A 66,383-nucleotide genomic window follows, 5' to 3' on the forward strand; every position below is an offset into this window, starting at 1 on the left:
TAATATATTACTGCATTTGATCAGCTTCGTCTACTTAAACTCTAAACGCAAACGGTATTGCTAACAGTATTTTTATTTAGAAATTTCGGCCACATATTTATATTATCCACGAAACTGTCAATAACTGTATAAGGATCTTCAATTCCTAAGAGTTCAAGTTTTTAACATATTTTTCCTTTTCCGCGGGCGCGATTCTTTACATACGGTGAACACGTCCAGCGCTGGTGAACACGTCCAGCGCTGGCGAACAGCTGATTGTGTTTACGTCTGATGTACACCACTGTGGCGGCGGGCGTAGGTATCACGTGATTTAGGTCACGTGTTTGCAAGGACTCTATACGGTATATAAATTAAAAGACGATTGCGGTTTGACACAGTTTATCCGGGTGCCATAAAACTTTAGGGAATTCATGAATACTTCCGATCAGTTTTCTGGTGTGGGGGTGGGTGGGGGGAGGGAGGATTTAGTTTTGCATTTGCGGCCCCCCCCCCGACATGATGCGATTTGGCGCCCTGGTCTTTCCCGTGAGCGCTATGGCGACCAAGTTCGGTCTACACAGTGTGATAGGATGGGGCGTTACAAACACTCACTAAATTAAATCAGGCATGTCCTCCGGCGCCCTCGTAGGGTGAGATTTTGCTACAAATAAAAATTGCTGTTTCTGCCCGAAAAGCTCACATGGGCCACTGAGGGCCATGTTATACGTTTTATTTTAATAACCAGAAAAAATTAACCAAGGTTAGATTATTAACTGGGATGTTTCTTTTTGTCCGTAAAAAAAATCCAAACAGTTTCGCCACTTTGCGAATGATGCAATTAGCATCTATTTTTAGACAATCCAATCAGAAATTGAGTTCGAGTATCTAATAATAGACCATTAGTAACCTAACATATTGCATCAGTCACATTGATGTTTAAAACACGACAAATAATTTTTTTCACGTGTTAAAGAAAAAAATCCTTTTCATTTGTGTCACTTTTAGTTCATTTAGTCACCGAAGTGTGTTCTAGCTCATTATTTCGGTGAGTGATTAATGTACACTCAAGGTTTTTATGCGGTAGTGTAGGTAAACCGTGTCACGATACTTAAGATCCAAGCGCAGGCATTGTTTACATTTAAATAACTCACTTTTAAAAAACAAGATCACGCGTCTAAGAATATAGAGTTTGTAACTCATGGATGTAACCCTTCTTATATATTTTGTCGGACTTTATTCTATTTTCGCGGCAACGCGCTGGGACGGGTACGCTAGTTAGATATAGACATGTAATGATGTATGTATGTTATGTTCTGTCCCTGTCAGCATAATATTAAATAATAACAAAAAATATTATAATGTATCATAATTAAGCCAATGCAACGATAATTTTACATTGTTGCTTTTTAAAAAGTTTATTTCATAGTTAACTTTAACATTTGGACGATTTGATTTACTGTTGTTAAATATATGTTTTTCTGAGATTTAAATACGTGTAATTGGCTTGTTTAAGAAGAACAATTTAAACACGTACATTATGGTTATCTTACAAATGCAGTCCCGATATAAACAGGGGTCAATGAATAATTAGAATCCTAAAAATTTATTATTTAATTTAAACGTCATCTGTATTTTCAAATTTCAATCTTTTCTAATTATTGTTTTTTTAAAGCCTGTAATGTGTGTAATTTTATTTTATTTCTTAACCAATAAAGTTGATATAGTTATCATAAAAACGTTGTTTTTTGTTTGTTTTAATGTATGGCTCAATACATTAGGCACATCAGTGATTTGATTTTTTGTTTTTGACACATCGGCTACACCTTCTATTGTTAAAACAAGTTATAACTTGATATCTTATGCCACAAGAAGTTCTGAATTTCGTCTGTCATATTTAATGTCTATTAGTATATAGGTTCACAAAACACCAGACTTAAATTATAATTCAGGTGTATACATCTAAAATCTGTCTATTGAACCCAGTAGTATCAAACGTTTTCAAACATTGAGATGACTACATTGTGTAGAGCAGCTATCCTATCCTCCTATCTTCTACATCTGTTGGACTGTTGTTGGGACACCATGGTTGCATCTTCCCCAATGCCTTGCCATGCATCTCATGCCCTCAGACAGTCTACAAAAGACGATCTGGTCCAGTCCCTGATATTATCCAACCATTTTTAAAATTTGTTACCACCACCCCCATCCACAAACACACACACACACCACACTATGCTTTGCAGGATTGTATTCGAATATTCGAAAAGCCGCTGGTTCTTGTAAAGTATCCATAGGATCTGAATGTTTTAGCCCTGACAATGCTAAGCAAATCTTTAAAAGACTGATTGGGTTGATGAACCTTTCACTGACCTCGTCATTAAAACATTATTTTATCATATGATCCGTGTATTAAATGCACATTCACTTATAAAGTCTTGTAAAAAATTAACAAAACAAAACTGATATAGGTAAGGATTTGAATATTATTGAGCCATGACAACGGTACACCGCTAAGTCCCACTTCTGATATATGTAGCTTGAGCTTTGTTACATAAAGAGAGTTGAAAAGTATTTCCATCTATTGTTGAAAGAACGTAATAATTAAATCTGTTCAACTAAATCATTACAATTGTTATTATTCTCGTTTGAACACTTTTAGCATCCTGCTGGGTTTTAGTCGCTAGTCTATTATGGACTAAATTACTCCAAAATATACTTTTATCGTTGTTAAAGATAGCTCTAATGGTTTTAGCGTCAAATATGAGCTTTGAAGCAGTAGATAAATAGTTTACAGTTTACAATGCCTCCCTAAATTGGATCATCCTATGTTGTTTTTTTCACTATTATACTAAAATTGTTGGTCGTGATTAGACCAATGAATGAATCTTGAGCGTTTTTCAAAAACGAATCTTGATGAAGTTCATAATTTTTTTGTGCGATTTTAGCAGATAAATCTTATGCATCGCTGACTTTATAATTGGGAAGTTTCAGACGTTTATATCAGCTAGTGTAATATGCTTTAATTTTCAGGTAACGTTTCAACGAAGTTGAATAAATTATTAACGACATTTTCCACAAGGATAGAACGGTAGCAATTGTCAGATTGTAACCCTATATAAAAAAGTTGGTACCTTTTGCAACAATTATAAAGCAAATTAAACTTGTGGTAAATCATCTATTTCAAATATATTTATGAATAAACAAAGATAATTTTAGCGAAAACAATATAATTTTCTTTAATATAAAGCACTGCACACTATAAAAAGTAACAAAATTCCACTAATCTATATATATTTTATTCTCTTAAAGCAATTTCAACTTACATGTCAGTCTTTAATAAAGCGAAAGCTGCATATTATATTACTAGTTAAAATTTCTAAATTGCCCACATAAAAAACAAGTATTTTAATTGTGCAGTATGAAAATAATGGTAAAGAATCAAACACAAGTTACATTATATACATAATATATATATATATATATATATATATATATATATATATATATATATATATATATATATATATATATATATATATATATATATATATATATATATGTATATATATATATGTGTGTGTGTGTATGTGTGAAATTTATTCACAGTTAATATTGATAAATGAATACATTATATGCATTTGTTCTTAAATATAAGTATAACAATAAATGCAAATGTAACAAAAGTAGCTGTTTCAACATCAATCATAATTTTATATTGGCATAATTTTAAAATATGTTGATAGCATATTTGAGATACATGTCTGGATTAAGTATAAGAAGTTCTAATATATGGGCACACACTAACCTAGTGTAATATAATAAAACATATAAACATTGTATCTTTAATATGATCATAGGATTTCGTTTGTAAAATGTGAAATATTTTTTAACAATCATTTAAAATGGCAATATTTTACTATAAAATGTTCATTAATGTTTGGATATATTTATGGAAAACTAAATATCGGTCAAATTTAAAACATTCAAATAATTTAAAGCTTAAAGTAAACATTAATTAAATACAAACTTTACCTCAAACTTCAAAACCGCTACAAAGTAAGCATAGCTGTAGAAAAAAAGTCACTAAAGTAAAACCCTTCGGCATTCTACAATACACACTTTAGGCTTATTATACACAACATAAAGAATGGCATTCACCTGTTTTTTAAACTTGTTTAGCAAGTGATCGACCATTGTGTAAATCCCTAATGCTCCGCCAACACGTAATCCAATTGCACTTATCGCTGACGCTGATCCTTCAGTTGCAATAGTAAAAGCGAACCCTGCTGCTAGTAATAAATAGCTTATAATTGTAGATGCATCAGGTACAGAAATAGCCGGATTTTTAAGCATCTGCTACATCTCTAAAATTGGTTTCAGCTGTTCTTGGATAGGTTTTTTTTTTCAAATCTATTTTTTCTTTTTTATATTGCATGCTCTTAAGTCTTATGTGAAAGTTGTTATCCTGTGAAATGTTACCTATTTCATCTAATTCCAACAACTGTTTGCCAGTACTTTTTGTTAGTTTAATGAAATCTTTTTCTGTCATGTTATTCTGTCTGTTATTAGATTTCCTGAGTTGAAAGATCAGTTTGACGCTGAAAATCAATCTTTAGTTCTGATAAAAGAAATCTCTCGGGAAAAATTAATTAGCAAACAATATAGCAATCGTTTCAAAACCTAAAACTAAAATACAAAGAATTTTGCTGCAAAAAATATATCTATGTTTAAATTATAACAAAATCATGTGTGTAGTTATCGCGCAGACGCTGACTCTACAGCACCAGTGGCGTAGGCAAGGGGGGGGGGTTAGGGGGGTTATAACCCCTCCCATGGACTCACACACACACACATATATATATATATATATATATATGTATATATATATATATATATATATATATATATATATATATATATATATATATATATATATATATGACCAATGACCAATTCCCATGACCAATTCCTGGCTACGCCAATGGACAGCACAATCACGCAGACTTCACTTTTGGCTTTGAATTCATGTTACTAAGAATTCCGTGTAAAAGTCTATCAGTAAAAGATAAACTACCGAAACCAAGAGCCTGTGAAGTAGCCCTTACAATATTAATTAATCTGGCTAAAATGGCAGCCCCGGTTTCAACAGGTATTGGTGGGTTTTTGAGAGTGTCCAATGACTTTAAAAGTGACATCATCTGTTCCGCTATTGGTTGATTTAAATTTATTTCTCCTAAGTGTTTTAAAATCTTGTTGACTTTTTCTTTTAAGATATTCTTTAACCGAGTATCTTTAGAAATTGTATCAACTTTATTCAACAAATCTTTACCGCGCCGTTTAAGCTGAATCAGATCATCTTCCGTCATGGTATTAGACTGTTTAAACTTGTTAATATGTTGGATCAAGAAATCCAATTTACGCTGAAACGAAATATCAAGTTCTAATAATTCATATTTTACAATTATCTTCTCTCGTTCCAATTTACATTTTTCAAACATTTCGTTCGTGTAGGCGCCTTTTTTTCTCATTTCGACAGCAATATTCATAAGCTGTTTCACTGACTCTTTATTCTTTTCCTTAAACCGTCCTAAAACACTATTATAAACAAGTACAATCCTGTTATCGCATTCTGTAAATAAGTTTTGTATTGCACCATCTTGCTTGCGACACCAAGTTTCAAACGTGATCGGATCTTCACCTCTGTCTTCTATTTGTTCATTAGTCATATCAAAGTTTTCTCCGAATGTAAAAACAATAATACCGTGATCTTTCAGTATATTTTTGCCAAACATTTCTTTTATTTTACACACAGTATCGAATTCTTCTTTTGTGAACCTATTTCCATACTTAAAAACTAACAACATTGCATGAATACCTTCTGAGCAGACACTCATTATTCCAGGTATTTGGATATCAATGTTGTCTATTTCTCTTTTCTCATCTGGATCCATATACCCTGGACTGTCTACAACTTTTATTTCTAATTCTTTACGTTTAACAGAAGCAGACATGGTCAGATATGTACACGATGTTAAATCGTCAGATTTTTTAAAAGCATCAAGTTGTAAAATAGAGTTTGCTGTTGAGCTTTTGCCATTTCCTGTTTTTCCAACCATCGCGAGAGTAATTCGTTTGCTTTTGGTTTCCTCCCTCTATAATTAAAGAAAACAAAGAAATTAAATTTTATTACAGATAATTTTTTACAGACATAAAAAACAAATCATAAATCATCATGTTTCGGTGTTATATGGCGTTGATGTCGGGAAATATTTAAAACCAGCCAGTTTCGCTTGAATTATAGGACTATATATTAAAGGTATTTTAATGTTATACTTTACTTGTTTGGAAAAAATAATTTATAAAATAGTTATTGTTCAAAACTCAATGTGCTTTACTACACGTTGAGCGAAATTAGTGACAAAGCAAAGAAATAACCAAATAGCTAAAAATCCGACACATTTAAAATAACATAGGCTACCAATACCTATTAAAGAAACTAAAATCAACATTTTTTTCCGGAAATATATGACTTTGAAGTAGAAAAATATTTATATTAGAGCTTTTATCAAAGGTAATGGATAAATCGTAATATAACTGTCAAAACAATAGACACGCCATAAGCACAGGTAGAGTTCATATCAATAAATAGTGTGTTCTAACCCCCGAATAATAATTTTCCTGTATTCTATTCGCGTGATACCAAACAACGAGATGTGACTCTTCAGTCTTTGAACAACACTGCTCAGATATAGAGATATTTTTTGTGTGGAGTGCATTGGCTGAGCTTAGAACGAACTGAATGAAAGAATAAAAATGGTAGGCCCTTTCATGTGTACCTTATAAAGTGGATGACGATTTAATATTCTATTTTACTAATCCTAGAAAATGATAATTTAAAACAAAATATCTTAATGGCTTCCTTTTTAATGCAAAAATAATTAAAACATAGTTTCTTCATTAACAATGGATGATCATTTTGCGTTATAATATGTTAAAATATGTATTTAACGATCCTTAGGAAGAAAAAAGTGTGTTGAAAGTTTGTTTTTATTTATTGAATACTAGAAATCCTGGGAATTAAATATTTAGTTCAAGAACCAAACGACGGTAAGCGAAATACCAACCCTGGCATAACCAGGATGGAAAATATTTTGAGCATTATACCTTTGAACTGCTCCGTGTTGCAGATTCGCCCATGGTCTTGTCAGTAAACGATTGAGTACTGCGATCCTTTAGAGAAGCATCACACCCACTGGCACTTTTGCTATGTCCAACGTTGATAGTAGATCTTTTTGTATTTTCAACTCTTCTTCTTGGTGTATCTAGAAGTCTATCTAATACTTTAATAACTTGAAACAATTGCATTTCCACTTTTAATTTCACATCGAATACAATTAAATTTCTATGAATAATTTCAACATGGTCGATTAATTGCGTTGGTATGTCTGCATCCTTACGTTCATCAATAATTCTTTCAAGAATATTTTTATTGGAAATCTTTAATCTATTTAAATCGCTTTCGGTTACAATATCTCTATGTATCAACTGAAAGATATCTGATTTCATTTCTTCCAAACTGTTTTTCATAGATAAACGTAGCCTTGGTACTTTCAGATGTAAAATTTCTACTTCGCGCACCAGAAAACTGCGTTTAAACATATCCTGTGTATACAATCTATTTTTACTTATTTCCATGGCCATGTTTAATAATTGATCCACGGCTTCTTTCCGTTTCTTTACAAACTGTGTCCCTATATTATAAAACAACACCACTCTGTTCCCACATTCAATAATTAGCTTCTGTAATTCACCTGGCTGTCTCTCAAACCACTGTTGAAATGTAGCCTCTTCTCTGCCATCCTTTGCTTCAAGCATATCTCCACCAGTCATTATAATAACTCCGTGATTTGTAAGAAAGTTTTCACCAAATATCTTTTTAATTTTACTAACAGCTTGACTGTCTTCTGAAGTAAATATATTGTCATATTTTAAAACTAAACAAATTGCGTGTATTCCTTCTGGACAGGCGCTCATTACACTCGGGATCTCTATAGTTGTGTTTATAAGTTCTTGTTTTTCATCAAGCTCCATCACGCCGGGCGTGTCGATAACTCTAACGTCCAAGGTACCATCACGTTCTCCACTTCTCTCATTAATCATAAAAGTGCACAGCTTAGAACCGTTATCGGCTTGAAAAGCTTTCCGACCTAGAATAGAATTACCGCATGCACTTTTGCCATAGCCAACCTTGCCAGTCAATAACAGCGTAATTTTTTGCCTGGGTGGTGATGCCATAGTGAAATCGTCCAATCTAAAAAGACAGTGTATAAACAGAACATATCAGTCATACAATGTTAATATACGACTAGCATTTAAAAAACATGTAGTCACAAGCTGGATCTTTGAAAGTACCGGAATATTACAAACCTGTCTTGCAATATGCTACTAAACTTGTAAAGCTTGGGGGCTGAAAAAATAAATAAAGCGGGAGTGATCTCCTATAAACTTTTGCGAATATTCTTATATAACACTACGGGGAATGCAATGCGGGATATACACATGATTTTAAATCAATTTTTAATAATTTTTTTTTAAAAAGGATAGGATCTCGTAGAAAATATAATTGCACACCAAGTGAACAGCAAACAAGGTGTGTATAAATTCATGTTTTTTTTTGAGAAATCGGAAATAGCGTAAAGTACTAGGCCTACTTCCGGTCAACAGAAATTACTAATTTTTTTTTAAAGAAGGCAGAGAATTAGATTTTTTACTTATATTTGAAAGGTCGTTTATCTATCTAAAACAGTACTAAACTATCGGCTTTTGACAAAAACAAAAGTAAAAAACAAATTCCACTTCCGGTTACCGGAAATCGCTGAAAAGTTTATATAGAACTACATATCTGATTTAATACTTATACAGGAAATCCATCAACCTAGCTGTAACTGTACTCTAGTTATCGTGTTCATGGGCATTTATATATACACACACACAGATATACGGACAAAATTGCAAAATGTGTTTTTCCGACTCAAGGGGGGGGGGGTGTAAAACGTCAAGATTTGTGAAAATCTCGATTTCGATTTTTTGCACGATTACAATACTTCCACTATAGGCCTACTTCGTATTCGACAAAAGTAAAATGCTAAGAAAAATAGCTGTAATACAGGAATTAAATAATTTATGTCTAAACTTTTCATCAATTTACTTAATACTAATTTAAAGTGAAAGGTAGAAAATCTTTACACCTAGCGATCAATTAGTAGATGAAGTAGAGTTATTGTGGTTTTTTTTTCACCTCGGTATATGAAGGTTAGATGTGATAAGCACTTTGCTCAGCCGCTTTTACTTTCCTTAACGTTAGTTATGTACCCATTAGAGCTGGGTGGACTGACTAGGACTACTACTACTGACTAGGACCCGGATTTGAACTCAAGACTTTAGGTGTAGCAGAATAGTGCTCTACCGCTTACGCCACGCAGTCCCAGTTTGTATTTTAATTGGTTTAGCTTAATTCAGTGTTGAGGTCATTATAGTGTTATATCTTTGTATATATCATTATAGTGTAATATTTCGAAAGATGCGTTGAACTTCACCCAACATTAGGACGCTAACATGTTTTTTCTAGAAAATGCTGCGCATAAGTGTAGAACATGACCCGGTGGATTCAAACAATACAAAGTACTGCACCATTGCACCCCGTCTATAAACTTGACGCTTCACGGCGTGCTATTCTCAATGCTTTTAAACAAAACAGGTTTCTGTAACTGAATAGGACAAGCGCACCTTTTGAATTAACAACACTGTACCATCCTTCCCCCCAAACACATTTCGCGAAATTCCTAACCCATAATCTCCCTTATGTATTAAATCACAAATTTGTTTTAACGTGAAAAAAAATAGAATAAAAAAAAAACTCGCTTATATTACTGTAGATAGAAATGAAGCTTTTATTTCCAAAAATATATTTTCAAGATCTTTGTTAGTGCAAAAGTATAACACATTTATGAAATATTTTATTTTTAATGAGCTTAAAAATACTTCGTTGTAAAACATACAGTTTTAAATACATCTAATACTTAGAACACATGGAATAATACAAAAGTAGAAAAATTACAGATATTGTATGATTAATGCTGCCAAATTAAATCTAGTGTTTATTTTTTTTTGCACCATTTATATACCTCACCTCTTTTCTACAATTTCAGCACGAGGTTTCGTTGTTTTGTTTTTTTGCCTTCCATTTTCAACCATTAAGTTGGATTTTTTTAAAAAATGGTTGACCTCAATTTTATGAAAATATATGAAAATAAAAACAAAAATTATTCAATTATTTTATAAGATGCTTATGAATGATTTTTTTTACATAAAATGACTAATTATATTACTTAGTAAATAACATTCCAGAAATGCATGTTATAAACATACACTACACCCAGCTATATCCCTACATCCAACATATATCATAAAATGTATAACTATCAAGGTGTCATAAAACTTACCTATGAAGATCCTACACCGATATGTATCTGCCACAACTCGACTGTGCAACCATAAATAGCCAAGCATAAACAACGTAAAAATAGGGCAAAACAAACTTGGTTTTATTGTAGACCGATTTACCTTCCTATATACACTACAAGCCTCTATTTTTAGAATTCAATCTCAAGTTGTTTTCAAGTTCATGTTTCTGTGATTTTCGTCCCTTACAAAAGGCTTAGCTATAACACATTTTAAGCATTTTCTTAAAAAATTAACTAAAATGTCATAACACTCCACACCGTGACCTTTTACATTCCAGTCACACACCGTCATAAAAATGGTCTCTCTCCGCTCAAGATGTCCCCGACTTTCCCGAAAAACGTTAAAACCACGTAGTTTATAATTTATAAATCCTGTGAACAGTTTCCGACCTAGAATAGAATTACCGCATGCACTTTTGCAATAACCAACCTTGAAGGACAATTAACGCCGATCGGGAATTCCCCCCCCCCCTAGACATTACCCCACCCCCCCGGAGTAATTACCCCCTTTCAATTACCACTCGCCCAGTAGGAAATAACCCCCCTCCCCCCGTGTGAACGCTTTAAGTACATCTAAAGTTAACGCTAGGGTTCAGATTAGGCTTAGAATTAGGCTTAGAATTAGGCTTAGAATTAGGCTTAGAATTAGGCTTAGAATTAGGCTTAGAATTAATCTTAGAATTTGGCTTAGAATTAGAATTAGAATTAGAATTTGGCTTAGAATTAGAATTAGAATTATAATTAGAATTAGAATTAGGCTTAGGCTTAGGCTTAGTCTTAGTTTTAGTCTTAGGCTTAGGCTTAGGCTTGGGCTTAGGCTTAGGCTTAGGCTTAGGCTTAGCCTTAGGCTTAGGCTTAGGCTTAGGCTTAGGCTTAGGCTTAGGCTTAGGCTTAGGCTTAGGCTTAGGCTTAGGCTTAGGCTTAGTCTTAGGCTTAGGCTTAGGCTTAGGCTTAGGCTTAGGCTTAGGCTTAGGCTTAGGCTTAGGCTTAGGCTTAGGCTTAGGCTTAGGCTTAGGCTTAGGCTTAGGCTTAGGCTTAGGCTTAGGCTTAGGCTTAGGCTTAGGCTTAGGCTTAGGCTTAGGCTTAGGCTTAGGCTTAGGCTTAGGCTTAGGCTTAGGCTTAGGCTTAGGCTTAGGCTTAGGCTTAGGCTTAGGCTTAGGCTTAGGCTTAGGCTTAGGCTTAGGCTTAGGCTTAGGCTTAGGCTTAGGCTTAGGCTTAGGCTTAGGCTTAGGCTTGGGCTTGGGCTTGGGCTTGGGCGTGGGCTTGGTCTAAGTCTAAAGCTAAGGCTAAGGCTAAGGCGTAATGTCGGGGTAGGAAATTCCAGGGGGGGGGATTGACAAGGGTGGGTAATAACTTAGACACCTAAATCACCTATCCACGCCTCCACCCATCTCCAACAAGTTACAGTCGTGTGAACGTCATATAAGTGCTACTGGTTCTCCCTCTTTCAATGAACTAACATAAAGCATCACATATCTATTTTTAAGCTTAAAATCCCAAGTACGTTTCCTTACGTACCTATAGCACCTAGAACAATATTTGACATGCACAAATACATTGTTTTAACATTTCGAAAATTTAAGTTACATTTTTATTCAGTTGAATTATTTTTCGAAACCTCTGTATACAGCTTAATAAATATAAAGCGCTTTATAGAATCATGAAATTGTCACATGATCATGTGTACAGGTATTTTAGCTACGTGGTTCAAGGACGTTTAGATTTTTCAATAAAAAGATGCGCATACCTGAACAGCGTGATAGAAACTTGTCAAAAAAAAAAAAAAAAAAAAACATTTACGCTCCGATTAAACTGAGGCTACTTGCAAACTGAATATGATTTTTGAACAGTAAGAAAGAATAATATATATATATATATATATATATATATATATATATATATATACAAATATATATATATATATATACAAATATATATATATATATATATATATATATATATATATATATATATATATATATATATATATATATATATATATATATATATGCATGTTTTTATATGTGAACGTGTGTACGTGTCATCATTTTCCGTTCGTGCCCAAAGACACATGGGGCAGATGAAGTATAGTTCATCTGCTTCAAAGGCTTTGGCATATTAAGGGATAGTCTGGTTAGCAGTATGCGCAGCCGCCTGTGTTTCCCTAACGTAAGTTATGTACCCATCAGAGCTGGGTGGAATCAGGGACGTTTCACTGATTTGAACCCGGATTCGAAACTAAATCAAGATTTAAACCTGCAGTAGAGCCTATGCACCAACAGAAATTTAATGAAAGAGACGCAACTATCACAGTTCAGCGCTTGTATTTCGTATTATCACTCTATGTTCCCCATTTTTTTTCTCTAGCTTCTAACGTAAAATATACTAATGGTAATGTACTACTCAAATAAAAAAAAATGGTGTGTCGTTTTAAAACCTGGAATAAAAACTAAGTATATGAACCAAACATCGGATTATAATAATTAATCACAGTCGGTACTAAGGATGTGTAGGAGCAAATGAGGAAGGATTTTACTTTTATAAAAAATATGTAAAGCTTAGTCACAAATTCAAACCAAATAACACATAACTGCTGTTTTTTTTCCCACTGTCACCCAAGTGAACTGTTTCTTTCAGGCATATCTGAGGGGGGGGGGTAAGGAAAGGGGGGAGGAGTGGGGCTGAGCTGAACGGAAAAAAACGTCTTAATAGAAAATATATATGCCTACTCTGTGTAAACTGTAGATACAAAACGGGTCCCCTAATCCCTACCCTACCGCCTATAAGGGTCCCGCAAGATGGGATTGTTCTTAACCTATGTCTTCTACTTTAAGTTTTGTGTTAGGTGTCCTAATACTTACTTAAGAAGAATTACACTATACAACAATCCTGTGTGGAACAATACGACTTATATATATATATATATATATATATATATATATATATATATATATATATATATATATATATATATATATATATATATACCTACATTTGCAGCTGTACCAACATGTACCGCCTACCAACGGACTTAATGACCCATCCACACACCTTGGCTACCTGTCTGTCTGTCCATATGCCCGTCCATATATCTAAATGTCATGCAAATTCTATTTTCTTTGAAATAACGGTTTTTCGGTTAACTAAAAGAGAATCGTGCAATTGCACGCGAAAATATCAGTACCTTCATTTGAAATTGTCGAAAAATAAGCAGGATGGACGGATGGTTAGCTCATGTAATAACTTGCAGGAAACGCCAATAATGCGTGCCTTTTTTGTGCTAGTGATGCGATTCTTAGGAGCAAAATGTTCGTTCTTCTACACAGTCACCCATCTCCAAGACTCGTGATTTTCACTTATGTACACTACCGAATTAAAGCATAAAGTTAACAAACTCTTCCTTAGTTATCTTATGTCTTAGCCACGCCCTGCCCTCTTTTTTAACTGTAGAGAAACAGAGAGAGATGGGTAGAGTGACGGATATGCGGAAAGACAGACAGTCAGACAAGTGGGATGGTCGGTCGGTCGGTTCGTCGGCTTGTCGGTCAGTCGACGGTCGGAGTAGGTGTGGGCGTAATGGTAGACGTGCAAACTACGTCTAGTCATATTATGTGTAATTACACAGATCTGGTTTACAAATAGTCTATTGAAAACACTTCGCTGATGTCAAACAACGTGGGGGCAAATCATCTATGGTCGAAGCACCTTCGGTCAACAGCATCTATTATCGGAAAACATTATTTGTTTCAATGCATTTAAGAATAAAACGTGAGTTATCTCCCCTAAACTTTCTCAAATATTCTTATAAAAGACATTATTTTTAATCAATTATTATTACTTACACTTTTTAGAAATAGAATAGAATCTCGTAGAAAAAAAACTGCGCACCCAGTAAAAGCCAAACAATATGTGTATAACAGTGTAGAATTATATTCGAACTTTATAAATTTACATGCGTTTTTTGAAAAATCGGCATTAGCTTAAATTATTACTTATTGTCAACGGAAATTGCTCAAAATTTGAAAAAAGGGCAGACAGGTAGATTTTTTTACTTATTTTTTTAAATTCGTTCATCTATCTTAAACAGCTACAGGCTTTTGAAAAAATTAAAGTAGAATAAGTTCCCCTTCCGGTTACCGTAAATCGCTGAAAAGTTCAAACAAAACTACAGAGTGTATTGGAAGAATTGTGATCGTGCATAAAAATCTCTTGAAATTTTTAGTTTTTACCGTTTTACACCTCAGTACTTCATCATATACGGAGTATATGGTCTGATTTTAATCGAGCAAAAATTATAAATCCAGATTTATCAAAATTTTTGCGTTTTATCCGTTTTCGGGTAAAAGCCACCAGCGCGCAGCGCGATGCGCTTAAGAAATATTCGCCCAAATGGGGGGACCCGCGCCCCCGCGCCGCGCGGAAAACTTTAGTTTCATGTTCGTGGGAAGGAGAGATGTCTGGGTTGACGTTAGTATGCAAAGTTCTTCTAAATTTCGTCTCTCATATTAAAATTTAATGTCTATTGGTATATAGGTTTGTAAAACACCAGACATAAATCTTTATTCGGGTGAATCTGAAATCAGTCTATTGATATCAAGATTATCAAAATTAATGTTTTCATACTTTTAGATAATTACATTGTGTAGAGCAGCTATCCTATCCCCATATCATCTACATTTGTCTGACGGTTGTTGGGGCACCATGGTTGCATCTTCCCCAATGCCTTGCCTTGCATTTGATGCTTTCATGCCCTCGGTAAGTCCGCAAACGACGATCTGGTCCAGTTCTTGATGTCATCCAAACATCTTCTCATGTGTAACCCCCCCCCCCCCCCACACACACACACACATACGACACTATGCTTTGCAGGATTGTATTTGAAAAGCCGCTGCTTCATGTGAAGTATCTATAGCATCTGAATATTTTTAGCCCTGACAAAGCAAAGCAAATCTTTAAAAAGACAGATTGGGTTGATAAACCTTTCAGGGACCTCGATTTTATCATATGATCCGTGTATGTAATGCACATTCACTTATATGCAGTCTTGATAAAAAATTAGGAAAGTAAAACTGATATGGGGAAGGATTTGAATATTATTGGGTCGTGACAACGGTACACCGCTAAGTTGAACTTCTGGTATATGTAGCTTGAGCTCTGTTATATGAAGAAAGTTGAAAAGTATTTCCATCTATTGTTGAAAGAACCTAATGAGCAAATCTTTTCAACAAAATCGTGATAATTGTTATTATTCTCGTTTTAACACTTTTAGCATCCTGCTGGGTTTTAGCCGCTAGTCTAAAATAGCCTATATTCCTAAAAATATACTTTTATTGTGGTTTAAGATAGTATTAATGTTTTTAGCGTCAAATATGAGCTATTATCTGTTCTCTGCAGCAGTAGATAAATAGTTCCCACCCTAATCAGGATCATCCTATGTTTTATTGCCACTATTGTACGAACATAGTTGGTCATGATTAGACCAATAAATATTGGGTGTATTTCAAAATCGAATCTTGATAACGTTCATAAGTTTATTGTAGTGGTTTTAGCAGATAAAGCAAAACATCGCTGACTTTATAATTGGGAAGTTTCAGATGTTTATATTAGCTAATGTTTTATGTTTTAATTTTCAAGTTTCGTTTCAACGAAATAGAATAAATTATTAACGACAATTTCCAAGAAGATGGAATGGTATCTATTGTCTGATTGTAACCTGATATCCAACATTTAGTAATTTTGCAACAATTATAAAGCAAATTTATAGTGTGATAAAGAATCTCATTCAAATATATTTATGACTAAACAAAGATAATTTTAGCGAACAAATATAATTTTCTTTAATATTAAACACTGCAAAACTATAAAAAGTAACAAAATCCCACTGATAAATATATACTTTATTCCCTTAAAGCAATTAAAGTTAAATGTCAGTCTTAACAAAAGCGAAAACTGCATATTATATTACTAGTTACAATTTCCAAACTTCCCACATAAAAACAAGTATTTTAGTTGTGCAATGTGAAAAAAATGATAAAGAAACAAATACAACTTACATTATATATATATATATATATATATATATATATATATATATATATATATATATATATATATATATATATATATATCTAATATATAAAGCTCAGTTCTGTAACGTGTGGCAAAAAAGTTTGTCGTTGACACTTCTATGGATTTAAGTGTTAGATTTTTTATCGTGCTCATAGTCTAAATTTACGTGTCAAAAAATTACCATTGAAAGTCTTTAAAAACAATTTTCACTCTATTTACTTAGAAGAATAATTGTCAATTATGAACGCGACATAAATTTTTTAAAAAGTGTATCGACGTTTATAAAATTTCTAAAATTGTGTCGGAAATGTATTGACTGCACAGTTACTTCCCTTTAATAAAAAAATTCTTATTAATTAAGAAGAAAGAATTTACATTTTATTACTTTGTTTTTGGTGTTAAGAAAAAAAAATAATTACATAATTAGCGGGGATTGATTAAGTGCAATGTCGTTAGGTATTTTTAACACTGCCTTTTATTTATTCTATACACTGAACATACTGTTCAATAATTTTTTTTTTTTTTAAATCAATAACATTTAATAAGCCAGGTCCTACAAATCCTATATGTTTATTTCTTTCCATTTACGGATAAGCTTGGAGTATTATCATTTTTGTTCACTAAATTGAAACAGGCGCGTCCGCCGGCGCCCTTGCACGGTTCGATTTGGCACCCTGGGCTATCATGTGAGCGCTATGCTGCATAATTTTGTTTTGAACAGTGCGATAGACAATGGTTAAGAAAGGTTACTATAGTCTTTAAGTGAATCAAATCCGGGCCTCCTCCGGCACCCCGACAGGGTGCTATTTGGCGCCCCGGGTCTTCCGATGTAAGCTATGGTATCTACGTTCGCGTGAGTTCCAAAGACTATGAATAAGTTATGTACTATAGTCGTTTACTAAGTTCAATCAGGCGGTGACGTCATGGTGCGTCCTCTGGCGCCCAGACAGGGTGCTATTTGGAGTCCCGGGCCTCCCGTGTTCGGTTTCGCGCCTACGTTCATTAAAGTGAGTGCAAAAGACTATGAATAAGTTGGGGTACTATAGTCGTTTATTAAGCTGAAACAGGCGATTCCGCCCCGGGCTAGACTCTGAGCACTGTGCGTTTATGTTCGCGTTAGTGTTTTCTTTGTGTTTAGGTTGGGTTTGCGTTAGTGGTTGCGTTTTGATTTGGTTCGTTTTTGTTCTTTCTTTTTTCGTTTTCGTTTGTGTTTTATTTTCTTTGCGTTTGTGTTTGTATTAGTGTTTGTGGTTGGTTTTGCGTTTGTATTTGGTTTGTTTTTTCGTTTGTGTTTTTTTCTTTGGGTTTGTGGTTGGTTTTGCATTTGGATTTGGTTTGTTTTCGTTGCTTTTTCGTTTTTTTTTTTCTTTGTGTTCGTATTGGTGTTTGTGGTTGTGGTTGGGTTAGTTGTTAGGTTTTTGTTTTCGTTTGTATTTGTAATTGTGTTAGCGTTATGTTTGCGTTTTGTTGTTTTGGTTTTGGTTTGGGTGTGCAATGCCGGGTTTATGATGATTACTAAACACACAGGTAATGGTCTTTAACAGAAAGGTTTTTCACAGAAGCCAGAGCAGGGCCTGGCCGGGACGGCTAGTATATATATATATATATATATATATATATATATATATATATATATATATATATATATATATATATATGTGTGTGTGTGTGTGTGTGTGTGTGTCTGTGTGTCTGTGTGTGTGTATGTGTGTGTGAAATTTATTCACAGTTAATATTGATAAATGAATACATTATATGCATCTGTTCTTAAATATAAGTATATTAAGAAATGCAAAAGAAATAAAAGTAGCTGATTCAACATCAATAATAATTTTATATTGGCATAATTTATAAATATATTGATTGCTTATGTGAGATACATGTCTGGATTAAGTATGAGAAGTTCTAATATATTTTGTAACTCATAAGGGCACACACTAACCTAGTGTAATATAATAAAACATATAAACAAAGTATCTTTAATACAATCATAGGATTTCATTTGAAAAATATGAAATATTTGTTAACAATCATTTAAAATGGCGATATTTGGCTATAAAATGTTGATTATTGTTTGGTTATATTTATGGAAAACAAAATATCCGTCAAATTTAAAACATTCAAATTATTTAAAGCTTAAAGTAAATATTAATTAAAATCAAACTTTACCCCAAAACCGCTACAAAGTAAGCATAGCTGTAGAAAAAAAAAGTCACTAAAATAAAACCCATCGGCATTCTACAATACAAAATGTAATCTCGTCGCACAAAACTTAAAGAATAGCATTCACTTGTTTTTAAACTTGTTTAGCAAGTTACCAACCATTTTGCAAACCCCCAAACATATCGATACTCCGCCAACACGTAAGGCAATTGCACCTATCGTTGATCCTAATCCTCCACTAGCAATAGTAAAAACGACACCTACTGCTAGTAATACACCGCTTGTTATTGAAGATGCAACAGGCACAGAAATAGCCGGATTTTTAAGTTTCTGCAACATTTCTATTATTGGTTTCAGCTGTTCTTTGATGGGTTTTCTCCAATCTATTTCTTCTATTTTATATTGAATGCTCTTTACTTTAATTTGAAGGTTTTCATCTTGTGAAATATTATCCATTTCATCTAACAACTGCTTGCCGAATTCTGTTAGTTCAATTACATCTTTTTCTGTCATTTTATTAGATTCCATATACTTGCAGATTTCCTGGGTTAAACTATCAATTTTACGCTGAAACTCAATCTTTAGCTCTGGTAACTTATGTTCTGATATTAATCGCTCTCGTTCCAATGCACATTGTTTAAATTTATCATTGGTGTAAGCGCCTTTTTTACCCAACTCAGCTGCAATGTTCAAGAGTTGTTCTACGGCGATTTCTTTCTTGTCTGCATACAGTTTTGAGTGACTGTTATAAAACAGGACAACTCTGTTACCACATTCTTTAAATAAATCTTGTATTGGACCAGTTTGTTGGTTACACCACGTTCCAAAATCATTTATCGTATCATCACTTTCGTCGCAACCTTCAGACTCCATGTCAAAGTTTTCTCCGTGAGTAAAAATAATGATTCCGTGATCTTTAATTATATTTACTCCAAAAATTTGCTTTATTTTAACTACCGTTTCTATGTCTTCTGTTGTGAATCTGTTCCCATACTTCAAAACCAACAACAACGCATGAATACCTTCTGGGCACACACTCATAATTCCAGGAATTTGAGTTTCGACGTTCAAAATTTCATTTTCCTCGTCAGGATCCATAAACCCAGGACTGTCAACAACTTTAATTTCTAGATTTCCACGAATTGAAAAACAAGGGGTGGCAAAAAATGTGCCTCGATTTTCTTTAAAAGCATCTCGCCCTAAAATAGAATTGGCGGTTGAACTTTTACCATTTCCAGTCTTACCAATCAAGGCAAGAGTAATGCTTAATTTGTTGGGTGCTTCCATGTTCAACTAAAAGAAAATTGTAAAAGAGATAAAAATATATTTAAGGAAAAGAAAGAAAAGCAAATGTATACATTTCTAAACGCTCAAATGGACATGTGACTTAGAGAAAGTCTTAGGTTACAAGTATCAGCAGCTATAGAATAATAAGTCATATCGCTTGTAGATTTCTAAGTTGATACGCTAACAATAGGCGTATCTACTAGATATGTCGCTAGTTATGTATAGTACAACTAAAACATGGGTTTTTTTGTTTGTGTTTTTGTAAATATTAAAATATTGATACTATTATATTAAAATAAAATTGATAAAGAAACAAACAATTTAAAAACAAGAAAAATACTGTTAAACAAAATATAAGCAGAACATACACTGCAACCTTATACTTATAATTTACATAAACACACTTGTAATGTAAGTAGTATATTAGGTACCTTTGGGTTATCATGGGTGAGCAGGATGCGGATGGTGAGCAGGATGCGGATGCGGATGCGGATGCGGAGCAAAGGTTATATAGTAAAATACTCACCCACCTGGGTGAAGGTGAGGGATGCGGATGGTGAGGGTTAGACATGTTATATAGTAAAATACTTACCCACCTGGGTGAGGGTGGGTGAGGCGGGTGGGTGAGGGTGGGTGAGGCGGGTGGGTGAGGTTGGGGGATGCGGAGTAGGTCAGTAGGTCAGGTGAGGGTGTGACCTTGTGACGTAATCACCAGCGGTGACCTTGTTACTTAATTTCAATTAGTTTGATTTATTTATTATTTTTTTTAATTAATTTTTATTAACTAGTTTCGTAATTTTAATGAGATTTTAATTTTTAAATAGTTTTAATGAGTTTTTTATTTGTTTGTTGTTTTTAATGAGTTTAATTATTATTTTTTAATTTGATTATTTGTTTGATTTTAATTTTTAATTTTTAAAATTTTAAAATTTTGATTTTAATTTTAATTTTTAATTTTAATGTAATTCCTTTGTTTATATTTTGTTTGTTTATTTTTTAATTAGTTTAATTACTTTGAGTTTTTTATTTATTTTTAATTTTTTTTAAAAATGTTTAAATTTAAATTTTTAAATTTTTTAAATTATTTTTTATTTTTAAATTTTATTTTTTTAATTGTTGTTTACTTGTTGTTTGTTTATTTTTTAATTAGTTTAATTTTTTAAATTTTAATTTTGTAATTTTAATTTATTATTAGTTTGATTTTTAAATTAATTTGATTATTTGTTTGATTTTAATTAGTTTGATTTTAATTTGTTTGTTTAATTTGTTGGTTTGTTTATTTGATTGTATGTATGTTTAATAGTAAACCACGCCACCGCCTGATGGTGTTGGTGTAGAGGGGTGGTGGTTGAGAGGGGTGGTGGTGGTGGATGAGAGGGGGAGTAATGAACCACCTGTTCACCCTTCACCCGCCTGCTAACACCCCTCACCCATGTTACTATAATCGAATATGTATTGAACACTTGTTAAGTTTACACCGTGATATTTTTAAAATTAAAATTACGTAACTAAGTCACCGCTGGTGATTACGTCACAAGGTCACACCCTCACCTGATCTACTGACCTACTCCGCATCCGCATCCCCCACCCTCACCCACCCACCACACCCACCTTCACCCACCCGCCTCACCCACCCTCACCCAGGTGGGTGAGTATTTTCTTATATAACATGTCTAACCCTCACCATCCGCATCCCCCACCCTCACCCAGGTGGGTGAGTATTTTACTAATTAACATGTCTAACCCTCACCATCCACATCCCCCACCTTCACCCAGGTGGGTGAGTATTTTACTATATCTCATTGTCCCAGGCTCACCATCCGCATCCCCCAGGTGGGGGAGTATTTTACTATATAACCTCTGTTCCGCATCCGCATCCGCATCCTGCTCACCATCCGCATCCAACTCACCCATGATAACCAAAAGGGACCTAATATACTACTAATGTATTTCTAACGGTTTTTTTAAGTTACACTTAAACCTTATTGAAACTAGTGACAAAATTACAAATATCAATAAAACCATAAATACAACCCTTTCTTAAACAAGGTGTTATGTTATCATATTTCTTTTGGCACACTTAAAGCATAATTTATGTCGAAGGAAATGTTTTATACATTTTTAATGGCTAAAACATGTATTATTACTTACAAGTACCATCAGGGATGTAGGGCTTTTTTTCCAAAAAAAAATAATTACAAAACAGGAATTAACGATACAATTTATTAACTGGTAACATGGCCATCATTATAACAATCTTTATTTTTTTTGTAATTTTTACTCATAAATACAGCACACCAGTATATTTTGAGTACGATTTTTACTGGATTTTCTATCGGAACACATCTTACACCTCAAACACAGCAAAAGGTGCCGACAAGTGATGCTCCCTTATTCCGTAGTGATACATTCTTGTCTGTCGCCTTTTGGTGTGGCAACACTAGCTGGACTGAACCTGCGTTTGCTAGAAGCTTCCAATAGCTATTATAATGAGCCGCATTACGAATATTTTGAAAACGAAAGCCTAGTCATTTAGCTCACTACTACGAGTAATGCTAGTGGGATTTTAGCCTACAAGAATGTTATGACAAGTCTACACTACAGTGTAATTATATAGAAGTGAGCTCAATGTGTTTAGGATAGCCGTAGTGGCCTACTGTTTTCTGTTTACAGATTAAAATGTACCATAGAGATCTATACTATATGCAGAAGTATTGACTATCACTAGTCTACGTACATGCTGGTTATTGTAGACAAGACAGTTGTTGCAGTAAATATAACTAACAAATTAAATCTTACTAATAGAACTAGACATACAAATGAGGTATACTAAACCTAGTAAACGAGTCTGTATCTGCAAAACTTTATTCCTTTTACTACTAGAAATCAATATTTAATAACAATACTTCTTAGGTAAACAATACGCTAACCCTCTTATAAATGTATAAATATTATTTTTGTACATTTCGATAACTAATTATCAAAATAATATTAATGTAACTCGACATCGAAAATCTGCCATTTCCTAAAATTCCTAAAAAAATGACAGTGTGCCCTGACAGTACTTATAAATCCACTTGTAAACAATGATCTATTGCAAAGACTATTTGATTAAAATTGTAAAACTAGAAGCTAAATACATTTACCTGACTATTGAAGGTGCCAATAAAAAATATTTAGGGTTGAAAACTTGAAGAATAAAGTAAAACAAATAGGAACGCGCGTGAGAACTACGCAGAACGATTGTGAACCGATACAGCCAGAGAATGAAAATGGTGCCACACCAGAAATTAACAAAAAAAACATCGATCCCTCCACCTACCGCGACTCAGGGGAGATAATACTATTAATTACATAAATATTTTTTTTAATTCGTATTCAATTAAAAATCATTCAGGCGCTTAAGTAAAGTGGTACTTATAAGTACCGTCAGTAGATAAAGGGTTATATTAGAGTACTGTACACGAAAATGAGGTTTTAGGCGGTTTTTAAACAGCGTGGCTTTGACTACAACAGGGATTTGACAACATGTTAATAATAACTAAACCACCCGTCTGATTTGGATGACTATGGATTTGGGGGGGGGGGGGGGTCATTCGTAAATGACGTCACGCTTTATTGAATATGTGTATCCCCCCCTTCCCTCTCTATTGTTGCAATAAGCCAGACCCTCTAATCTAAAAAGACGTCACACTTGTTTTTGTCTGTTAAAAGTATCGATTTCCTTCTAAAATCATTACTGAGCTCTGTCAATATTGAGTTTGCTAATCAATTTTATTACAATTTACAAAAACAAAAAACAGGCTTTTAAACAGGCAAAATATCAGTTGAAATTCAGTGTCTTAAAATTCCAAATAGCCTGTTCTCTAGTAGTGTGTCATCTTTCTAGGGCGATCGTTTATATAAATATATGTGTACCTTAGGGAACAAGGTTTTTTTCACCAAAACGCTATTATAAAAAACCTTATAATATATTGTTTGTGATTTCTTTAAAAAGAACCATTTGGTCCCAATTGTTTTCTAAATACACTCTACAATAGAGCTACGGTGATGTTTTTTTTGAGTATTGTTAGCATATTACACAGCCAGAGAAAAATAGGACTAAAGAGTTTTGGGTAATCTGCAGTATAAAAAAATTAAAATTAATTTTATTCTATCAAATCTTTAAAATAATTTAAATGGGGAAGTGATGTTCGCGTCATGTTATAAATAAAGCGGTAGTGATCTCCCCTAAACTTTCTCAAATATTTAAAAATAACAATACGAGGGTTGGCAACTCGGGACATATGCTTGATTTTTAATTCATTTTTAATTACTTAAACTTTTTAAAATACACTTTTTACTTTCTCGTATATACGAAGTATAGAGAAAGTATTGTAATCGTGCACAAAAATCACTTGAAATTTTAACAATTTTCACCGTATTACACCTCAGTCCTTCATCACATCCGAAGTATAGAGGACTTATTTTAATCGGGCAAAAATTATCAATCCAGATTTATCAAAATTAAGAGGTTTTATGCGTAATCCAGTCTGAAAAACTGGGCTTTGCAATTCTGTCCGTATGTCTGTGTGTCTGTGTGTGTGTGTGTCCGTGTGTAAACACGATTACTTGAGTACCGTTATAGCTAGGTTGATGAAATTTCATATATAAGTATTTTATCAAAATCGTAGATCCGTATCAACTTTTGAGCGATTTCCGATAACCGGAAGTGGTACTTTTCCTACTTTGAATTTTTCAAAAGCCTATAACTTGAGTACTATTTCAGATAGATAAATGAAATTTCACATGTAAGTAAAAGATCTAATTCTCTACCTTCTGTTAAATTTTGAGTAATTTCCGTTGACCGGAAGTAGTAATTTACGCTACTTCCGATTTCTCAAAAAACTAATGTAAATTTTTAAAGTACTAATAATATTGCGCGCCATTGTGCACTTTTTTATTTGGCGTTCACTAGTTCACTTGGTGTGCAATTATTTTGTCTACGAGATTTTATTCTATTTTTAAAACTTTAAGTATTTAAAATGGATTAAAAATCATGTCAATAGCCCGAGTTCCCATCCCCTGTTATTTTATATAAGAATATTCGAGAAAGTTTAGGGGAGATCACTCCCGGTTTATTTAATTACTTTTTTAAAAAATTAATTTTTAACTACTTAAGCGTTTGAAAATAGAAAAAAAAATCTCGCCGAAAAAAATAATTGCGCACCAAGTGAAAGGCAAACAATATGTGTATAATAATGCGGAATATTAGTACTTTATAAAATAATATTCGTTTTTGAGAAATTGGAAATAGCGTAAATTACTACTTGTCGTCAACGGAAATTACTCCAAATTTGAAAGTAGGCAGCTAATGATATCTTTTATTTATATATGAAATTTCCAATTTCTGCCTGAAATAGTACTAAGGTTATAGGGTTTTGAAAAAAAATCAAAAGTAGGAATAAGTTCCACTTCCGGTTACCGGAAATCGCAGAAAAGTTGATAGAGGAAGTTTCCCTATCTTTTAGACTGCAGCATGTGTACTGTTTTTTTCTTACACAACATCGTGGTTTAGTAAATGTAGAATAATCAACGCTGGACCTTATGCTTTTTTACAGCAGCGCAATCAATGTTCACGAAAAAGCCCTATTGGAAAAAAATCATTATTTCCTATGGTATTTTTTCACGGCTTTCGAAAAAATCGTATAAGTTTTTAACTAATTAAAAATTAAGTAATACATTAACACTTTCAATTTAAATTAAAAAATAATTATAATGTTGGCATTATAAAGAGAAACGTTATAAAGGGAAATTATGCAAACAAATCCAATTCTTGGCTATTACTTTAAAAATACCATAGTAACCATATGTTTATTGCTTAAACTTATTAATAATTTTCCCGACGAATGCAATAACTCCTGCAGCAAGTGATGTGCAACCTAAACGTGTAGCTGTTGCTGTGATAGTCTGTATCACAGCGGCAGTAGTTGCTGATTCTATTACTATGGCTCCAACAGCTGCTCCAGCTCCCCCTGTTGCTACTGTTAACACTACACCAGATGCTAAAAGTAGGCAGCCTAAAATTGTAGCACCGAGTGCTACAGACATTGGTGGATTCCTTACGGCTTCTAATAATTTCAAAAGAGGGTGCAATTGCGGTGCTATAGGCTCTTGCAAATTTATGTTTTTTAATGAAGTTTCAATACTCTGAACACTTTCTTTTAAATCTCCAAGCGAGTCACTATGTGAAGAGCTGTTAATTCTCTTTAACAAATCACTAACGCGATTTTTTAGAAGATTCAGATCTACCTCCGTCAAGTTATTAGACTTTATAAATCGGTAAAAATCTTGACTCAGTAAGTCACTTTCACGCTGAAACTCGATATTCAATACCAGTAACTTATGTTCTGAAAGAAATCTTTCTCGTTCCAATGCACATTGTTTAAATTTATCATTAGTGTACACGCCTTTTTTACTCATCTCAACTGCAATGTTCAAGAGTTGTTCCACGGCTATTTTTTTCTTTTCGGCATACAGTTTTGAGTGACTGTTATAAAACAGGACAACCCTATTACCACATTCTTTAAATAGATCACGTATTGGACCGGTTTGTTGGTTACACCACGTTCCAAAATTATTTGGCATATCATCACTTTCTTCGCGATCTTCAGTATCCATGTCAAAGTTTTCTCCGTGAGAAAAAATAATGATTCCATGATCTTTAATTATATTTACTCCAAAAATTTGCTTTATTTTAACTACCGTTTTTATGTCTTCTGTTGTGCATCTGTTCCCATACTTCAAAACCAACAACAGCGCATGAATACCTTCTGGGCACACACTCATAATTCCAGGAATTTGAGTTTCGACGTTCAAAATTTCATTTTCCTCGTCAGGATCCATAAACCCAGGACTGTCAACAACTTTAATTTCTAGATTTCCACGAATTGCAAAACCAGGCTTGGTCAGAAATGTGCATGCTGTTGTCGAACTTTTTTTTTTAAAACAGCCTCGTCCTAAAAGAGTGTTCCCTGTTGAACTTTTACCATTTCCAATTTTGCCAACCAAAGCAAGAGTAATTTTAGAATTGGTGGTTTCCATGCTTTACTAGGGATAGAAAGTGTTTTAAAACAGATATTAATAAAACATAACCAACCGTTTCTGAGAAAGATGCGCAACGGAAAAATGCGCAACGGAAAATGCGTAACGGAAAAAATGCGCAACAAAACTGCACAGCTTTTCTATTTACGCATTTTTCAGTGAGTGCAATTTTCATTTTGCGCATTTTTAGTGTGCGTAAATTTCTGTGTGCGCGTTTTTTTGTGCGCGATTTTCTTTTTGCGCTTTTTTCTATGTGTGCTATTTTTTTGTTTGCGCATTTTTCAGTGTGTGCAATTTTCTGTTAGCACATTTTTCTCCTTCAGCATTTTTCCTTTGCGAATTTTTTGTGCGCAGTTTTCCGTTGCGCATTTTTCCGTTGCGCATTTTTCTGGTCACTATTGCAAACGACATTCTAAAGAACACGTAGTCAATTTATACAATGCCTGAAATGGTCGTCTATATATGAAATACATCCATAATTATACATTTCTTAGAATACGAAATAACAAACAGGCAGAGTTTGAAATAATAGCAAAATATCAAGGGTTATGATTAGGGATTGGGATAAGGTTAGGGTAAAGGAAAAGGGTCAGATTCAGCCTCATAATCAGGATCAGGATCGGGATCAGGATCAGGATTAGGATTAGGATTAGGATTAGGATTAGGATTAGGATTAGGATTAGGATTTGGATCAGGATCAGGATCAGGATCAGGAACAGGAACAGGATTCGGATGGGAATGGGTATTAGGATTAGGGTTAGGGTTATGGATAGTGTTAGCATTAGGTATAGGTTTAGGGTTAGAGTTAGGGTATGGACTAGAAATTTCCTGTCGTTAATTTTGTATTTTAACTTTTATTATTTTTACTGTTTATTATTTTGTACTTTTGCTACCAGGGTATTTCACACATTGCCTTAGCAATTCTTGGCATTCTGTGTAAAGCCTATGCATTTTTTGTAAAGCCGAGGAAAAGTATATAATAATGTCGATTCATCGCCTAGCATTCTATCGAATGCTGGCTTTTCATAAATTGCCGGTAGAATAATGATTATCATATATGAGATATATGGCCCCCAGAGGGTGAAATATAGCTGGCGCTAGAATGAAAGTTTTGTCTTTTTCTCTAAATCGAAACAAAAACCATAATCACTACCTCTACTTCAAATTTAACCGGAAACGAATTATGTAATTGAAAACGGATTTTCATCCAGAATCGACATTTTAAACGGATTTAAGCTTGAAATACACTTAGTTACTGCACAATGATACTAAATATAGTGGTACTCATAGCTTTGCGTCTAAGCTCACACCTGATAAAAGTCGCATTGGAGTCATATTAATAATTGAGTCTTTCCAAGACTGAAATCAGCCTTACATAAACCATACATTTAATCCTTAAATTAAATAGATTACATGCAGATGCGACAAAAAGTTTATATTTGGTAATGAGATAGCTATGGTGGCATATGCACCTGAAAAAAATACCAGCTTCTTATCAATGTCATATTTTAAAATTTAATTTTCAAATCACAATTAAGTGAAGAAAGATGTGAAAATTAACATAAGTTAACACATTTTACCTTCATAACGTGATATAAGTGCGTCAGTAATTTGAACGTTTAATTTCCCCGGGTTTTTTTTTAAATTACACACAAAAACAAACAATAATTACATATGGATAAAAGAAAAAAAAATTCACCTTTTGAAATAATAAGTTGTTCTAACACGTCTTTAACGTGGGTATTTAAGTAGTGTACTATTTTTAGCGCAATTTCCATTATGGAGAATTGCGTTTATTAACTCGTCTTTTCTGGGAATGGATGGATTGATGGATGGATGTGTGTCCGCAGCTTTAAGTCGTATCTCCTCCTCAACGAAGCAATATCGAGGACTAGTTCCAAAAGCAATTATGTTAAGCAAGTTACGCGGATGAACATAGGCCATAAAAATTCCGGGTTTCATGGATTTCCCGGAAAAGCCAAAACACCTCGAACAAATGCAGTTTTTGCTCCATATCTCGGCAACCAGACTACTTAGCGACTTGAAACATTTACCAATCGATTCCTGCCATAATTTAAACCAATATTGCCGAAGAAAGTTTTCAAAAATATCCTTTTGTTCGGTCACAAAATTTTTTTAAATGTATTTTAAACTGGGCGTCTTGTAGGCCTAGTTTTAATTTAAACTGAGCGTCTTATAGGCCTAGTTTTAATTTAAACTGAGCATCGTGTCGGTTTTTAGCGCAAAGCGCTGAGGTTCGAAAGGATTTTTTTAATTACTTATTTACTTATTAATTCAAACGTTATTTTTGTACCCTATTAATTTATTTATAATTTATATGAGAGTGATAGGGAGTTACAATTACAAGGTTTTGTTTCGCGAGGCCTAATCATTTTTTCACATTTTTTATCCAACCACACCACACGCGTCATCACGTTCAATAGCTGCGCCATCACGTTCAATGGCTGCGTCATCACGTTCAGTAGCTAGGCGGGCAATGGTTTTTAGTCATGTAACTCTATTGTAAATAAAACATGTAAAATACTTTAAAAAAAATTAATAAAAAACGTTTTAATAACTAACCAATGGTTTTACTAACCCTGCTCTTGATTTACGCTACGACAGAGCTATTTTTAGATAACATAAGGAAATTGCGCTAAAATGTCACTAGACTTTTTAAATAACTTGTTTATTTAGAAAGTGTTAATAAAAAAATCACACTTGTTGCCATGTGCATGTTCTGAGTTTATGTTTATGTTTGAGTTTACGCTTGTGTTTATGTTTCAGTTTGCATTTATGTTTATGTTTGCTTTCACGTTTACAATTGTTTTTGCATTTGTGTTTATATTTTCACTAATGTCCATATTCACATACAGTGGCGTAGGCAGGTGGGGAGGGGGGGTTAGGGGGGTCATAACCGCCCCCCATAGACCCCTCTGTATATAGAAAAAGTATGAGGGGGGGTGCAAATCGAAAGTTTGAGGGGGGGGTGCAAATCGAAAGTTTGTCCCCGCGTAAAAATTGGAACCCCCCCTTGAGACGATCCTGGCTACGCCACTGTTCACATATATACATTTACTTTAAAATTATATAAATTCCAAAACACCGGGCAGCGCAGGGTATATGCTTAAGTCACTTTCCCTTTACAAATAACATATACCTCAAATGCAATTGCAGTTCCTTGTCGGTACGGCTAGTAAAGACACACAAACACATATACTGTATATATATATATATATATATATATATATATATATATATATATATACTTTAAAGCAATGTAGTGTGTGTGTGTCTGTCTGTCTGTTTGTCTTTTCAGTATTATTACACAGTATTATCTGATCGCCATAAAACTTTGAGAAGCTGTTGAAATAGTCCTAAAGAGGTATCTGCGAAAAAAAAAATTTTAAGTTCGCATGGGTGGCACCCCGACAGAGCGAGAATCCATTCTTCTCTATATTATGTGATATAAAAGTAAAAGTCGATTGCGGTTTGACACCGTTCATGCGTTTGCTATAAAACTTTAGGAAGTTGATTAGAACACCCCTTAGAAGGTTTCTGCAAAAATCATTTTTAATTTTGTAATGGCGGTCTCCCAGAGGTGCATCTTATTGGTGGCGCCCGGAGAGGGTGCGATTTTTTTGTTAATACACGGTTTGGCACCCAGAGTTCCAGAACGGGTATTGTAGTACTTGGTATCCGTTAATCGAGCGTCCTGCTTAGCGGGTAAGCGCGTTTTCCGGCATCTCTGCATTGTACAATTTGGTGCACGGGCTATTCAGATCGCGCCTACGATCGTTTTAAACAGTCTATAGACTGTTGATACAATTAGGCATTGTAATCGTTCACTTAACATAATCAGCCGCGTCTGTCGGAACAACGGAAGGTGCTTTTTTGCACACTGTGCAATCCTTTGATCACTACGTTAAAATAACAAGCTTTAATGTAATAATGAATTAAAAAGTAGAAAAACAAATGATTTTCTTTAAATAAATAATAATACGCTAATATTTAAATAAATATAAAGAAAAGCATGTGTCTCTTCCTAAATATTATTAAAAGTAACACACGCTTTTCTTTATATTTATTTTAACAGTAGTGTATTATTATATACGAGAAAAACGGCCCGTTGAGGAAGGATACACAAGACAGCGCTAGGTTGATAGTGCTGTCTCTTTTCTCTAAACTAAAACCAAAACCAAAATCACCACCTTCATTCAATTTAACCGGAAACGAAAAATGACATTGAAAACGGATTTTTATCCTGAAAGGATACTTTAATTTATACAAAATATAGTCATAGGCTTATCCCTAAACCATGAACCTAATCTCATTGAAGACAAAAGTCGCATTTAGAGTTTCTTTCAGGCAATATCGATGACGACATTTCTTTTGAGTTGTGGAGGGGGGGGCGGCGGCTTCGTCCCTACTCGAAAAGTTGTATGAAAGAAACTCTTCACGCAAACCACTTTTAAGATTAGACAAAATTGGCTTTTTAATTCAATGTTTACTTGAGAATCAATGACGACACTACTATTCTACGCACTTTCCCGGCTTGAGACAATTTTCTACTATTTAATCAATGTGACGTCATATTTCACTTCCGTTTTACTATGAAAGTTTTTAATTTGCTTGTGTTTTCTCTAGAGCGTTCTTTTCAGATACATAGACAGACAGCGAAACTATTAGTATTGCTGATATAAAGAAAATCATGTATTTTCTACTTTTTAGTGCATCCTAATATATAAAAGCCAATGTGCTACTGTGGCATATTATGTCTGAGACCATTGTCCATGATATCATTTGTCCTGATATATTTTGTCCTGGTATCATTTGTCCGTGAGATCATTTGTCCTTGAGATCATTTGTCCTGAGATCATTTGTCGGTGAGATATTTTGTCTGAGATATTTTGTCTGAAATTGAGATCATTTGTCATGGATATATATATATATATAAATACAAATATATATGAATATATATATATATATGTATATATATATATATATATATATATATATATATATATATATATATATATATATATATATATTTCAAGTATGCTTTTTTAATGTGAACCTGCTCTTGCTGCCTACACATGCTCGAGTGGGGAAGCAGCAAGAGTTAATTATGTTAAACGAGGAAATAAGTTAGACTTGCCATCCCGGCCAGGCCGTGCACATGCGTCTATGAATAACCTATCTGTAAAGAACCTTGATGTGTGTGTGTTTTTAAGCAGCATATACCCTGCATTGCCCGAGTTTAGGAGATATATTAATTTTCCAATTAAATGTCTAGATGCAAATATGGACGCATAACCCTGAACCTAAATGTAAATGTAAACTTAACCCTAATGACAACTAACGAAAAAAAAATCTAAATAAAAAACGGAAACACAAACGCAAACTAAAAATCAAACACAAACACAAACGCAAATTAAAACACAAAAGGAAACACATATGCCAGAGGCGTAGCGAGGGGGGCGGGGTGGGGACCACACCGGGTGACACCATTTAGGGGGTGACACCAGGAAAAAATAGCAAAATATATACATTAAATGATAATTCCACTTAATTAAGTGATTAATTAGAGTGTTAAATAGTCTTTTAAGAGCAAATTTGACAAATCCCGACAAGGGTGGAGGGAAGAGGAGCTGACACCATGACGTAAACCTGCTAATGATAGAGAAAACATGCTACATCAAGCTACATTAACTCAACGTTGCAAAATATGCCTGAGGTAAACGGTTTGGTTGATATTTATAATAATTTATATGTTAATCCATGTATTAGGGGGGAGGTAAAAAATGAAATGCATAAAAATATATATGTGAACACATTTATACATGCGCATTTACATATATATATATATATATATAAAGATAAAAATCGTCTCATTATGGGGGGGGGGGGGGAAGAGGAGAGGAGTCTGCATGGTCAGACTGGATTTTGTTTCTCCATTGCTAAGTGTTACTTGACCTAATACAAAGCTGGTCTTAATATGATAAAATTAAATCTGGAATTTCGGGTCTACGACAAATTCCCGAAAGACACTTGCCCGAATGCCGTTTGCCCGAATGCCGAATTCCCGAATGGACACTTGCCCGAATGCGACAAATGCCCGAATGGACACTTGCCCGAATGCGACAAACGCCCGAATGGACACTTGCCCGAATGGGACAAATGCCCGAATGGACACTTGCCCGAATGGGACAAATGCCCGAATGGACACTTGCCCGAATGGGACAAATGCCCGAATGGACACTTGCCCGAATGGGACAAATGCCCGAATGCCACTTGCCCGAAAAATTTTAATATTAGATAATAAATAATATTTCCAAATAGACATTCTTTAATCAATTTAAATTTGAAATTTTGATTATAAACACAATTCTAAGCATAAAACAAAGTTGTTTATATTTTTAAATTTAGCTTTTATTTTTTTTTTCAAAACTGTGAAAGTGCTGTAAGAAAAACTTTATTCTTTAATAAATATAAGGTGATGTTGGCGGCGGTGTTCTAACATTCTTTTGATGTAAGTTTTGAACACCTTGTTTAGCCGACGTGTTGCGGTGGTTATATAGCTTTTATGACACGGCGTAGGCGGCGCGGCGTCTCGCAACATTGAACAGAGGCGCGTTTGTTTGTTTGTTTATCTTGTTCTGCTTAACTTGGGGGTGAACATTTAACAAAAGAATGAGGTGAGGTCTAGGTGGCGAATTTAAAAACTAAACGTAGTCAAATATGTTTGATCTCCATTTAATGCACCTTGTTGAGACAATGCGTTGAAGCGATTAATTAATAAAGAAAGCAAAAATCATTTTAAAATCCGGAGATTAATGAAAATTGTATTTTTGTCTAATTTCATATATGGAAGAGAAAGTATGTTTCTACACTTTTTAAATATCAAATACAAATTAATTTAAAATGTCTGCGTGGTAATATATAATATTATGTTTTCACTTTCTTTTTGCGTAGATGTGTTTTGTTTACCAACATTTTAAATTTAAATTGATTACGAATGATTATTTAGTAATATATAATGTTAACATTTTTCGGGCAAACGGCCTTCGGGCAAGTGGCATTCGGGCATTTGTCGCATTCGGGCAAGTGTCCATTCGGGCATTTGTCGCATTCGGGCAAGTGTCCATTCGGGCATTTGTCCCATTCGGGCAAGTGTCCATTCGGGCATTTGTCGCATTCGGGCAAGTGTCCATTCGGGCGTTTGTCGCATTCGGGCAAGTGTCCATTCGGGCAATTGTCGCATTCGGGCAAGTGTCCATTCGGGAAATCGGCCTTCGGGCAAACGGCATTCGGGCAAGTGTCTTTCGGGAAAACGTCCGGCTCCCTGGAATTTCAAGTATGAAGTGGTATGAATTCCTTGTTCCCATGTAGTCAAGTAGAGGCGTAGCTAGGGAAGAGATGGTGGGGTGTCAGCCCAGGGTGCCGACCATAAGGGGACACCAAACTGGGTAGTAAAAAATTTAAACCTGCATTATTGAATTATACACAGTTGAAGTTAAGTATATAGAACTCTAGATTTGCTTTAAGAACTTATTTATCTCATTTCTACATCTATTCGATGAACCAATATAAAACTATTAGGGGACAGTGACTTATAAAAAGAGTCATCAACCTTTCTAAATGAAAGGAGGGTTATTCTCGCCAACATAAATTACTTTATAAATGTAAATAGCGGGAAGGGTAGGAACAAAGCTGATAGTCCGTCCCGGGTTGAATTGGAATTTGGGAAATTTAGACTTGGCCCACCTGAACTCCTAGAGGCAGGGGCGGAACTACAGTGCCGCCAGACCCCGCAATGCGGGGGGGCCCACGCCATTTAGGGGCCCACGGCCGACCATAAAAAAAAATTGTTATAGTTAAAAAAAAATTCTTGCATTTTTGACTTAATGTTTGTTTTGTAAAAAAGATTACCGTAGCTGCGGTTGGATTACCTTTATTCTATAGACAACATCCCACGATAGTTTTTCCTTCGATTTTAAACCACTGTCAATCAAACTTATCAAAGATAAGCAAACGTTCAAACCACTTCAATGACTTATTTCCCTTTTTTTTTTAATTAAATAGTGATGCTCATAAGCCTCTTTTTAATAGATTTGTACTAAACAAATTAAAAAGCAATTACTTCTCTTTATAATTATTTGTTTATAAATTACTTACTAAAGAATGACACTGTACAAAAAGAAAATGTATTTAAAATTAATAAAATAAATACAAAAAAACATAAAAATAAACATGACACGAGACACCATTATTTACAGAACGCTTTCATGATTTATATTCTTTTTGACCGGTATGTTGATAGAGGTCTTACGGCAAACATAATATAAAACTGATTTTCACATAACAGACTAAAGAACTTACATACATGACATGATGTTGTAATTTGTTTCAATTTAAAAAAAAAACCCACGTATTTCTCAAAACACGAACAGGCCAGCAATAAGTATCCTTGTTCGTATTTTATGTTTGAGTATATATATAATATATATATATATATATATATATATATATATATATATATATATATATATATATATATATATATGTATGTATATATATATATATATATATATATATATATATATATATATATATATATATATATATATATATATATATATATACATATATAGGCCTAAATATTTATATGGGGGGGGGGGCCTAAAAATTTTTTTTGCGGGGTGGCCCCTTTTTTCTAGTTCCGCCACTGCCTAGAGGATCTACAAATGTCTACACTATTTGTGTTTATCCTAGATGACAAAACTACAATTGCACAAACGGCATCCACAAAACGTCTTTATATTAAAAATGTAAAGGGTTAACACATCCGACAAAAGGGAACAAGAAACCATATGCTGAAAAACTGACTTGAGCTTTACTTTTCAATGCTTATTTGTGCTATAAATTTACGAATACACATACAGAATATTGGAAAGTTGAAATAATTTAAGTAGTACAGTTGCTATAGGGCTGGTAAGTAGGTCACCAACCAGTTCTACGGCTCAATAAAACCTGCTTGAGCCATAGAACTGGTTGGTTACCTACTTACCAGCCTTATAGTCGACTGATATTATGACAGAAAGGACATCCGCTCCTTACTTGGCGCTTAACTAACCACCGAGACATATGCATTTTTAGTCGATTAACATTTTTTTTCTAGAAATACAACTGGCCACAGAATCTAGATATTAAATGCAATTGCATTTTTTTTTAAGTTTTATTTGAATTAATATTTTGAAAAGGCGCAACTATCCTAAAATTCTCCCGAGGAAAAGGGCTGCCCCCTCCCCATCCCACCTGCCTACTTCTCAATACGGATCACTACGTACCGATGTGTAAACTTGTAAAATATGGTCCAATAAAACGATGGGTGAGATTATTGGTCTTTTAAAAATGTGAAAAATTAAAAATCAAAATCATTCCAATTTTCACCCAGCTAATTACATACAATTCCTGTATATTATAAAATGTATAATTATCAAGGTGTCATAATACTTACTTGAAAAGAACCGTCACTTTACAACAATCTTGTGTGGAAGAATTCGACAGTGCTACGTTATATACGCTAAGCAGATGCAAGATCGGCTAACTGTAGAACAAAGACGTGATGGGTTTACTCTACAGGTATAAAGGCATTGGAGTTCAAGACCGTTTAACTTTCTCAAGAAAAAAATGCGCATAAATGAACAGCCTGATTGTGAATGTTAAAATAACTGAAGACTTTAACGTGTGAGCTCTGGTTACACTCTAAACTTTTTACGTAATTATGAAATTTTAATTTTAAAATTGTAAGAAACTATGAATGTGTGTGTAGGTGCGTATGTTTGTGTGTGCATGTGTTCTTGCGTTTTTTTGTGTGCTTGTGTGTGTGTATGTTTCTGTGCGTATTTTCGTGTGGATTACGATTTAACTTGTTATATTGACTAGCTTCGCTTAGGTTGACGAAAAATATTTGCATAAAATTGAATTCTTTACATGAGCTGTGCCATGATTAAACCAATACTAAACTTAGCTAATTTAATAGCAACATTTTAACGTAAAATATTATTTTAATCATTTTAAGTTATTTTTTTCGTTTTTACCTTGTCTAATTTAATAATTGTCTGTGGGATAGACACACCATACATTACACACAACTACATTCTCTACATCCAACGTATATCATAAATGTATAACCATTAAAATGTCCTAAAACTTACCTGTGAAGATCGTACACTTTACCGATGTGTGTCTGTGCAACAAACATGTCTGTGAAAGCTTATATACCACAGCTTAAACGAGGTCAGTTATCCCCAGCGGCGTCACTCTGTCGGGTATCACCCGGCGTGAAACTTCGTGGTGTCAATCCACCCCCGCCCTCAATAAAAGTATATATATATATATATATATATATATATATATATATATATATATATATATATATATATATATATATATATATATATTGCGTGAAATAAAGTCAAACATTCAAAACACTTCCATGACTTATTTCCCAACCCTAAATGGATAAATAGGGGTAATCATAAGCTCGTTTTAATATATTTGTACTAAACAAATAAAAAAGCAATTACTTCTCTTAATTAATTTTTTTTGTAAATACATACTAAAGATTGACATAGCATAAAAAGGAAATATATTTAAAACAAATAATAAAAATAGAAAAAAAAAACAAACATAAAAATAAACATAACACGAGAAGTCATTACACATACAAAGCTTTCACGCTTTATATTCTTTTAACCGGCTAAAGTCTAGAGTCGAGAGGGTAGGCAGTATTACAGAAAACATATTGAATAAACTAGTTTTAAATCTAAAAAAAAATAATAATAATAATTTCAAAACAGATTAATGGACTCACACACATGGCATGTTGTAATTTGTTTAAATTGAAAAAAAAAACAATTTTGTTTTCAAAACCTGATCAGGCCAGAAATGACTATCTAATGTTTGTATTCTGTGTTTGGGGCCCAGAATTATTTTTTTTGCGGGGTGGCCCTTTTTTTCAAGTTCCGCCACTGTGTCAGTCCCACCCCTTTGTAATAGATTTACTTAAAAGACTATTTAACTTAAATTAATTATTAATGGAACTGGCAAAATACAACATTTTCATTCTGAACATTTTGCTATTTGTTGCTTTGGTGTTATACCCCTAAATGGTGTGACCCGGTGCGGCCCCACCCTCGCTACGCCCCTGGTTTGCCTTAGAAAAAATTTGCAAAACAAACGTTGTTTTATTATAGACCGATTTATCATCCTATATAAACGAAAGCCTCTATTTTTAGAATCTCATTTCACGTTTAATTCAAGTTCATGCTTCTGTGATTTTCTTTCCTTACAAAAGACTTAGCTATAAAACATGTTATGCATTTTCTTAAAAAATATTCGACTGAAATTGCGTAAGTTTCCTCACCTTGGTCTTTTAAATTCCTGTCATACCCAGTCACAAAAATTGTCTCTATCCGCTAAATTATGTCCCCTACCTTCCCCAAAAACGTCAAAACTACTATCTAAATTCCCCTCCCAAAACTCTACTCATCTCCCACAAATAACAGTCGTGTGAACGCCATATATGTGCTACCGTTCTTCATTCACATAATGAACAAACAAAAGGATCACATACTTATGTTTAAGCTTAAATATTACTCCAAACAATATTTCTTTAAGTAGCTATAGCAGCTAGAACAAATTTTAACATGCACAAATGCATTGCACTATTTTTTTTTGTAATTTGCACTTACATTTTTATTCATTTGTTTTTCTTTTGAAACCTCTGTGTACAGCTAAATAAAGCGCTTTGTTAGAATCACGAGTCACATGATTAGTGTGTAACCCCTTACAGGTATTCTAGCTACGTGGTTCAAGGATATATATAGATTTTTCAAGAAAAGGGTGCGCATACCTGAACAACGTGATAGAAACTATTTCAAATAACAAAACACAAGCATGTACGCTCCGATTACACTTAAGGGCTTACTTGCAATGTGTCTCTCTGTTAGCAAACTGAATATGATTTTTGAACAGTAGGAAAGAATATTTTATATATATATATATATATATATATATATATATATATATATATATATATATATATATATATATATATATATATATATATATATATATATATATATATATATATATATTTACGCGTGTAGGCGTGACCGCGGATACGTAATTGTGTATGTGTGTTTGTGGGTTTTGTGTATGTATGAATGTTAGAATGCTTATGTTTGCGATTGCTTGTGTGTAGATATTAAGGTATTTCAGAGGGAAGGGGGGGTCAGTAATATGATATTTGAAGATGTTTGAAGACCGCTTTCCATTCCCAGGGTGCTTTTGAAATATCAATAAGGGACATAAATACACCAATTTTAAATTGTCTTTGCTTAATAAGTGTGCATTCACTTTTTGCCTCCCCTCCCTTTTACTATTTCGATTTATTTAAAAACACTAGCAGGTGCTACCAAAAGACTTTTTCGACTTCATCTGCTTTATTGCCCATAGATACTGCCTTTTTAGTACTAAACATTTTCTCATTAAACACAACACATTAAGAGTTTATGAGAATTAAGTGTAACATGGTTTAATATTAACGAGAAAACCTGTTATTGTTATCATTGTAAGGGACGTAAGTCTTTAAAGCTAAGTGATAATATTGTTTTATCATTGTACATTCCCCTGTTTAGATGTCGTTTTAATAATTTAACATTTTTTGTCGTAGCTGAAGATGGCGGCCTCGAACAAATGACTTATTACTCGCGTAGCGGTTGGTAATACTTTACGATCTAAAATAGAGTGTGCCGTTCTAAACTAGGTTTGTGCTTATTTCAACGAATTATAGCGGAAATACGCAACGCGCTTAGATTATCTCACATTACGTAGGCCAACTTATATAAAAACATTTCGGCAGTGGGGTTTTCATATATTCAGTCGTGGAGTTCTTACACAGCTAATCAATTATCTTACTAGAATGAAACTTGATCCAAAAAATTAGAAATGTTGCCTTCCACGAGAAAAGTATTTTTTTTATATTTTTGCTACTTTTATAGCATTGATTCTTAAAATATCAAATTTCTGAAATGTTTTTTTTTGTTTTATTTTATTTTCCTACGGCCGCTATGAAGGCAACATTGACAAAAGCAGGATTTAGATCCGTATCGACACTAATGCGAAAGCAACTTCGTCAACTCGATTTTATCCATTAAAAGGGCTGATAACATATTTCGCGTTTAACATAGTGAACATCAATATAACATTCAATTTCTTTCGATACTACTTTTTTTTATATATATTATTGTCTTTAAAAGATTTTAAAAGCTACCATTCGTTTACGATTCACACTCAGCTTCATCATTTTCCGTTCGTACCCGAGACACATGGGGCAGATGGAGTAGAGTTCATCTGCTTTAGAGACCTGGGCATATGAAGGGATAATCTGGCCAGCAGTATGCGCAGCCGCCTTTGTTGCTCTTACGTAAGTTAGGTACCTATCAGAGCTGGGTGGAATCAGAGACGTTTGTCTGATTTGAACCCTGATTCGAAACTAAATGAAGATTTTAAACAGGTAGGGCCTATGCACCACGAGAAATTCAATGAAAGGGATGCAACTATCTCATTTAACCGTTTGTTTTTCGTATTACCATTGTATGTTACTTTTTTTCTAGCTAGTAATAGGTAGTAAATATTCATGGTAATGTACTGCTCAGGTAAAGTGACCAAAAAATGGTGTGCCGTTTTAAAATCTTGAACTAAAATTAATCACACGAAACAAACATCTGATTATAATAATTAGCCAGGGTCGGTGCTAAAGATGTGGAGGAGTGCTATTTGTCTAGGAAGGATTTTACTTGTATAAAGGGGGGTCAGTGCGGAATTAAAAAGAATTTATATGGAAAATATATACTTTTACCAGTTTCCGCCCTCGGGAAATTTAGTCCGCCTCCCACACCCCATCTCCGAAAGTTATACGTGCAACCCCGGAGGAAAATGTCTGAAAGAAACACTGCCCATGCGTTTATATAAAACGCTTTTGTAAAAACATCTTTTATTATCAGAAACGCATATTTTAACCCGTATATGACACGATACACTATTTGGATAAATTAAAATATTAACAACGTGTTGACTGCACAATTTTTTCGCATGTCTTGATTTAAATGTTTAACATTTAAACTGTACTATTTGCCAACTGATCAAAGAAGGGAGACTACTTTTACTTCCACGTTTCATAACTACATAACATGGATTTTCCCCCCTAACAATAAACCTTTATAAACCGATATTACGCTTAACAAAATATATAAAAGACTTTATAATTAGGTATTAAATTCAGAAAGTAAAAAAACCAATATAAAAATGGCTATAATAACAAGCTTTTAAGTGCACTGAAAATAAAATAAAACAACCTTGCTTTCTTTAATACAAGCTCTGGTCGCTAAAATATGTTAGAGTTCTCTTATAGAGAATACATTCTTTTTCATAGGTCAGTTTGTTTATTGAGCTCTTAGTCTTTTAATTTTTAGTCGTAATGGTTAAAGCATTAGTAAGGTTACTCCAAACATATTTTTTTTTTACTTTAATAAAAAGCCTTTTTTTAAAAATAGTTTTTACTTGTGAATTATTTCCCTTGAAATACAAGGATTTAATACTGTGTTGTCAACAAGCGGTGGTCGTTCGGTCTATCATCGTGTGGCTGCTCAATTAAGCGATGCTTGGTGGTCGTTCGGTCTATCGTCGTGTGGTTGCTTAATTAAGCGATGAGGGGGGGGGGGATGCAAATCGAAAGTTTGTCCGCGGGCGCCGGGAAGGGTCACTACGCCTCTGCCCGCGACCCTTAATCTGGTAAAGGGGGAAATCTAACCTCACCCTGTTCGGGTCGTTTTAATTTCTAAAACTGCAGCACTAGTTCATTGCGGTGATTGCACGGGAACATCCGAAACTTGACATACAAAGACTAAATGGATATTTAACAAACTTTAGATCTCCTTTATATCGCCTTTTTTTATTTATTTCTATAATAAAACGCAATTTTTTAAACGAGACCATTGAGGGACTGATTTAGTAGTGACTGATTTTCATAATACAGACATAATAATTAAATTAATTATTTTTTGTTCATTAGCTGCTGACGAAAACAAACACTGGTAGATCTGTAAAATAAAAAACAGACTGGATAATATCATAAGCCGACACCGTCGAGTAGATTCCGCCGAAATATGCGCCCACATTTCACCTCCCTTGAAAGTGCAACTGAAGCGCTGCAACGCAAAAGTACATTTTTACAACCGGATATTACCCTAGTCACGTGACTGGATGCTGTGCGAACGACAAGCCAAACTAACACAGTTGACAGGAGATCACAAATCTTCAGAACCATTTGGGAATTTTATCAAAAGCTGACACAGGTTAGTTTAAAGCTTTATCAGTATACACTTAGTTATACTTTTCTAGTAGCTGCTACGCAATGACAGACTTTTTTAGTTTGTATCGTTTAGAATTCATATTATAAGGGTCTACGACAAAGTCCCGAAAGACACTTGCCCGAATGCCGTTTACCCGAAGGCCGATTTCCTGAATGGACAAATGCCCGAATGGACACTTGCCCGAATGCGACAATATATATATATATATGGATGGGCAAAAATATATATATATATATATGTATATACACACACACACTGCTATGTAGGAATATGATTTAGACCCATACTTGTAACGTGTGTAAGAGCACATTCCTTAGGTCGTTTATTTTTTTATTATTATACTTACGGCATAGTGAGTTTAAGCAGCTAAGATTTGGCGTCTCCCTCAAACAAAAATTATAATAATATGACCGAAAATGTCAATATCAGCGATAAAAAATTCTTGGTGAGATGATCTTGGTACATTATTATAAACTTGGTGGGATGATCTTTGTACACGATTATAAACTTGGTGAGATGATCTTGGTACACCATTATAAACAAGGTGAGATGATCTTGATACACCATTATAAACTTGTTGAGATGATCTTGGTACACCATTATAAACTTAGTGAGATGATCTTGGTACACCATTATAACCTTGGTGAGATGATCTTGGTACACCATTATAAACTTGGAGAGATGATCTTGGTACACCATTATAAACTTGGTGAGATGATCTTGGTACACCATTATAAACTTAGTGAGATGATCTTGGTGCACCATTATAACCTTGGTGAGATGATCTTGGTAGACCATTATAAACTTGGAGAGATGATCTTGGTACACCATTATAAACTTGGTGAGATGATCTTGGTACACCATTATAAACTTGGTGAGATGATCTTGGTGCACCATTATAAACTTGGCGAGATGATCTTGGTACACCATTATAAACTTAGTGAGATTATCTTGGTACACCATTATAAACAAGGTGAGATGATCTTGATACACCATTATAAGCTTGGTGAGATGATCTTGGTACACCATTATAAACTTGGTGAGATGATCTTGGTACACCATTATAAACTTGGTGAGATGATCTTGGTACACCATTATAAACTTGGTGTGATGATCTTTGTTACGGGTCAGTTGTAGGTTAGACTAGAATAGGATAGAATGATCTAGAATTAGGGGAGAGTGAGTGTGTGTGAGTTGAGTTTACCCTAGAATATTGTTAACCCCGGTGTGTTTGTGTATTGTTATCCCAAGGTCGAATGCGGTATAAAAGCTGGAGTGAATGGTTGTCAGGGGTTAGTTAGTTGGCAGGGTTAGGTCGAGGGCTATGTTGTATTGTGATATGTGAGACCTAACAAACGTATCGAACGTTAACCCGAGTCGTTCTTGAATTCGAATCTAACCCGGACGTAACAATCTTGGTACACCATTATAAGCTTGGTGAGATGATATTGGTACACCATTATAAACTTGGTCAAATGATCTTGGTACACAAGTATAAACTTGTTGAGATGATCTTGGTACACCATTATAAACTTGATAAGATGATCTTGGTTCATCATTATAAACTTGGTAAGATGATTTTGGTACATCATTATAAACTTGGTGAGATGATCTTGGTACACCATTATAAACTTGGTGAGATGATCTTGGTACACCATTATAAACTTGGTGAGATTATCTTGGTACACCATTATAAGCTTGGTGAGATGATCTTGGTACAACATTATAAACTTGGAGAGATGATCTTGGGACACCATTATAAACTTAGTGAGATTATCTTGGTACACCATTATAAACTTGGTGAGATGATCTTGGTACACCATTGTAAACTTGGTGTGATGATCTTGTTACACCATTATAAACAAGGTGAGATGATCTTAATATACCATTATAAACTTGTTGAGATGATCTTGGTACACCATTATAAACTTGGTGAGATGATCTTCGTACACCTTTATAAACTTGGTGAGATGATCTTGGTACACCATTATAAACTTGGTGAGATTATCTTGGTACACCATTATAACCTTGGTGAGATGATCTTGGTACACCATTATAAACTTGGAGAGATGATCTTGGTACACCATTATAAACTTGGTGAGATGATCTTGGTACGCCATTATAAACTTGGTGAGATGATCTTGGTGCACCATTATAAACTTGGCGAGATGATCTTGGTACACCATTATAAACTTAGTGAGATTATCTTGGTACACCATTATAAACAAGGTGAGATGATCTTGATACACCATTATAAGCTTGGTGAGATGATCTTGGTACACCATTATAAACTTGGTGAGATGATCTTGGTACATCATTATAAACTTGGTGTGATGATCTTGTTACACCATTATAAACAAGGTGAGCTGATCTTGATATACCATTGTAAACTAGTTGAGATGATCTTGGTACACCATTATAAACTTGGTGAGATTATCTTGGTACACCATTATAAGCTTGGTGAGATGATCTTGGTACACCATTATAAACTTGGAGAGATGATCTTGGTACACCATTATAAACTTGGTGAGATGATCTTGGTACGCCATTATAAACTTGGTGAGATGATCTTGGTGCACCATTATAAACTTGGCGAGATGATCTTGGTACACCATTATAAACTTAGTGAGATTATCTTGGTACACCATTATAAACAAGGTGAGATGATCTTGATACACCATTATAAGCTTGGTGAGATGATCTTGGTACACCATTATAAACTTGGTGAGATGATCTTGGTACACCATTATAAACTTGGTGTGATGATCTTGTTACACCATTATAAACAAGGTGAGATGATCTTGATACACCATTATAAACTTGTTGAGATGATCTTGGTACACCATTATAAACTTGGTGAGATGATCTTGGTACACCTTTATAAACTTGGTGAGATGATCTTGGTACACCATTATAAACTTGGTGAGATTATCTTGGTACACCATTATAACCTTGGTGAGATGATCTTGGTACACCATTATAAACAAGGTGAGATGATCTTGATACACCATTATAAGCTTGGTGAGATGATCTTGGTACATTATTATAAACTTGGTGAGATGATATTGTTACACCATTATAAACTTGGTAAGATGATCTTGGTACATCATTATAAACTTGGTAAGATGATCTTGGTACATCATTATAAACTTGGTGAGATGATCTTGGTACACCATTATAAACTTGGTGAGATGATCTTGGTACACCATTATAAACTTGGTGAGATGATCTTGGTACATTATTATAAACTTGGTGAGATGATCTTGGTACACAATTATAAACTTGGTGTGATGATCTTGTTACACCATTATAAACAAGGTGAGATGATCTTGATACACCATTATAAACTTGTTGAGATGATCTTGGTACACCATTATAAACTTGGTGAGATGATCTTGGTACACCTTTATAAACTTGGTGAGATGATCTTGGTACACCATTATAAACTTGGTGAGATTATCTTGGTACACCATTATAACCTTGGTGAGATGATCTTGGTACACCATTATAAACAAGGTGAGATGATCTTGATACACCATTATAAGCTTGGTGAGATGATCTTGGTACATTATTATAAACTTGGTGAGATGATATTGGTACACCATTATAAACTTGGTAAGATGATCTTGGTACATCATTATAAACTTGGTAAGATGATCTTGGTACATCATTATAAACTTGGTGAGATGATCTTGGTACACCATTATAAACTTGGTGAGATGATCTTGGTACACCATTATAAACTTGGTGAGATGATCTTGGTACATTATTATAAACTTGGTGAGATGATCTTGGTACACAATTATAAACTTGGAGAGATGATCTTGGTACACTATTATAAACTTGGTGATATGATCTTGGTACACTATTATAAACTTGGTGAGATGATCTTGGTACACTATTATAAACTTGGTGAGATGATCTTGGTACACCATTATAAACTTGATAAGATGATCTTGGTTCATCATTATAAACTTGGTAAGATGATTTTGGTACATCATTATAAACTTGGTGAGATGATCTTGGTACACCATTATAAACTTGGTGAGATGATCTTGGTACACCATTATAAACTTGGTGAGATTATCTTGGTACACCATTATAAGCTTGGTGAGATGATCTTGGTACAACATTATAAACTTGGAGAGATGATCTTGGGACACCATTATAAACTTAGTGAGATTATCTTGGTACACCATTATAAACTTGGTGAGATGATCTTGGTACACCATTGTAAACTTGGTGTGATGATCTTGTTACACCATTATAAACAAGGTGAGATGATCTTAATATACCATTATAAACTTGTTGAGATGATCTTGGTACACCATTATAAACTTGGTGAGATGATCTTCGTACACCTTTATAAACTTGGTGAGATGATCTTGGTACACCATTATAAACTTGGTGAGATTATCTTGGTACACCATTATAACCTTGGTGAGATGATCTTGGTACACCATTATAAACTTGGAGAGATGATCTTGGTACACCATTATAAACTTGGTGAGATGATCTTGGTGCGCCATTATAAACTTGGTGAGATGATCTTGGTGCACCATTATAAACTTGGCGAGATGATCTTGGTACACCATTATAAACTTAGTGAGATTATCTTGGTACACCATTATAAACAAGGTGAGATGATCTTGATACACCATTATAAGCTTGGTGAGATGATCTTGGTACACCATTATAAACTTGGTGAGATGATCTTGGTACATCATTATAAACTTGGTGTGATGATCTTGTTACACCATTATAAACAAGGTGAACTGATCTTGATATACCATTGTAAACTAGTTGAGATGATCTTGGTACACCATTATAAACTTGGTGAGATTATCTTGGTACACCATTATAAGCTTGGTGAGATGATCTTGGTACACCATTATAAACTTGGAGAGATGATCTTGGTACACCATTATAAACTTGGTGAGATGATCTTGGTACGCCATTATAAACTTGGTGAGATGATCTTGGTGCACCATTATAAACTTGGCGAGATGATCTTGGTACACCATTATAAACTTAGTGAGATTATCTTGGTACACCATTATAAACAAGGTGAGATGATCTTGATACACCATTATAAGCTTGGTGAGATGATCTTGGTACACCATTATAAACTTGGTGAGATGATCTTGGTACACCATTATAAACTTGGTGTGATGATCTTGTTACACCATTATAAACAAGGTGAGATGATCTTGATACACCATTATAAACTTGTTGAGATGATCTTGGTACACCATTATAAACTTGGTGAGATGATCTTGGTACACCTTTATAAACTTGGTGAGATGATCTTGGTACACCATTATAAACTTGGTGAGATTATCTTGGTACACCATTATAACCTTGGTGAGATGATCTTGGTACACCATTATAAACAAGGTGAGATGATCTTGATACACCATTATAAGCTTGGTGAGATGATCTTGGTACATTATTATAAACTTGGTGAGATGATATTGGTACACCATTATAAACTTGGTAAGATGATCTTGGTACATCATTATAAACTTGGTAAGATGATCTTGGTACATCATTATAAACTTGGTGAGATGATCTTGGTACACCATTATAAACTTGGTGAGATGATCTTGGTACACCATTATAAACTTGGTGAGATGATCTTGGTACATTATTATAAACTTGGTGAGATGATCTTGGTACACAATTATAAACTTGGTGTGATGATCTTGTTACACCATTATAAACAAGGTGAGATGATCTTGATACACCATTATAAACTTGTTGAGATGATCTTGGTACACCATTATAAACTTGGTGAGATGATCTTGGTACACCTTTATAAACTTGGTGAGATGATCTTGGTACACCATTATAAACTTGGTGAGATTATCTTGGTACACCATTATAACCTTGGTGAGATGATCTTGGTACACCATTATAAACAAGGTGAGATGATCTTGATACACCATTATAAGCTTGGTGAGATGATCTTGGTACATTATTATAAACTTGGTGAGATGATATTGGTACACCATTATAAACTTGGTAAGATGATCTTGGTACATCATTATAAACTTGGTAAGATGATCTTGGTACATCATTATAAACTTGGTGAGATGATCTTGGTACACCATTATAAACTTGGTGAGATGATCTTGGTACACCATTATAAACTTGGTGAGATGATCTTGGTACATTATTATAAACTTGGTGAGATGATCTTGGTACACAATTATAAACTTGGAGAGATGATCTTGGTACACTATTATAAACTTGGTGATATGATCTTGGTACACTATTATAAACTTGGTGAGATGATCTTGGTACACTATTATAAACTTGGTGAGATGATCTTGGTACACCATTATAAACTTGGTGTGATGATCTTGGTACACATTTTTTTATCTTTGTGAGATGATCTTGGTACACCATCATAAACTTGATTTGTCGATATTTACACACGAATTGTCCCACTTCTTAACAAGATAACGCTTTGAGAGTGTAATAAATCATTGATTAAAAGTAGCATATTAACAATGATATTGACATGGGCGTCCGCAATATAGAAGTCGCATGTGCAATGTGCACCAACCAGAGTTTTTATCAGACATCTTTCTACGTGGCATGTGAGGGGGGGGGGGGGTACATGATATTCCGACACGAATTTAGACAAAAAGCCTACTAAATTTAAGAATACGTATTTTTATATACATAATTTTTTTTTCTATCTTGATCGGGAAAGGGGGTCGGATGAGTGCACAAGCTCATTGATTCGTCCCTCCCCTCCTACTTGAACCCCTCGGAAGAGATGTCGGAAAGATGAAACAACTACCGTAAATGACGACTATATGGCTAATTAGAATACGTTTAAAAAATAAAAAATCGACGAATTCGACAGTGAAGTTTAAAAACTTTCCATTGCAATGCATGCTTAAGTTTTCATTTCTAACACATTTTTTATCAGATATCTTTTATCATATACGCCTATAACAGTGACCTCTCTTTCTGGTGTATCGAAAGAATCTTTTCGTAGCTTTCCTAGAATTAACTCCCCTTATCTTTGAAACTGAAACTAAATTTATGTTTTGTTTTCAATAGATTGCAAATGATAAATCTTTTGTAGCGTTCATCACATCCTGTAAGGTTTATGTAAGCTAGTTAGTGTTTGTATTTATTCCAGGTTGGTAGATGTATGTCGCTTATATATATATATATATATATATATATATATATATATATATATATATATATATATATATATATATATATATATATATATATATATATATAAAATATATATATATATATATATATATATATATATATATATATATATATATATATATATATATATATATATACATATATATATGTATTTTATATACATGTGTGTAATTAGTGATTTAAATGTATATAAAGACTGTATGTACCACTATAATGTTATTGTTATCACAATAAAACAAATACAGTTTCCTCCAAAAAAATTTAAATGATGACATAACTCGTTAAATTATTGTGACCGAATTCATTGAGGTGTTTTGACAATATCTAGTAAATAGTTTAAGCAACGGATTCACGCAAGAAAGTCAAGTGACTTTCTTAAACATGGCGTTTTGTTGCGGCAGATACAGTAAACTTTATCACGTTCTGTGACATAGGAGTCAAAAGCGATGTTGTGGTCAGGACAATGACTTTACCTTCCATAATCAGTGTTTTTTTAGACATTTTTCCATGAATAGCACTTCAAACTTTTAGTTGCGGAGGGGGTGAGCATGTAAATTTTCTGGGGGGTCGGATATTGGTTTAAGTGTGTTTGTTTTCTATTTCGTGCAGAAGAATGGGAAGGGGTGGTACAATTTTTAGGTCGAAACATTGACTGTGCGTCATTGATTGTGGAATAGATGGAAAAACTAAAATTAAGTTTCCGACTCGGGGGGGGGGGGGGGGTTAGCCTATACAGTTTTTTAAAACAAGATTACATTGCTTTCTTTATACTCGAGAAAGTATAAAACATGTCAAATGCATGATCGCATTGAAAATGTCATCATCCTTACAGTTATATAAGAATATACGGTACCAGTAAAAGAGTTGTGTATTACTCGAGCTCAAATTCAATGAAATTTAATACTTTTTAAAAATGTTCTTTTTTTAAAAATGTAAGTCATTCTAAGCTTGTGGTGTTGCGATTCATGCTTTGAAACTCTGACAGCTGCTCAAGTAAACGTTTGTTGGGTACGGTTTTATTTAAGACTTTTGTCTCCAATAAAATTCCCTGACGGTCTACGGGTAGTTCACTTGTTTCTGTGACCTCGGCATATGAAGGGATAGTGTGGTCAGCTCTATGCCCTGCTGTCTTTACTTACCCTAACGTGAATTAGGTACCCATCAGAGTTGGGTGGAGATAGGGACGTTCGACTGACTTGACCCCAGTGTTTCTTCTAGACTTTCTTCTGCCTGTCTGGTTTATATGGCTGTTGGTTTGTATGTTACTTCAAAATTACTTTAAAACATAATGTATTCTTCGCTCTTTGTTTTACTATTTATTTATTACGAGGTCAGAGGCTTAGCTAGGGGAGGGCTAGTGGGGCGGAATTGAAAAGAATGCTGAGCTACATTTCTAAATTTAAAAAGGTCGAAGTAAAAAAAAATGTGACTGCTACCTATTTGTATTATTTATTATTTGTATTACTATTTATCAATTGCGTGACAGCAAAATACAAACTGTTAAAGGACACGGACTAATAAAAAAAGCTTCCCCGAACATTTAAAGTGTGTATGTGTGTGTGTGGGTTGGGTGCTATTCCCTGACTTGAATAACTATAGACAAACCAGGAGGGGGTGCACATTTTCTTAGTTCGCCTGAGGCACCCAAATAGGTCGCATCGCCTCTGTTCTAGATACAAATCTAGGCGTCAAGATAATCTGGTTATACAGGGAATTGCCTAGTAAAAGGAACCTTTAGCTGGTTCAAGTGGGAAACCTCACCGAACGTCAACGCTGTTCGGGTAATTCCGATTTTGGCGATTGCAGCGCAACATTTCATTTCGAAACGTGACAATAAATAAAATGCTAAACGAAAGAGAGACGCATCGATATTTAGCAAACAACGTTATCGGTACTTGTGTTACCACGTCCTCTCTGACAATCTCTGCATTTATTTATTGCTATCATAAAACACAAATAATTAAATATCCGAGAACATGTAGGCCCTAGTTCAGGGGTCGGCAACCTGCGGCTCGCGAGCCGCATGCGGCTCTTTTGATATCAAGATGCGGCTCTCCAGCTCCTTGCACAAATACTAATAATCTTACTTAAAAAAATAAAATATTTGAAACAAAAAAATGTTCGTGGCTCTTTAAAACCAGGGAAATTTTGAAAATTGTAACTTTTGGCTCTTCCGATCCAAAAGGTTGCCGACCCCTGCCCTAGTTCCTTATTACTTAGGGGCAGACTGATAGTTTTTGAGAGAGTATGTACCGACTGATAATGTATGGAATGATCATGTCGGGACTTATTATGTAGGTACTGATGATTTAGAAAAGATTATTATAATCGATTTGTATAACAAGGTCGTGATCATTACATTAAGATTGACTGCATTTATTAAAAAAACGTTATTAGTCTTTGTTTAAAGAATATCCCCCGTTGTAAAGTCTGTAGATTCTGGAAGTATAAACAACTATTTTGTCTTTTCTAATTTACGTTTTGTAATCGGCTTTGTGTTTCTGCAATTTCAATTAAATTTACCTGATGTGTTTAAGTGTATATTTTACCATTCCTTCATTATCTAGTATGGTAATACGGTTCCATGAGTAATGATCTCAGGATAAATAATCCCAGACAAAATATGTCAGATTTGTCCTGTCTCCGTTAATACACTTTCTGCTGTCCTACTGATTTGGAAAATATCTGCATGTGCCTACTATCTTGAGCCATATTAACGCTTCTAAAATTGTGTTATTTTTCTTTATATTTATTTAGATAGTTTACTCCCATATATTTGCATTGTTTAAAAATAGGTTCAACTATATTTATATTCGTATTATGTACTCGATGCCTTACACAGAATGACAAATAAAATTCCTGACTGTCAGGAAATATCGAAGGGAAGTAAAAAGTGTTTGGTGAGACAGTTGACCTAAGTAATGGATTGGTAGTGATTGATGTAAGCAGAACTTGTACTGATGCTAAAGCGGTTTGACATTGTGATAAAAAGGCGCTTCTTTCTTCATAGCGTTTAGGTAGACACTGAAGAATATACCAACCAGTGGCGTTATTCGGTATTTATTATGTATTTAAAGGGTATCAGTTTATTTCTATTTTTCACAATTTTAATATCTAAATCCTCTTAAATACTTATACCATGTTTGGCACATGAAAGTAAGTATTAAACGGTAAAAACAAGGGTTGAAAACTATTTTGGTTGTCCTGGAAACCCGAAAAAAAACCCCTGCCTTTTTTAATGTTTCGGTACTTTTAAAAACGTTAAGGCTTTTTTTTATTTATGCCCTTAAAGCAATCAAATTTGAACGGCTTATATTTCATTATATTTTAAAACTTTGTCACGACAACTTTTTAAAAAATTTACTGGTCAGAATTCTACAAGGTCTGAAAAATCGTACTCTTTTTAGTTTGCAAAATGTGCATATTTACAATGCACTTTTTTTTCTGTGAAAGCCATGCTAGTTCCCTTGTGACTAAAGCTTCCTTTTTGCAGGAAGAACAATTTCTGAAAATATGATGGTGTAAAACTTCATTTTCGCTTCATTGGTGTTGCCTTTTTCTCCACGTCCCTACCACCCATCCCACCCCGACCTGCAGGCCGGTTTTGGTGTTTGAAAGCAAATCGTCGCTTGCTTCACGGATCGTAGCTCAAATAACCCTCGTATGCTAGGGCACTCGTATGTAGACGTACTACTGTACTATAAAAAAGTGAGAATTGAGCTCGCTCTAAAAAAGTTTCGTATATTCCTATATAACACTAAGAATTTAGATACCATTTCTAGACGGGCTATAAAAAAGTAGAAGTATGTGACAAACTGGTTGATTTCTGAGACGACGCAAAAAATAATGTACTTTATAAAAGAAAATAAAGATTTTCTTTACATATATAAAAATGAACAATTTAAATAACTAAAAATAAATCATGGGTGGCTACATTATGTATTGAATACCAATACTAGATATTAAGAAACTTTTATTTTTATTTTCCCTTACCTTATTTTAAAAAAAAAATAATAATTCATTAATAAAACAAGTTAATAAAAAGTCTAGTGACAATTTAAGCGCAATTTCCTTAATTAATTTTTTGTGACCAAATGAAAGGATATTTTTGAAAACTTTCGTCGGCAATATTGTTTAAAATTATGGCAGGAATCGATTGGTAAATGTTTCAAGTCGCTAAGTGGTCTGGTTGCCGAGATATAGGCCAAAAACTGCATTTTTTAGGGTTTTTGGCTTTTCCGGGAAATCCAGGAAGGTATTCAGGGAATTTTTTTGGCCCACAATTATCCTCGGAACTTGCTTAACATATTTGCTTTTGGAACAACTAGTCCTCGATATTGCTTCGTTGAGGAGGAGATACGACTTAAAGCTGCGCACATCCATCCATCCATCCATCCATCCATCCATCCAGAAATAACGAGTTAATAATCGCAATTGTCCAGTATGGAAATTGCGCTAAAAAACTAGGCATCAGATTTGATGTCGGATTGCATTGTCATCATGCCTTGACCCACATTCCAAGTTTAAAACGTATCGGCAGTTAGAAGTGCTCAAAACTTCCTTGTTTGGCAATTTCGATCTATAACGGAGCACGACAGAAAGATGAAGCAGGTTAAATAAAAGCTTGTAAAAAAGAACAAAATCTGAAGGTTGTATAGGTTTCTGATATAGATTTTAGTGCTACTCCATAAAAAAGTGGTAGAAATCTAGGATTAGGATTTAAAATGTATACATTAAATCAGTGGCGTCGTTAGGTCGGGTATGACCCGGTGCGGTACTTCGTGGTGTAACCCCCCCTAGAAATAAAGCGTATATATATATATATATATATATATATATATATATATATATATATATATATATATATATATATATATATATATGTGTGTGTGTGTGTGTGTGTGTGTGTGTGTGTGCGTATGTGTCGGCCTACATAGGCCTACATAGGCCTACATAGGCCTATGATTCAAATATATGCCACATACACGTACATGTATGTATTTAAGCTTTAATCACTGCAGACTTAATAGAAGCGATATTTATCTAAAGTCTGTTAATAATACAGTTGGATGTAGCATCGTTTTCTTTATAGTTAGCACGATTACGTCATGGTGTCACCACCAACCTCTTGTAATAATTGTCACTTTGTACGTAAAATAAGTTTTAACTTTAATTAATCATTAATGGAGCTGGCAAAAAGGCATTTTTCTTCTGTATATATTGCACTTTTATTACCTAGGTGTCACCCCATAAATGGTTTCACCTGGTGAGATCCGCACCTCGCCCCGCCCTCGCTTCGCCTCTGCATTAAATTTCGTCCACCCAGCTGAAACGTTGAAAATGTTAGTCTCGATGTCTATTTTTCGCACGATTACAATACTTCCTACATACTCAGCATATGGGAAAGTAATTTTTAAAATAAATACGATACTTCATGATGATTATTTCTTTTTAAAACGGCATATATTATTCCGTATACTTAAAGTACGTGTGACATTTTAAATGTATTAATGCGTGATAAAAAATCCCATTATCAAAGACAATTTAACTGTCTTAACTGATAGCTATTTTTAAAAATTTTGAATGACGAACATGAGTTTACAAATAAAACTAGCCAAGATTGTATATAGCAAATTATTAATTATAAAATTAATAAATAAATAACTTGACAAAAAGTATTGTAACATATCTCAGTAGCCTGTACTTACCATGGCCAACGACAGAATGAATGTGGTTGAATTCAACCGGCAACAAAACCGATCATTACTCAAGAGTCTTGAGCCTGGCGATCTAATCAAAGTTAAAAGTGGACTCTTCTACCATTGGTGCGTCTTTATTGGTAAGCTGCATCAACATTTTGGCCTTGTAAATTATGAAATTGTGTTTATATATTTGTTCAAACTTATATATGTATATATATATATATATATATATATATATATATATATATATATATATATATGTAAGGATGCCTCATGTAAGGATGCGAGGCATGAACGCTCAGTGCAAATCTTCAGAGAAGAATCTAGGCCCTGGAAATACGATATCTGAAGAAATCCGAAAATATTATCATTAAAGCGACTGGTCCCTTTTAGCGTCTGCTAAGTATAGTCAAAACCAGACTATTGAGTTGGTATTGGCATGTTGGCATGTCAACAAATCAAACAGTCTATCGCTGTCCAAAACAATATGGCAAAGCACTGAACCAGGAAGAAGAAGAAGGGGAAGGCAAAGAAAGACGACACTGGATGGATGATATCAAGGATTGGACGGGGCTTCCAGTCTGAAAACTAATCAGAGCAGCAGAGGACAGAGATGTATGGCGGCCCGTCTCAGACCGAATCAAAAGTGGCAGAGGACAGATGTGGAAGATTTATGAAGTCTACTGTGGTGCCCAAATCAGCAAGATAAAGGTTAAGGGACGAGGATTAATAGCATATATATATATATATATATATATATATATATATATATATATATATATATATATATAAATATTGATAGTAATTCGATTTATCACATATTTTATGTAACTTACAGGCGATGCCGAGGTTGTTCACGTGGCAGGTTACAATTTGGAGTCGGCGAATTCGACTAGTAGTTTTACGGGACTGTTAAATGGGTATACATGGAGTCTAGTAAAAAAAGAGAATATTTGGAAAGTCGTGAAAAACAATCTAATGGAGAAGGACAACCAAATGGATAAAAACCGCACGTGAGATTTAATATTATACCTAAACTACAGACCCATTATCCTCCTTTCTTGCTCGTTGACATAGAATCTTACAATATTCTTCAACCATACGTTTATGTTATTATGTGATAGTAGTCATATGAAATTTGAATGTGTAACAGCATATAATTTGTGCATATATCAAGTTTCAATATCGACACTAATTGAAACATAAATTTATTGGTCAATTTCTCCATCTCTCTGTTAAATTTATTCTTGTTCCAGTATATCTTCTTTATATTTTGACTTCAGGCTTCGTAGGAGTTCTGCAATGTATGCGTTCTCTCCAGTGTTACTTGTTTAGTTGACTAACTTGTTGATAATGATTGGTTCGCTGTCAACAGATAGACTTATTGTATCTTGATTACTGCCATTCCCCGATGGTCTTATGTTATTTGTTTCACTGCCATTATCTGATGGTATTATGTTATTTTTTTCACTTTCATTATCTGATGGTCTTATGTTATTTTTTCACTGCCATTATCTGATAGTCTTATGTTATTGTCTGTTTTGCTCACCAGAGTATGATTCAACAAAAACTCAATCTGATTAATAAACGTTGAAATTTCTCTAACCTTGAAATTTTTGTTTAGTCCTATCTCCATTTTCTCCCTGGGTTTCAAATCTTCGTATATTATGTTAATGAGCTCTTTATTCATGTGTGTGTCGATATTAGAAATATTTCCTTCGTCAATGTGTACTTTAAATTCTGCCGTTTCAATTTCTAGTTTTAGTTCTTCTGTTTCTGAGTTGACTTTTATTTCTATTATTTCTTGTTCATGTTCTTGGTTTTGTAGCAGCCATTTTTCTCTTTCCCTTGCTACCTGTATTTCGGCCATTATTTGTTTGTTTTCTTTTTTCTATTTGTTTTTCCTTCAACAATCTATCCTTCGATTCCAATTCTATCTCTATCTTCACTCTTTCTAGGACCCTCTGTGCGTCAATTTCCATTTGTTTTAATTTTATTTGTAATGCGGCATCTGCTGTCTTTCTGATGCTGTCCACTTTTTCTCTGTCATACTTTTTTTTGCCAAGGGGTTAAAGCTAGAATTTTGTATTGTGTGTGTGTTCGAATCCCGGACAGGCCCTCAATCTGTTACAATCGGATCCTTTAAGGATATGTATTTTGGGCTCGTTGGAGCCAGGTAAAACAATTGTAAATAAACATAATACATAAAGAGACTTTGTATAATTTAATGGTAATTTTCACTAACAACAAGAAACATGACAATTAGGAAACGGACGAGTAGGTACACTGTTGACACCACACCACATTGCTTCACACACTGCTTCGTTCACACACTTATTTTTTACGCTAGCACACCACTTTTATTGGGAGGCACTCTCACACACACTCTATCCGTGCCTATACATTTTCGCTATAGACATCTACGTCACAATATATATATATATATATATATATATATATATATATATATATATATATATATATATATATATATATATATATATATATATATTTATACATATATATATATATACATATATATATATATATATATATATATATATATATATATATATATACATATATATATATATATATATATATATATATATATATATATATATATATATATATATATATATATATGTATATATATATATATATATAATATATATATATATATGTATATATATATATATATATATATATATATGTATATATATATATATATATATATATATATATATATATATATATACTATAATTAGATATAATGGGCATTTTATTTGTTAATAGACCTTTCGCTGGTGATGAAGTTGTTTCGAGGGCACTTAGCAAAATAGGTTACATCAAATACCACGCTGTATTGAAAAACTGCGAACACTTTGCAAAATGGTGTAGAAATAACACGGAGGAAAGTTCACAGGTACTGTAGAATTTACCATTTATTTAAGTTTAAAGTTGATGTAAAATATTGGGAAACAATTTTAACCCGTTTAAGCTCAGTTTATGATGTATAAACCCAGCAGATGAAGCCCTTATAATATGTCTCCTTAGAAAAGAAACAAATGTTATCTATACTCGCATCCATTGATAAAGTATTCATAAATGAAATTTTTATTATAGTTTTCTAAGTGCGCCTATCCTAATATATAATGGCCCCGTGCGCACTTCTCTCTCTCTCTCTCTCTCTCTCTCTCTTCTCTCTCTCTCTCTCTCTCTTCTCTCTCTCTCTCTCTCTCTCTCTCTCATCTCTCTCTCTCTCTGTCATGATTTCCCACGACATAACTTTCAGGACATGCAGCGATAACCATCATGAAGAACTTTATACGGACTTGTGGTTGAAAATAATATGTAGATTGTTTTAAATGTAGAACCACAATTTTATAAAAAATAAAGGCCTATTCGAATGTAGAAAAACAATTTTATTTATGCAACCGGAAAAGTGTTTAAACTTGGGACAAGAACGCATTTAACAATATACGTCGCTTATTGTTTACACTAAAAAAAGAACACGAAACTGTTGACGTCATCTTCCGAGTTTAGAATAAAAAGAAATGAACTATTTCATTCAAATATGTTTTAGAGCTATGTACGCTATGAAATGTATACAATACGATTTTCTCGGCCTAAACTTAAAAAAAAAATATTTTATCTTTTTGGATTCTAGATCTAGATATTCTAGATCATCTAGATCTAGAGATTTTAGATGAACTAGATCTGGAGATTCTAGATCTAGATCTAGATGATCCAGATCTACGGAAAAACTAGACTTACACAGATGTAGACCCTATTTAGATCTAGAATCTATTCAAATAGTACATTTCTATACTAAAGTATTTCAGGCCTTAATTACTTTATTGAAATCTTTGTTTATCTATGCAATTTGCTAATCTCTATAATATATAAAGCTAAGTTGTCGGGTGCCTGATAGGGCACTTCCCGGCGCCGCATGCGCTTTAAATTTGGCAGGATCTTGACTTGGGCGACAGAACACGGGGGCCGGTTGGCCGAAAAGTCTACGATGAGGGGGTCAAAACTGACCTCGACTGACCGGCGCCTTATATGGGCAAATTAATTAAGCATTGAAATTCTCAATGTTTTCGAAAGCCTAAGCGAAGCTGGGCAGCATGCCTAGTATAATATAATCTGTACAATTTCTTATCTTCTACTTCGTTCTTAATTTTAGTGTTGGAAGGGATCCCCTTCAATACAATTAAGGATACGTGTCAACTGGTTATACGCCATTGAGTCCACTGACTCCGATTTCAGCCTTCTTTTCTATTTGGATTTGCTTCCATAGCCTTTGTCCAACCAAGAACAAATTACAAGGCAGCAGTTGTTTGATTTTGGAGCTCTCCTAACGAGCCTCATATGCACGAGGGTTTGAACTCAAGAGTTTTCGGTTTAGCAACCATAAGCTTTACCGACTCAGCCACGCCTACCCCACTTCAATTCCTTATAATTCTTTTGAAGTTTTAACCATCATTCGTTTTTAGTATGCTCAGATCTAAAAAAAAAATGAAGTACTAGGCGACGTTTATTGGTTTTGATAAAATATATTTGAAGATTTCGGTTAGTTTTTTTATTAGTCACGGACAGTCTGAATTTTTACATTTAAAATGTAAAAACCGAAATTGAACACGTTTTTAAATGTGTGATCTCGGCACTTTCTAATCTCAGCGAAAAAAAGCCAAGCATTGGGTTGAGGGTGTTAAATACGCTTTCATTGCACAGCGAGATAAATAATCATTAACGAGCTCATAATTTCATGCCTGGTTCCACTTGTTTTCTCCGGAAATATATGTATATATATATATTTTTCATTTATTTATTTAGCTATTTGTACTTTTTTTAAATCGAGATACGTCTAAATATATACTACTTTAATGTTTTAACAAAAAAAAATGATTAAAGTAGGTGTCTGCCTTTTTCATCACAGAGCCAAATAGCTGTACTGGGCACTGCAGTTAGTGGATTTGTTGTCGGGGGTCCATTAGGAGCACTGTTTGCAGGGGCATCTGCCATTGCCAAGCTGCTATACGACGTAGCACAAGATGAAAAAGAAGAAAAGGAAACCAGTGTCTATATGTACAAAAATCGTTACATGTAAATTAAGATTCGGCTTGTTTCATTGTTACATGTGTTGTAGCCGTGTAATACCGAATTACATATATGGCACACACATCATCACTTACACAAACATAAGCAACATACAATCACATGCACAAACACACATATCATCGTCATATATATAATATACATTTATATACATGTATATATATATATATATATATATATTACATATATATATATATATATATATATATATATATATATGTATATATATGTATATATATATATATATATATATATATATATATATATATATATATATATATATATATATATATATATATATATATATATGACAGTCTGTCCATCACTATACAGTTAGTCTGCATATTTTATTTATTTTAATTACTGTTTAAAAAACTGCTTGAAAATTGAAAAGTGTTTACTTAAAGTTAGATATTTAATTGTGTAAACAACTACTACACAACTCTCTGTTCTATTTTTATAGAGACAAACAAAGCACATAATAGCTCATATTATAAACAATGTATTTGCTATTATTTCACTATATAAATGCGATCAAATGTATTTCCTACACATTTCTAATATAAAAGTTTATTTTCTTCAAAATATGATTATGTAACAAGTGCAAATTATAATAGTTAAAAGAAATAGTATGTAAAATAAAAATCATACAATATAATGTCTTATGTTTTAGTAGTTTAAACCACAACTTTAAACGTAAACCTAAAATTGTGTTGTTTTTTTATTATCATATAAACAAATTGATATTTTTGTGTTATGTCTACTTACTTAGATGTTAAGACGCAATTAGTAGCTTGAATGATTAGAGTAGCTCTGGATTTTGTGTGATGTTTGTGTTTGTCTGTGTGTGTGTGTGTAGAGGGGGTGCAACAAGATGTAAAGATACGAGGGATAAAGAATAAAAATAGCACGTGTTAATGGACGCCCCCCGCTCGCTCGCGCTTCATTATAACTTAGACAATCCAACCATTATTATTGTTAAACGAGCCGACCCGCAGCGTATCATACGCCGCTATTTAGTTGTTTTATTTTCTACTTTTCAGTAATTCATTATTTGTGAATTCGACAGCACCAATGCTGCGACTGAAAATATTTACTTTAAAACACTATCAGTAATCGTTAAGGACGATACTACCCATACCCTCCTTTCCCACAACCCCTACCTTACACCCCCCCCCCTTTCCCCAACCACTACCCTACACCCCCCCCCCCGTGAAAGCAGCCTCCTCTTAGTTACCTCCCCTAAGTTTAAAATCGTTTCAAACTAAATTATCTGCCCTTAATAGCATCACTAAACCCAGCTCCACGAATGTAAACATTTAGCGTGAACCAAAGCTCATCAGACCATGTAGGGGTGGGGTGGTAGGGAGCGCAATTACAGCTTGTTTTCTAGCGTCTCCCAGAACAGAATTATATATATAGGCCTATAGATTTTGCATACAGATTTTTTAAATTTGAATCTCATTTTTAATATATAATTTATGTCGTAAATTGAACTAAGTTATGGTATTCCCTGTTAATAAACATTTAATTTTGAGCACTCTCTACATTGAGTTAACTGTTATACACGAACACAAGTTTTATATTTTCTCTGTTTTCACTAACAACTAAAAATGGGGTCGGCGTGGTCGAGTCGGTAAAGCTCATGGTTGCTTAACCGAAAAGTCTCGAGTTCGAACCCTCGGGCAGATGAGGCTCGTTAGCTGGGGACAGCCACTCTTCTAGGAGAGACAACTCCAAAATTAAACAACTGCTGCCTTGTAGTTTGTTCTTGGTTGGACAAAGGCTATGGAAGCAAATCCAAAAATAAAAGCAGGCTGAAATCGGAGTCAATGGCCTCAATGGCGCATAACCAGTTGACACGTAACGCTTAATTGTGTTGGAGGCGTGGTCGAGTCGGCAAAAAGCTCTTGGTTGATAAATTCGAACAAAGTCTCGAGTTCAAACCCACTGGCAGATAAATCTCGATCCACTTCAACACTAATAATTAAGAACGAAGAAGAAGAAGAAAGAAGACTAACAACACCATACTGTTCGGGTAATTCCTAATTTAAAGATGGCGCAGCACTCTTTTATTTCGATGATTATCGAGAAACACCGATGTTACGTCCGGGGTTCGATTCAACTCAACAACGATTCGTGGTTTACTTCAATACTTTTATTTGGACTCAATTCTTCACACAACAGAGTAGCCCTCGCCCTAACCGCTATCAACTAACCCCTGACAACCATTCACTCCAGCTTTTATATCGCATTCGACCTTGGGATAACAATACATAAACACACCGGGGTTGACAATACTCTAGGGTAAACTCAACTCACACACTCACTCTCCTCTAATTCTAGATTATTCTAACCTATTTCTATCTAACCTTCAACTGGCCCATAACAAGCGAAACGTGGCAGTAATCAATTGGACTCACGGATGTTAATCAAACAAGGTTATCTGAGTATTCGTGTGACCAAAGGCAACCTCTTGGTTTATTTATTGCAATCGTATAACGCAAATATTCAAGACCAGGTAGGGACTGATAATGTAGGTATTGATTATGTAAGGACTGATAATGTAGGTATTGATTATGTAAGGACTGATAATGTAGGGACTGATAATGTAGGGACTGATAATGTAGATACTGATAATGTAGGGACTGATAATGTAGGGTCTGATAATGTAGGTATTGATTATGTAGGGACTGATAATGTAGGGACTAATAATGTAGCTATTGATTATGAAGGGACTGATAATGTAGTGGCTGATTCTGTAGGGACTGATAATGTAGGGACTGATAATGTAGGGACTGATATTGTAGGGACGGATTATGTAGGGACTGATTATGTAGGTAACGATTATGTAGGTAACAATTATGTAGGTAACGATTATGTAGGTAACGATTATGTAGGGACTGATTATGTAGGTAACGATTATGTCGGTAACGATTATGTAGGGACTGATTATGTAGGTAACGATTATGTAGGTAACAATTATGTAGGGACTGATTATGTAGGTAACGATTATTTAGGAACTGATTATTAAGGGACTAGTTATTTAGGGTCTGATTATTTAGGGACTGATTACACAGGAATTTATTAAAACTTATTATACATGAACTGATTTTAACTGATTACGTAGCGACTGATTATCATAATACAGTCAGACGATTTGGTATGTTTTAGATTTTAGGGTAAAGTATTTTGGTCGGGTGAGGGCTATCGATTTCGCGTGGCTTAGCTTTCGAACCGGGGTGGAATTCAAGGTCAATGCTTTATTGATGCTGAATCAATACTTGCTTCACCATAAAATAAACGTGACTCATCGACCAATAACAACAAGTGTTGAAAGTATTATTTCAATTTGTATGTTGCAACCAAAGTCTAAAGAGCACACACAGACAGAAATAATTTGTTTTACAAAGCCACTATACTTATTGAAATTAAATAAGATTGTATGCTTAATTCTCGTGTTACGATATATTTAAGCATACTTTACAGATCAGGATTTTTTTTTTACTAACATTGTTGCAGTAAACGCGTTTCTCTAATCAACATGTATCATTACATACTTAGGAGGTATATCTGCGTTCTCTGGTGTGGCGAATCCTATAGATGTGTATGTTGCTGTGTTTGTTGACGGAAATAAAAGTAATGATTAGTGTCAGAGTCAGAGCCGTCGCGAGGAGGGAGGCAGTGGCGTTGCGAAGGGTGGAGGAGGGGGGGGGGCGGGGGGTGCAGACTGCACCGGGTGACACCATTTAGGGGGGGGGGGTGACACCAAGGCAAAAAATTACAAAATATATAGAGAAAAATGATAATTCCACTTAATTAATTGTAAAATTCGAGTGTTAAATAGTCTTTTAAGAGCAAATTTGACAAATCCCGACAAAGGTGGAATGGGGGGGGGGGGGGGGGGGGGGGGAGGGGTGCAAATCAAAAGTTTGAGGGGGGTGCAAATAAAAAACTGAAAGTTTGTCCCCGGGCGCCGGGAAGGGTCGCTACGCCTCTGTTGGGTGACACCATTAAGTGCCGCACCAGGTGACACCCGACCTCGCTACGCCAATGGGAGGGGGGTGCGGACTGCACCGTGTGACACCGTTTTGAGGATGACACTATGGTGAAAATTGCAAAATATATAAATTAAAAATGCTATTTGCATGCTCAATTAATGAATTATAAGAGTGAATCCACTTGTATTAATAACTGACTAAAGATAGCCATCTTTACTTTTAACTGTGCGCACTATTAAAGCTATCATCCGGAGGGGGGTGTGAGGTGACACCAACTGAAGGATTTGGAGAGGAATAAAGGCTTGTTGAGTATTTTGATTAACAGATAATTCAATCAAAGAAAGTAGAGGGGGTGACACCAAAATGTAATGATTTACTATAAAAACGATGCTTTTTCCACATGAATTATTTGGTGAATTGTATGCACAAATGTACGCAATTAAGCAAAAGCATATCACCAATTGCAAAGATATATATATATATATATATATATATATATATATATATATATATATATATATATATATATCATTGATAGTGGATAAGCAACATTATTGATGCCCTACTTTTAAATCGCAAACACTAGCTATGTTGGATAATTTCTCTGACTGTCCACTGAACGATAAAATTAGATAAAAGCTATTTAAACTCATTATCAATTGGAATGCTGCATCGACAGATGGTGCTTAAAAGGAAAAGGCTTTCAGTTTCGTTTTCGATTATGGATAAAAATCGAATGGGCTGTGTACTTATTGCATCAAGTGTAACGTTGAAGTGTCTGGAGTTAATGGTTTTCGTTTTCGTTTGAGTGTTATATTATTGTAAAGTTCAATTAAGTAAGTAGAAGTATCTAGAAATATCTTTTCGTTTTATAGCTACATTATACATATATAGTCACACACACACACACACACACATATATATATATATATATATATATATATATATATATATATATATATATATATATATATATATATATACATATATATATATACATATATATATATACATATATATATATATATATATATATATATATATATATATATATATATATATATATATATATATATATATATATATATATATATATATATGGTATGAAAATCAACGCCGGGAAGACGAAGATCATAACCAACATTACAAATGGTATTTTGGCAGACATACTGATGTGTGTATCAAAGGAAAAATTTCATAAATACTTCGCTAGGCACAAACTTTCAATTCAATATGACTGTTTTCCTGCATGTGCCTAGAAATAAGATGTTTACGCAGACTACTAGGGATCTCATACAAAGATCACGTAACGAATTTGCGTGTAAAAAACGGGAACGTGTTTGCTTCTATTAAGAACCTATTAAGTATAGTCAAAACAAATAAACTGACATAGTACTGACTATGAATACATCAATGAATGGAAAGGGCTGCTCGAAAAATAATTTCTTAGAACTGCACAAGTTCAAGAACAATGGTAAATAAATAGAATGAAATTAGTTGTGGTGCCTCGACGACACCTAGGGTTACGTGACCACATTGACATATATATATATAAATATATTTCTAGTCTATATAAATATATATATATATATATATATATATATATATATATATATATATATATATATATATATATATATATATATATATATATATATATATATGTATGTATATTGAACTTAGAATAAGATGTATTTGGATAACATGTTTGTTTAAATATACGTATTCCAGCAAGTTGTGTTTACAGTTGTAATAAGCTAGTAGCTGATAAAATGAATACTAACATATCTTTGTTGCCTATAGTTACCA

The 66,383-nt window shown here is 33.9% G+C and overlaps 7 protein-coding genes across 11 annotated transcripts in view; 3 read left to right on the top strand and 4 right to left on the bottom strand.

Annotated features, from left to right (window-relative positions):
- LOC131954284 (GTPase IMAP family member 7-like) overlaps positions 1-2,656 on the top strand; it is a 5,752-nt gene extending 3,096 nt beyond the window's left edge. The window contains exon 2 of the mRNA XM_059317863.1: positions 2,639-2,656. Within this exon, the coding sequence (XP_059173846.1) occupies positions 2,639-2,656 (18 nt within the window). The remainder of the gene's footprint in view (positions 1-2,638) is intronic.
- Positions 2,657-4,973: 2,317 nt separating this feature from the next.
- LOC131954285 (uncharacterized) lies at positions 4,974-6,095 on the bottom strand. The gene has a single exon (XM_059317865.1). The coding sequence runs from the start codon at positions 6,093-6,095 to the stop codon at positions 4,974-4,976; it is 1,122 nt and encodes a 373-aa protein (XP_059173848.1).
- A 1,042-nt stretch (positions 6,096-7,137) lies between these two features.
- On the bottom strand, positions 7,138-8,274 carry LOC131954286 (uncharacterized). The gene has a single exon (XM_059317866.1). It carries the CDS (start codon positions 8,272-8,274, stop codon positions 7,138-7,140), a length of 1,137 nt encoding a protein of 378 aa, XP_059173849.1.
- A 10,238-nt stretch (positions 8,275-18,512) lies between these two features.
- LOC131954287 (uncharacterized) lies at positions 18,513-20,021 on the bottom strand. The gene has a single exon (XM_059317867.1). It carries the CDS (start codon positions 20,019-20,021, stop codon positions 18,858-18,860), a length of 1,164 nt encoding a protein of 387 aa, XP_059173850.1. The 3' UTR covers positions 18,513-18,857.
- Positions 20,022-25,874: 5,853 nt separating this feature from the next.
- LOC131954288 (GTPase IMAP family member 7-like) lies at positions 25,875-36,713 on the bottom strand. The gene is made up of 2 exons (XM_059317868.1): positions 36,625-36,713; positions 25,875-27,110 (listed from the first exon to the last, which is right to left on the bottom strand). The coding sequence occupies exon 2, from the start codon at positions 27,102-27,104 to the stop codon at positions 25,875-25,877; it is 1,230 nt and encodes a 409-aa protein (XP_059173851.1). The 5' UTR covers positions 27,105-27,110; positions 36,625-36,713.
- A 5,728-nt stretch (positions 36,714-42,441) lies between these two features.
- LOC131954310 (phospholipase A and acyltransferase 3) lies at positions 42,442-60,745 on the top strand. 5 transcript variants are annotated; one of them, XM_059317895.1, is made up of 5 exons: positions 42,442-42,529; positions 55,445-55,589; positions 56,291-56,465; positions 58,249-58,378; positions 60,395-60,745. In XM_059317895.1, the coding sequence occupies exons 2-5, from the start codon at positions 55,460-55,462 to the stop codon at positions 60,563-60,565; spliced, it is 606 nt and encodes a 201-aa protein (XP_059173878.1). In that variant the 5' UTR covers positions 42,442-42,529; positions 55,445-55,459; the 3' UTR covers positions 60,566-60,745. The 5 variants fall into 5 exon arrangements, with proteins under 5 accessions (XP_059173878.1, XP_059173876.1, XP_059173875.1 ...); XM_059317893.1 differs by lacking the exon at positions 42,442-42,529 and adding an exon at positions 49,620-49,683; XM_059317892.1 differs by lacking the exon at positions 42,442-42,529 and adding an exon at positions 49,624-49,683 and having other exon boundaries at positions 55,448-55,589.
- Positions 60,746-65,267: 4,522 nt separating this feature from the next.
- LOC131954309 (phospholipase A and acyltransferase 3-like) overlaps positions 65,268-66,383 on the top strand; it is an 8,307-nt gene continuing 7,191 nt past the window's right edge. Inside the window, exons 1-2 of the mRNA XM_059317891.1 lie at positions 65,268-65,410; positions 66,378-66,383. The exon at positions 66,378-66,383 is cut by the window's right edge and continues 129 nt beyond it. Of these exons, the coding sequence (XP_059173874.1) occupies position 66,383 (1 nt within the window). The 5' untranslated portion in view covers positions 65,268-65,410; positions 66,378-66,382. The remainder of the gene's footprint in view (positions 65,411-66,377) is intronic.

Source organism: Physella acuta, unplaced genomic scaffold (assembly GCF_028476545.2).
Source record: "Physella acuta isolate Inbredline_101_S28 unplaced genomic scaffold, ASM2847654v3 ptg000988l, whole genome shotgun sequence".
Taxonomy (NCBI): domain Eukaryota; kingdom Metazoa; phylum Mollusca; class Gastropoda; family Physidae; genus Physella; species Physella acuta.

Coding starts and splice junctions, on each gene's coding strand:
- LOC131954285 (XM_059317865.1), bottom strand. CDS start 6,095: ATGGTTGGAAAAACAGGAAATGGCAAAAGCTCAACAGCAAACTCTATT.
- LOC131954286 (XM_059317866.1), bottom strand. CDS start 8,274: ATGGCATCACCACCCAGGCAAAAAATTACGCTGTTATTGACTGGCAAG.
- LOC131954287 (XM_059317867.1), bottom strand. CDS start 20,021: ATGGAAGCACCCAACAAATTAAGCATTACTCTTGCCTTGATTGGTAAG.
- LOC131954288 (XM_059317868.1), bottom strand. CDS start 27,104: ATGGAAACCACCAATTCTAAAATTACTCTTGCTTTGGTTGGCAAAATT.
- LOC131954310 (XM_059317895.1), top strand. CDS start 55,460: ATGGCCAACGACAGAATGAATGTGGTTGAATTCAACCGGCAACAAAAC. Junction 55,590..56,290: donor CCATTGGTGCGTCTTTATTG/GTAAGCTGCATC, acceptor TGTAACTTACAG/GCGATGCCGAGGTTGTTCAC. Junction 56,466..58,248: donor CAAATGGATAAAAACCGCAC/GTGAGATTTAAT, acceptor ATTTGTTAATAG/ACCTTTCGCTGGTGATGAAG.